General features: G+C 47.1%; 1 protein-coding gene, 1 non-coding gene and 2 pseudogenes across 2 annotated transcripts; 3 read left to right on the top strand and 1 right to left on the bottom strand.

Annotated features, from left to right (window-relative positions):
- Positions 1-6,850: 6,850 nt before the first annotated feature.
- Positions 6,851-9,736, top strand: LOC120701944 (annotated as a pseudogene).
- A 3,221-nt stretch (positions 9,737-12,957) lies between these two features.
- On the bottom strand, positions 12,958-13,064 carry LOC120705363. The gene has a single exon (XR_005687944.1). It is a non-coding gene; the product is annotated as a small nucleolar RNA R71 (small nucleolar RNA).
- A 6,801-nt stretch (positions 13,065-19,865) lies between these two features.
- On the top strand, positions 19,866-20,516 carry LOC120701943. Its single transcript, XM_039985736.1, has one exon. The coding sequence runs from the start codon at positions 19,866-19,868 to the stop codon at positions 20,514-20,516; it is 651 nt and encodes a 216-aa protein (XP_039841670.1).
- A 13,364-nt stretch (positions 20,517-33,880) lies between these two features.
- LOC120703295 lies at positions 33,881-38,300 on the top strand (annotated as a pseudogene).
- The last annotated feature ends 14,726 nt before the right edge of the window (positions 38,301-53,026 follow it).

The following is a 53,026-nucleotide window of genomic DNA, read 5'->3' as shown; positions in this document are numbered from 1 at the left end:
AATCTGGGTTGGATCCTGGGGTTTTTGTTTCACAATATTACAGAAAAGAAACCGATGTGCACACTTGGGGCCATGAGATATATGGCATAGGCAGCCTGGGATCATTTACTACACCAAATATCTCTCCAATGTACATTCCCAATCCAGATGCTAGGAGAGGGGTAGGTCGACGGCAGACACTTCGTATTCGTAACGGAATGGATGAGTCTGAGGCAGGAAAGAAGAAAAAAAGATGCAACCTGTGTGCAGAAGATGGTCACACTTACAAGAAGTGCCCTAAAATGCAAGAAGATAATGCTGGTGCTGAGGTTGGACCTTCTGGAAATCCCACCGATGGATTGCCTCCGGATTTTGGAGCCCGTCGTGTCTAGATTTCGTTATGTGTGCATATGTATTTGAGCCAGATGTATGGATATGTATTCCGACCTATAGGTGATAATTACATTTCATTATGTATGGATATGTATTTGCACCAGATTGTAGCATGTAATATTACGAAGGTATTTGTCTAGTAAGATTTCTTGGTTGTAGTTCTAAATGTGTAGGTTGGTTCAATTATATTGCTCACTTAATGTAGTGTATTGAAAATAGAAGGGTAGTTACGAATCATAAATTTTCGGTTTGCAATACAGTTTTGTAAACAATGCTACGATTACAAAGCAGAGGCCTAAGTCGTTCGTACTACTAGATACTTGAACAATGAAAAGCATGGCATGTGCAACACGATAACCTCGTGTTGTGAGTAAACCTAACATGCCTTAGGAAATGTAAAATGCTGGGATTACATGGTGGTGCTTTACTGAGTGAACCGGGGATATTTTCTCTTCCTAATAGCTTCAGACCCTGCTTCCTTAGCAGGGCGGGCCCTCTCTCGCTTTCTCTCCCTATCAGCTTCACGTTCCTCTGCCTTCTGACGTTCCACTTCTGCAATCCTCTTCTGAATCTCTTCCTGGTTTTTCTTGCGCTTCTCCTCCATCTGTTCTTCATGCAGCATTCGTTGCCACCTTTGTGCAGCCCACCTTGCTTGACGCTCCACGTGGCCCTTATCCTGCTGAGATTGCTCGGTGTCTAACCACTGTACGAAATCACATAGAGGCGGTGGAGTCTTTCCCCCAAATCATGTTAGAAGTCATTACTAGATCTGAAAGTGACAAACTCTGATAGTGTTTTGTAGTACCTTTGCTCGGTCCTTGCCGTAATGCTTGGGCGGGTCGTACTCGTAATTCTCGCACATGAAGAATCTCTTGCCAAAGTCGTCTCCCAAAACCCTTGATTTCATTAGTTTGCACAAGGATCCGCAAAAACACATAGCCACCCGGACTCCTTGGGGGACTGTTTCCGTCACCTTATTCCATGGAATGTAGGTGGATCCTGAGGATGCCATGGTGTTGAGCCCTGGCAATCACAAGTGAGCAATCAGATTGCTAATATACTATATCAACGCTAATCATTATCAGTAACGACACCTAAATGTACCACTAATCACTCCTAATAATAATTAAACTGATTGCTAAACTATTTTCTAACATTTTCTAAAAAAATTTCTAACATTTTCTAAAATTTTCTATAATTTTCTAACATTTTCTGAATTTTTTTAATAATCTCTTCCAATTTTTAAGACTTTCTAATACTTCTCTAACAATTTTCTATTATTTTCTAATACTAAATGTAACACTAAATGTACTATATGAACGCTAATCACTACAAGTAACTGCATCTAAATGTACCACTAATCACTCCTAACAATAATTGAATTGATTGCTAATCTACTGTTTCAAAAAAATAATTACAACATAATCTATTTATAAAATGTAGAAAATTTTAGTTACCTAAAGTCGCCGGCTTGAAAATCCGACAGGGATTTGCCGCTTTGCCTCTCCCACACCCCTCCTCTCCCTCCCTCCCTCTCTTTTTTTTTCAGGATTTTTAGTAAGGCAAATGAGGGGGTGAGGGACAGCCAACACCTTATATAGGGGTGGGGGGGCCGGCCGCCCCGCAGCCGGGCGGCCTGGGGCCGCCCGCCCTGCTGCCGGGCGACCGGTCCCCAGAGACCTATCTGCAATTTTTTTTCGTCTTTTTTTTCGAATAAGCCCCTGCCGCCCGGCTGCCGGGCTGCCAGGTCCCGGCCGCCCCGCTGCCGGGCGGCCGGGATATATTTCTGTAAATTTCCAAATCGAAAATATATTTTTATAAAAAACGAAAATAAAAAATATAAAAATAAAAAACCGCGGCGGATGCCCACCCTGACCACCTCAGGTTACACGTAACGGGCTGTGGGAGCACGAATTCTTGGGCACGCATGTACAGATTTTTTGAATAAGATGAGTGTGGGCCGTGGCTGGTGGGAGCATGAATTCTTGTGCGTGCATGTACAAATTTTTTGAATAAGACGAGTGATTAAATTTGAGATAAAAAAGTGAAACGAATTATAATTTGAAGCGGAGGGAGTACATCATTTGGACAATAAACATAGGTAGGCACTTCATAAAAAAAATAGGTAGGTCTTACTGTATGTATCTATGGTGATGAAAGTTAAAAAAAATCTTTTGTCCAAACCCATTCTAAATGTTTTGGACTGATCCTCGAATTGAATCTTGGTTACAAATTTCATAGACAAGAAAAAGCAAAATAAATTGCGAGTTTAATAGCAAATGAGTTCTTTATCCCGCATGGACCCATGAACGCCCCTGCATAGCATTTAGTTCGGGATGCATGTGATTGGAGGATTGCCATGTCAAATGAAACTTTTACCTGTGGTAGGAAATGGAACTTTTACCTCAAAATGCCAGTGTGGAATAGTCTGCAAGGTTTGAAAATAATGTACATCCATTTTCATCTAGGTAAAACACTTCTCGTAATTCTAGTGCCATCTCATGAAATTTACGTATGTGACACATTCGTCTGATAATATGAAATCCTCGCCAGGACTGGCCTTAGCAAGAACAAATGTAAGACCATCTCTTCTCTACTACTAAAAAGGGCCAAGGGTCACATTTTTTTTCCTTTGTCATCCCCTTCATACGTCGTACGTCGCCCCATCGTCCCTCTCCCCCCATTTCATCCTGCCGCTGCCGCTCAATTTGTTTCGAAAATCTGATAACGCCGGCCCCCTTCCATACAGCATCCAACCTAAAACCTAACCCATGCATTGTTTTTTTTTTGTTTATCCCACCGCCGCTCCGTCCCCGCCCCTTTGGCCTCACCCCGCTGCACCACCGTTGGCCTACCCCTTGTTCGCCGACCTCGCGAGCCGCCTCTCACTACCACATAAATGGTTTGGCCTCACCCCGCTGCACCACCATTGGCCTACCCCTTGTTCGCCGACCTCGCGAGCCGCCTCTCACTACCACATAAATGGTTTGTAGGGGCGGTTCAAATTGCATTTGTAGGGGCGGTCCGCTTTTCATTTCTAAAAACACGCTATTTGTAAAGGCGGGTAACGCACCCGGGTCACCCGTCACCTGCCCCTAGTAACTGATTTTGAAAACCAAAAAAAATGGTTGCGCCAGCCATCCGTGCGGTGCCAGCCCCGCCAACGCTCATCCAGGCCGCCGCCGCTCGTCCAGGGGAGAAGTCTACATCACCCTCCCAACTATGAGGGGTGGAATACATAACCCCCTCAACTTTAAAACCAGACATTCTACCCCCCTGAACTTTTCAAAGACTTCACCGCTACAGTAACACAGCTTTGCCATTTTTTCGGTTGAATCTTTGAAAAAGCACAGAAAAATCATAAAATGAAAAAGTTCAACCGAAATAAATAAAAAACAGCAACACTGTGGTACTGTAGCAAGTACAGTTACTGTAGCAACCCGTTCAAAACTACTCCAGGAGGTAATTTGAACAGTTTTGAAAAATTTAAGGGTAGAATGTCCGGTTTTAAAATTGAAGAGGTTATGTGTTCCACCCCTCATAGTTGAGGGGTGATGTATACTTCTCCCCTCGTCCAGACCGCCGCCGAGCTTGAGCCACCGTGGCCACAGCTCGTCCAGGCCATCGCCGAGCATGGCCGCCGCAGCTCGTCCAGGCCGCCGCCGGGCTCGAGCCACCGTGGCCGCAGCAGCTCGTCCAGGCCGCCGCCGAGCTCGAGCCTCCGTGGCCGCAGCGGCTTGCCTCGCGCTGCCTGCTCCACCTTCCTGACTCGAGCTGCACGCGCGCCCTTCATTGTTCGAGCTTGCTCCACCTCGGGACGCTCCTTGGAAGAACACCATTCAAACGTCAAACATTCAAACCAAAAATACTTCCTCAACACTCCACCGATTCAAACGAGATGTGAGCCATAGATGCACGGTCACAAAGACCAACAGATCCAGAAAAAAGATCGTGAAACAATGAAGAAACCACTGTGAATCGAGTGAAAATCCGAACGTCTATTCTAGGAACGCGATTTGGGGAAAACTCAAAATCTGATCCGATTCGCGAGAGATTCGAGAGAGGATTGAATCAAAGATGCACACAAGAATCCTATCAACAAAAGCCCTCAAACAATTTCACGAATCTGCATTGAAATCGCCAGCTTCAGCGTGCCCAGCAGGGTCGCGCGCTCCTGCACCCACTCGCCGCCGCTGAAGCTCTGTGCACGCCGGGCCCCTTGTCTCCAGCGTGTGGCCGCCGGGGCAAGGCCAGCCATGGGGATGGTTCAATAGAGAGAGAGAGAGCTGAGCGATGGGGACGGCTCGAGAGAGTTGAGCTGAGAGGAGAGACTCTGAGAGGATAAGGCCGGCTCTGACTAGTGACATGATAAGTGATAAGGTGGGTGCGCTGCGTTCGAAATATTTTAATGCCCGCCGCATGAGTTCAAATTTTGTAGGCACGGCCGCACGGGCAATGGTCTCATCCGGCCCTACAAATCATATTTGTAGGAGCGGGTGATCGCATCACCCACTTCTAAAAATAAGTTTATTTTTAGGAACGAGTGAGGGGGTGATCTGGCCCTACAAATAGATTTTTAGGGACGGTTCTATTGCTACAGTAACTCAGCTCTATTTGTAAGAACAGGTGAAATTTTGATCTGCCTCTAAAAAAATCGAGGTGTTGCTATAAATTATTTCTGTAGTAGTGTCTCCACGCAAGGTGGAGGGCTCGTACGGCCTCACCTCCACGCTCTGCGGCACGTGCGGAACGCGGAGCTCCAACCACGTCGGGCGCCTCCGGCTTTGCGCGCTCCACGGCCATTGGCCTCCCCCTCGCGAGCCGCCTTCCCGTGCTGGGTCCACAACCCGCTGCGCCACAGACAAAGAGCCGTGCCATCATCATCGAAGGGAGAGAGGAAGCGGGCCCCGCGGCTTCTCCCAGGAGGTGGGAGCGGTGGTGGAGGTGCCCGTCGGAGGGGTGGGCGACGCTGAGACATCCACTTTGGATCCGAGCAGAGAGGGCTCACCACGAAATCACCCCAGTCATCATCGAAGGCCGCGAAGGCGGCCGGCCGGGGATTGGCGAGGGGCGGCTGCGACGCGGGCCTAGTGGTGAAGGTGAAGTCACCAAAATCGAAGTTGTCATCGAGGAAGGGCAGGGGGCAGCGGGAACGCGATGGCGTCCATTGCACGGCGGAGCACACGTGTTGGTCGGCGGCTGGAAAGGGAAGACCATTGCGATGCACTGTTTTCAATTGATGAGAAAGTGATGCCCAAGTACCTGACATTGCTTACAGCTTATCTGACCAACTAATGTATAATGCATGTTTTCAATTGCCTATTTGCATCCCTGCTTAGCTGGACACTGCCAGTAAAATAGAAACTAAGAGTTTGACAGTAAAATATTTAGAGCCATATCTTTTTCTATGATTTTTCTTTTCTTGACTTTATCCAGTATATGTAGCCAGCACTGTTTACTGAAACCAACTAGAAAGGCCGCGCAACGTTGCTGCACATGACCTGATTTTTAACATTTATTTGTATTATATGAAACTTTGTATATTATTTTGTTGATATTTTTGTGTAAGATAGTTTATTAGGGAGGGCGGAGCATAATTAGTCCAATACTTAATGTTTTTTTGAAAACATGTTGCGATTAGTAGACGTTTTTTAGGAAGTAGTGGTTATGTTAAAATATGATGCGTTACTGTGGAGGTAGTTTGAGAAGTCATAGAAGAATGGTAATCGAATTGTATGTATAGTGTTGCTATTGTAGTAGTAATGACTCAAACTTATTCTAGTTGGTGTAAGTTTATTTAATACGTGGAATAAGAATGTATGTAGTTTGATGCATTTTTTGTTTTTTTTTCAGAATTGCAACGTAGGTGAGACGAATATGTCAATTCGTTATCTTCGCATTGTTTTTGTTGGTCATTGTTACAGTTTTTTTTTTCTATTTTTTCTATTTTTTCTCATTTTCTCATTTTTTCTTTCTCCCTTTTTATTTTCCTATTTTCCTCTAGTTTTTTTCTCTCTTCTTTATCTCCCCCTCCCTGTGCCCTCTCGATCTCCGCTGCGCTGTCCCCCTCCCCAGCTCCCTCAGCCACCCCCTCCCCCTCCTTGTGCCCTCCGCCGCCTCCTCCAGGGCGAGCAGGGCCGCGTGGGCCTTCTCCGGGCGGCAGCGGAGACCGGCGCGGGCGCGGGTGCGGTGGCGGGGGCCAGCGCGGCGGCGGGAGGGAACGAGAGGGGGCCGGCGTCGAGGAGCGGCGGCGGCCGGGCGGATGAGCCTCGATCTGTGCAAGCCCGGCCTCGATCTGCCCGGGTCAAGAGCAGCGGTTCCTCCACCGCGGGGCTGGGTTGGCCGGCGGCTGCGGCGGAGGCCCCCGCGAGGGCGGACCGAGGCGAGGGCGGTGGCTCGAGGGCGGACCGCGGAGGTCATGGTGGGGCGGCGCCCCGCCGGCTGCGCCGCTCGCCGGCCAGATCCGCACGCAGTGGACATGGCGGAGCTCGTGCGCGCGGCGGTGGAGGCCATGGCGGAGCTCGTGCGGCAACGGTGGCAGCGAGAGCGAGGCGGCGAGGATGAGGCGCCGGCTTTCCCTCTCCCCGAGTGCCGCCGGCCCCTCCCTCTCCTAGTCCCTCTCTGGCACCGGCGGCGGCTCCCCTCCACTCCCACGGGCGGCGGCTCCGCAGGCTCCGGATCCGGCGGCGCTGGGGCCGGATCCGGCGAGGATGCGGCAGCGAGTGCGGCGGTTGCGCGCGGTGGCGGATCTGCCGCTCAGCAGCAGGCGGACAGCAGCGCGGGCCCTCCACGGCGGCGACGGGGCGGCGGCAGGGGCGCGCGCGGGGGGAGGGTGCGGGGCTCGAGCGGTGGCGGAGGCCGTTCCGGTGGCCGTTGGATGCCCGATCGGATGGCCGTTGCTTTTCCGGGCGATGTGGCGCGCTGAGAAGCCAGTGAATGACACCGGAATCGTGTTTTAGAGATTAGAGTTTCATCATTCGGTCCTCTGCAGTTCTGATATACCATTTACACTCATATGTATTTCCTTGCCATGTTACGTTATGGAGAGGGGATTGTTTTGCCTTAATCAAAGCTTTGATAGCAAGATGGAGACTGAAATTCATAGTTGAGAAGTTACCAGATATTCGTGCAAATGAAGGGGTTGGCCCCTCCAGAAAAATAAACTACAAAATGAGTCTTATGATGGAGTAAACACAAAGTTGCATGCGTCCAAAGATAGTGATGGTAAGGAACTTGAACGTGGTTACGCAATGTTTTGTTAACTCATGCTCTGTTGTCAGCAAATTAATGTCTGCCACTCTGTTGTTCACATGTAACAGTAATTTCATCTCATACAGATGCCCCAAGTGAAGTGAGAAGAATGTGCGTTCCAAAGGGCTTAATGGTATTACTTCAGCCAAGTTTACTGAGCAAATAATGGATAATTCCTTGAGGATTGCTGATGCAAGTTCACGTGGACCAAGCAATCTTGGCAAAGACTTGGCTACGGCTCAACCAACAGCTGATGGACAATGTAAATCTTCAGTCGTGGAACAAAATGCTCTCACAAAATGTAACCTTGGTGAAAAATCGAAGGGTGGTGCAATAAGTCATGCTAAATCTTGCCCCTCCCAATTTCTGGAGACCAACATAGGAAAGCAACACCATCTTAGTGGTTACAAAATCCAAGAGTTCAGGGAAAAAGATATCTTTAATCACTCGAATTCCTCTGCCTTTTCATGGTACTTCATGCTGATTAACTTCTGATACCTATGTTATTTGAATGCAGCTAAAAAGTTTTCTGTTAATCAGTGATTTTCTTTCCATGTCTGCTTGTTTCTTTGTGAGGTTACATGTTTTGGTACTCCTAGATCTATAGCTTGATATTAGTAATTGCTCAAATATGGAGCATAACTCTGACTTGCTTTATTTTGCTTGCCCGTAGCTTCAACTTTGATACAGATATGGCAATAAAAGGATAGAGCCATCAGCTAAGCACCAGTTTTTCCATTCTCTCAGCATTACTTGTCAAGAACCTGTTCATGACAAGGACCCAGTTTCCCAACCCAGTGGGGTGTTGCCTCCCCCATGAACATAATACATATGAGAGTACAAGGCAAGCTCAGATTCGTTTAGACAGTAGCACAGAGGGAGCTGTTCTACTGTGTTCCAGTAGTGCTAGAGAAGATGCAGGTGCAAGCTGCAGTTCCTCCTATAGACAGGACAGTATGAACCATCCTTCTTATGGGTTCATACCTCTTCCAATTCCTGTTGGTGCTCTGATGCCTTACCATTATGGTGCAATTCTGCAGCCAGTATACGACCCACAGGCTCCTCGTATGCATTGTGATTCAGCTGGCATCAACAAGGCAGCTATTCAGCACGCCTCTGGTCAATCGAATTACCATGAAAACCGTATTATACGTTCTCAGTTGATGAACACAAACAGTCGGAGGAAAAACAATAGTTGCATCATTCAAGACAAATTCTTAGAGAATCAGGAGAACCAATTGACTTGGTGAGAGCTCATGTGGAGCACGTCAACCAGAGTGCTAGCTGCAGCCAGGATGTACGTAAAAGAAGTGGATGCACCAGTAGCGGCGAAACTGACATCAATACAAATACAATGGTTGCCCTAGAAAGTGGTAACGAAAGTAGTGTCCAGAACTGCTCTAATAATGGGTTGGATAGTGACCATTCTCGCCGTGAAGCTGCCTTCATGAAGTTTCACATGAAAAGGAAAGATAGATGCTTCGGGAAAATAGGTATTTAGTTTGATAGCATTTTTATTTTATAAATAAGGATTGAATGCATTCTTTATCTGACTATGCCTTCCATTTTTCATCTCTACAGGTTGATATCATAGCAGGAAAAAGCTTACAGAGCAAAGACTGAGAGTTAAGGGGCAGTTTGTGAGCCAAAAGCTGAAATCAGCTACAACAGCGGATGCAGAAACTGACTCATTACTGTTGATTCGTAACTGTGATTTTGATTCTTCCCTTCCAATCCCAGGTGAGGGCAATTGAAGCGGTATAGAGTGAAGGCTAGCAGAAGTTTTCCTTTCCATGGTTAGCCTATCTGTACAAGTCCGTTGTTTGTTAGCATTCAATTTCAAGCCATATTTTGTAAAGGACTCCTTCAAAATTGACAAGTGTCCAGAGAAAAATTAAACAGACGCAAATACCCTAAATTTTTTTATGTACTCTAGATGTTTGTGGAGTGAGGAAGTAGTGTCTCTGTATAGCTTATTCACTCATTTACTCATTTTGTTGCCAGTACAATAGTAGTAAGTCTTGTAGTTACTGCTTGTACAAAAACAGATAATGCTGTACAACTTATAACAGCATCACAATCAACGGGACTTGTTTTCCCTTGAATAGCATAATAAAACACGTCATGTGTTATAGAAGGTTAAGAAAGATTAAGTATTATGTAAAAGTTTGCGTGCAATATCAATGAATCTGAAAACATCATTTGTTGTCCGTGCTTTGTGTATTGATGTAAAACTTTTTTACCGCGCGTAGCAATGCACGGACATGAATCTAGTCTATCTATAAACACGTACAAAATGTATATTTCCTAATTAAAATGACATTTGAGTGACTTTGCACACACGTTTTAACTGATGGAATCGTAGAACAGCGTAAGACAGGATAAGTATTCCTGATGAAAGGGGAAATTAAGATGCCTTCAAATATAGAATCGGGTCTGCAGTAAAATAGCTGGATCGCTATAACTATCGGTCTTTGCAACTTCTCCAAAGAAGTAAGTAGTAAAATAGCTTCACATGGCATATATAAGTCACTTTGGCCATAAACTAGGTGAGGCAAAGCATAACACAAGACTATAATATAACCAGCCTAAAAAGAAACAAGACACCATTACCTTGTATATAGTAAGGACCTGATTATTCTTAAAGTCAATGCTGATCTTAAACTCCTTGCCTCTTCATGTACCTTGCCTTCCAAATTGGATATGAATCACACACAACTTGCCATGACTAATGTGTGAATCATTCCTTCGCCTTATTCTTCAATCACTAACCTCGGCCTCATCAACTTCAGGACAGCCAATGGCCGAGTTGTATAATCAAGACTTTGTTGCTAGACTCATAAACCAAAGTGAACTTGAAAACCCATCGTCAGATTTTTCTTGTCAACGGGCAAAATCTTGCTTTCCTTAGTTTAAGTTTGTATGCTCTGGTTTGGATGTATTCGTACGATACATCCATAGGCTTTTTAAATAAAGCACGTGTTGACGGCCATTATTTCACGTTTTGGCCGTCAACTTCTCGAAAATAAATAGAGCTTTACACTATGTTCCATTCATATTTTACTTATTTCTAACAAGTTCCACAAGTTTTGGATGAGTTTTGATTTCAGGAGAATATGTACTAAAAATGGACGAATTTGGGTGAAAACCCAGGCCGACTGGCCTCTCCTAGGCTGGCCGGCCTGTCACCCCTACACATGTTGTCACGTCTTCGATCCAGGGCAATGTGACACAAGTACAACGTCTCTGATTCGTGGATTGGATGTCGGTTTGATCAAATGGACCGAAAGGTATTGGCATGGATCAAAGGACCCACATGTCAGCTCAAACCGACGTGCAAATCAGTGATCCACCTCTCTAGACAAATCATAAGCGTGGAGTGCAACGCCGGTACAACGAAGTGCCGAGATATGCCAGAGAGAGGCTGGCCAGCTTCAGGGAGGCCGGCCGGCCTAGCACGTGCACGCGTCGAAGCCAAGCAACCCACACCGACACCAGGAGGAGATCAGGAGCGTCCAGGAGAAGGCGGTGGCCAGATGGCCACATCCCCAGGCCGGCCGGCCTAGGGGAGGCCGGCCGGCCCCACTTGGAAGTCACTCAGGCTCAGCCTTCGCGTGGAGGACAAGCACAACCGCCACACCTACTTACCACTGACGCCACGTGCTCCAAGTGCTCAGAACCGACCCTGGAGTGCTATAAATAGAACACTCATCCCTCACTTGTAACACACACCATTGGAGCTCTTCTTTCTTTACTTTACTTTCTAGAGTAGGTTAGTAGCTTGTGAGTTAGAGTCAAGTCGAGCTTGCTCGGGATTCCGGAACTATCGGAAGATTGGTATAGCTCTTGTATCCTTCTTTTGACTTTATAAATATAAGTTATCTTCTTTACTTATATGAGTCAGCTTTACTTTCCGCATTCCTTTTAACCTTCTCAAGTCTGAGTGTTCAGCTTGAGCACGAAAGTTTACCTTTAGCATTAGGCTAAGTTATCTTTCTAGTGTTCGGGATCTTACCTTATGGGTTTTCTCGCCCGGACTAGAGTAACTCAAGTTAGTTCTCTAGGTTGAGGGGGATTTCTCTCGAAGGCCTCGAGAGAAATCCTAACACCAAATACGGATGTGGTGTCCGAGTTTGGTGTTAGCTAGAAAGTGTGTTCCACCCCACGGTATTGTTGTGGTAGGCGGTACGTGGTGACAGCCCTGTCCATCCCTTGTAGTCCACCACATTCAGGTGCTTTCATAGCAGTAGTGCCGACTACCGTTGGACTCCCTTCTCATCCCAGTCTGAGTTCTTCTCTGAGGCCATCGAAGTAAGCTCTGGGTTCCTGAAGATTAGTTAGGTGTCTAGTCTGATCTAGAGAGGCAAGCTCGATAGTTCAAAAGTGTATCAGACATCTTATCTCGCTCGTTGTCCTTCCCGCTACTATGTCTCTAAGCAGTTGAGCCTCCGTGTGTCACTCAGTCATTGACTGGCCATTTATCCTATCTACCCATCTGGCTCACCCCCGTCTAGTTAGTCGGTTGATTAAGCTAGTACAGTTATCATTCGATTTATGATACTCTTTACCATAGTGCTTTCCTGAGGAAAATTACGATACCCTGGAATACTCCAAGGTGAAGTGCTACAACGGTGATTCTGTGCGCTTGCAGAATATATATTCTATTGGGCATAAGAAACGCCAACAAGCATTTCTGGCGCCGTTGCCGGGGAAGCAATTGGCTAAAGATATCGTAAATAGTTTGATATACCTTACTAGTTTATCACTGTTAATCTTAGCAGGCTTATCATTTCTCTCTCTATCTTTTTGATTGATGCAGAGCAGTGCATGACCGGTTTCGACCAACCAAGCAACTTCAAACCGAATCCAGAAAGAATTGGGAGAATTGTGAGACGCCACGTAATTCCACCTCAGAAAAGACTTACTTGGCCTCCAGGTTCCCCATCCACATTAGCTTCATCACCTATGGCCCAGAAGACTCTTCGTCAGTACTCAGCCCCGTCCAGCAGCCACATTCCTACTGGACTGCACTAAGAATAAGCCGGCAATGATGGCTTTGAGCTGAAAACTGGACTGGTAAACATGGTCCAGGCAAGTCCGTTCTGCGGTAAGGCATCTGAGGATACCAATGCCCATCTTTAGAATTTTCTGGAAGTGAGCAATACCATCAACCCCAAGGGAACTACATTGGATATCGTCCGCCTTCGGCTATTCCCGTTCTCACTGCTCGGGAAGGCCAAGACGTGGTTCTACTCCAACAAGGAAGCTTTCACAACATGGGAAACTTGTTCCAATGCATTCCTAGCCAAGTACTTTCCAGTGGGCAAGACTAATGCCCTCAGGAACAGGATCTCCAGAATTCAACAATTACTGGATGAGACTATCCCAGAAGTCTGGGAACGTTTTCAGGAATACAACCAAGCATGCCCACACCACGGCATGGAGGAATGGCTGATCATTCAGAACTTCTTCTATGGCCTAAATCAGCAAGCTCAAGACCACATTGACGCAGCAGCAGGTGGTTCATTCCTTTCTCTTGACATTGCGAGAGCAAAGACGCTGATAGACAAGATAGCTTCCAACCAGAGTTGGAAAGGTGAAAGGCAGCCAGCCCGTCCTAGGGGCGTGCACTAAATCGACAGTGTCGACATGTTGGAGCCAAGATGGATCTTCTCATGAAGAAGTTGGAATCTCCGCACCAGGAGGTTAACCGGGTTTCAGAGTCTCGAATGACATGTGAAACATGTGGCGAGACTGGGCACTCGGGCAGCTCATGCCCATTAACTCAAGAGGACGCGAACTTCGTTGGAACCAACAACAATCCCAACTCGGGGTTCCGTCCTCAGCAAGGTTGGAACTCAAAGCCCAACCTCCCCTTTAGTCAACAACAAGGTATGAATTTCAATAACAATTTTCAGCCCACTTTAAAAGACCTAGTGTACGGTCAGAAACAAAAAAATGACAATATTAGCAAGAAATTTCTTGCTAATGACAAGATTTTGGAGTCTATGGCTGTACAACTAGAGGGCTTTAATTCTGTTATTAAAAACCAGTTGAGCTTCAATAAAATGATAGAAACTCAGGTAGCTCAGCTAGCCTCTTCTTGCCCTAATGCTAACACGAGGAAATTGCCCGGGCAACCTGTCTGGCCCGGGACAATGGGACTGCTCATAGACATAGAATGTTCTGGAATAAGGGGTAGTACATGGACTACCCCTCGTCGCCTTGTATCTACTCGGACAGCAGTAGAACTAGCCGGAGTACAAGGAAACTATCCGACCCACTCGGAGTAGGACTCTAAACATACTCGGCTAGAGCTTTCCATGTAACCCTGTCCACCCATGATATATAAGGGCGGACAGGGACCCCTCCAAAACATCAGACAATACCAGAGGGAATACAAACCACCTCACAGGATGTAGGGTATTACGCTCCGGCGGCCCAAACCTGTCTAAATTCTTGTGTTCCTAGCACCATCGTGTTCTGATCTCAGCGAGTCCCTACTCATAACCACGCTCCTCGGGATACCCCTCCGAGAACCCGACGGTAAAACACCGACAGCTGGCGCCCACCGTGGGGCCTCTCGCCAAAGATCATCAGAAGAATTCGATGGCATCCTTCAACTTCGGTTTTTCGTCAATCAATGCCGGAACCACCTTCGTCTTCGGATCGTGGTTCTGCATCGCCAATGGATCAGGAGGTTTCTCTAGCCACCTGATCAACCTCACGAGCACGAAGGCTCCCCAGCAAGAACAACTCGGCGGAATTACTTCCGTCGAAATCTTCCCCCCTGGAATCGTCAAGGAAATCAAAAACTCGTCCTTGTCGGACCTGACACCTACTCGTTTTCCTTTCGGATTGAAGAATTCGGCCATATCGTATTCGACACCCTTCCGCCAGACGGACCGGACTGGGACTCAGACTCTTCCCCTGTTTGACTCCTACCCGGACTCAGATGATGACTTCAACTTCGAATCGGATTCACTCGGTTGCCAAAACCTGACCATCCTGGCCACACCACAAAACCGAGTCGTCTACTGGAAGAACTCTGAATCCGCTGACGCCGTCGACAATGCCTGGCTGGTAGCCTGCCTATGGGATTTGCCTTATCAACCAGGCAGACCTCTTTCTCCAGTCAGAGGAGAAAAAATTGGTGACACTGCTCTGGTCGACTACAGCATGACTCACTCGCCCCCAGATAGACAGGTGTACGTCTCACTACACGGAGGAGAAAGTGCACTTGGCTCTCGGGCTGATCAATACGCCAATGAGAGTTTAGACCAAATATCAGACGATGAGCTGTCAGTCAACGCCCCACAAGATGAATCCCAGCAAGACAGAGAAAGCCGGCGATAACGCAACCGCCACCGCGCCATTCGCAGAAAGAAGGCGACTACTCAGGCTCAACGCGCTCTAGCTCCGTACGGACCGCAAAACCTGCGACAGGACCCAGACGAAGCAGCCGCCAATGCTTTCGACAGTCCTTTGATCAACCTAGCTAAGGCGGCTATATTAATGCAAGCCTTGCCAGACACCCCTCATAACCATAAAATTCAATGCCTGACCAGAGACGCCTTGCGTCAGATTAGGAGACAGAATACAGCTCCGTCCGTTTCCCACAACAGTCAGACTCCTGCTAAACAGAAGGACCACCAGGAAGCAAATTTGGACAACAACCCGCATGGCCAGCCCCGGCCTAGGTTTCAAGATGAGAGCCATCACGCCGGTCCTTCGAGAAATCATGACCGCTTCCAGGAGGACGCACGTGATTTCATCAATGCTAAGCGTTATGGACGACATACGGATGAAACTGATCGGTTCCCGGCCTTCAGTCAAAACATAAACTATTCTGAGTACCCAACTGGTTTCAATCCAGTCAACATGCAGAATTTGAAGAAATATGACGGCAAACAGGATCCCCGTCATTGGCTACGCATCTACTCGACTGCCATCAAGGTAGCAGGAGGAACGAATTCTACCAAGGTCATATACTTCCCGATGGCCCTAGAGTCTACTCCTCTCACATGGCTAGAGAGCTTAAGACACGACTCGATCCACTCGTGGGAAGATTTGAAAAAGATTTTCATCGACAACTTCCATGGTTCCATTCATCGCCCAGCTACTCGCCATGACCTACGTCTATGCAAGCAAGAGCGTGGAGAGGCTCTAAGATCATACATAAAAAGGTTCTTCGACACACGAGCTACCATTGCCAACATAGCAGATGATGATGTGATCGACTGCTTCCACAACGGCCTCGCTACGCAACAGCTGTACCGAGACTTCGGAAGGAACAGACCCCATTCAGTGGTCGCACTGCGAGATATGATGCTTGGATGGGCCAAACAGGAAGAACAAGAGCGCGATCTCTTCCCCCGCCGTGAAGACAACAACCAGAAACACAATGGGGATTTGCGATCAGACAAAGGCCAGCACAACTTCGAAAAGAAGTGCAAACCAGAAGAAACTGTAGCGACGATAGATCGGGGTCAGCGAAGCAAGAAGGGAAATCAACAAGATGATTTCCAAAAACTACTCGCAAGACCTTGCCCTCTACATCCTAAAGGAAGGCACACGATCCTCAAGTGCGTAAACCTTCGCAAGTTTCTCCAAGAACATCAATTGGAAGAAGACAAGAAGAAGAAAGAAAAGAAGGACAATGAGGATTGTGATAAAGATGAGACCATGGGTTTCCAACCGCCTGCCAACAGGGTAAACATGATCTACGGAGGAGACTCTTCCTTCAACAGGAGAAGCCAGAAAATGGTTTGGTGGGAAATCCTAAAGATGGAACCAGCCGTTCAGAAACCACTGAAACACAGCGAGACACCAATAACGTTCTCAAGGGAAGATCAATGGACCAGCTTTTCCAAACCCAAAAAATTTCCGCTCGTCCTGGACCCAGTGGTGGCAGGTTCCATCCTCACTCGAGTACTCATAGATGGGGGCAGCGGCCTAAACCTCATCTTTATGAGTACAATTTCGAAGATGGGACTCGACATTTCCAACAAACTGAAACCAAGCAAAGCACCTTTCTGTGGCATCGTGCTGGGGAACGCTTCCTTCCCAGTTAGAACTGTAGTGCTTCCAGTCACTTTTGGTACGCCAGACAACTGCCGAATAGAACTCATGAAGTTTGAAGTGGCAGACTTCGAATCTTCTTACCACACCATATTCGGACAGCTGGCCTTGACCAAATTCATGGCAGTCCCCCACTACGTCTACCTACTGCTGAAGATACCCGGAAAAATAGGAGTTCTCACCTTCCGCGGAGACCTTCAGAAGTCTTTCGAATGTGAAAAAGAAGCTATAACCTACGCTTCCTCCAACTGATTACCAGATACTGCAGGAGAAGTAGTCACAACAGCTCAGCAGTACTCGGCATCAGGGACAGAAATCCCTACAAAAGAGGCAAATCGCTCTGCTCCAAAACCACCCGACAACATCGGGGTCAAGGCAATTCAGCTACAAGAAGGTGACCCGTCAAAGACAGCCCTGATCGGGATAGGGCTCACTGACAAATAGGAAAACACACTCGTCAACTTTCTTAGGGCCAACCGTGACGTATTTGAATGGAAACCAGCCGATATGCCCGGTGTCCCGAAGGAGTTGATCGAGCATTCCCTAAATGTCAACCCTACTGCTGTTCCCAAGAAACAGCGGCTACGAAGATTCTCAGCAGAGAAGAGAGAAAACATCAAGAAAGAACTCGCCAAACTACTCGCGGCTGGGTTTATCAAGGAAGTCCACCATCCCGAGTGGCCGGCGAATCCTGTCGTCCTTCTTAAAAAGAACAACAACGAGTGGAGGATGTGCGTCGACTACACCGATCTCAACAAGCACTGTCCAAAAGATCCTTTTGGACTCCCTCGAATCGTTCAAGTCATCGACTCGACGGCTGGCTGCGTCCTATTATCCTTCCTGGACTGCTACTCGGGCTACCACCAAATAGCTCTCAAGGAAGAAGATCAGATAAAGATTGTGTTCATCACCCCATTTGGTGCATACGCCTACAAGACCATGTCCTTCATACTGAAGAACGCTGGAGCAACTTATCAGCGCGCCATACAGTTGTGCTTCACCAACCAGCTCCATCGCAACGTCGAAGCTTACGTCGATGACGTGGTCGTGAAAACAAAGGAATTCGATTCCTTTATCCCCGACCTAGAATAAGCCTTCGACAGTTTGCGAAGCTTCAGATGGAAACTAAACCCGACTAAGTGTGTTTTCGGTGTACCATCAGGAAAGCTACTCGGCTTCATTGTCAGCCATAGAGGAATTGAAGCAAATCCCGAAAAGATTAACACAATCATGAACATGGAAGCTCCGGTCTCCATCAAAGTCGTTCAGAAGCTCACTGGATGCATGGCTGCCTTGAATAGATTTCTATCGAGACTCGGCGAAAGGGGACTCCCTTTCTTCAAACTAATGAAGAAACAAGACAAATTCAAATGGTCCCAAGAAGCAGCCGAAGCACTCGAAGACCTGAAACAACACCTATAGTCACCTCCTATCCTAACGGCTCCAATGCCAGGAGAGGAGATGCTACTTTACATCGCAGCTACCACACACGTTGTTAGCACAGCAATCGTGGTAGAAAACAAAGAAGGCCACGCCTACGGCGTCCAAAGACCAGTCTACTTCATAAGTGAAGTACTCTCTGAATCAAAAGTGCAATACCCACCGATTCAGAAACTACTCTATGCAATATTGATTACCTCAAGGAAGCTGCGACATTACTTCGACGAGTACAAGATATCAGTCATCACGGACTTTCCACTGGGTGACATCTTACACAACCGAGACGTGACCGGACGGATCTCAAAATTGACAGTCGAACTAGGAGGACTCGAGCTAAAATTCACGCCAAGAACAGCGATCAAGTCTCAAGCCCTAGTCGACTTCCTAGCTGAGTGGAGAAAAAATCAAATACCCGCTCCACCGTCCGTCTCAGACCATTGGACCATGTACTTTGACGGATCACTGAAGTTGGGTGGAGGAGGAGCAGGCATACTCTTCATCTCTCCAAAAGGCGAATAACTCAAATATGTCTTCCAAATTCTCTTCGAAGTATCCAACAACAAAGCAGAATACGAAGCTCTCCTACACGGCCTCCGACTGGCCATCTCACTCGGCATCAAGCAACTACTCGTCTACGGAGACTCCCTCCTTGTAGTCCAGTAAGTAAACAAAGGGCAAAATTGGCTGACGGACATCACTCAAAGCTGGCTTTTGCCTGGAGCCACTAAAAAATCATGCCTTTGCTGGGAGACACCGTCCAATGGTGGTAATTTGCTACAGGACATTAAGTCCATTATAATACTCGATTTTAACAGAAAGCTACATGAATTTATGCTCTTGTCCTCCCGTCACAATCTGGACACATCTTCCGCCAGATCCTCCCACAGCGCCGCCGCCATGGCCGGCGCTACCCGTGCGGCTTGCCAGCAAATTTTACCTTGATTGTTCCTTTCAAAAATTTTGCCTTGATTGGAGTGGCCACCGCATCCTCCTATGTGTGGGTGTGGCCAGGGGCAGAGCAGGTACCGGCGCACCGCTGCTACCTCGAGGCTGCAGGGGTGCAACACGGGAGGAAAGGCTCGGTAGATGTGAGGGAGGAAGTGGAGGGCGGCTCGGCCACTGCGTGGGCATGAGGCCGTGCGCGCAGTCGCCGGCGAGGCCGCAGGCCGGTGGGTCTGCTCTCCCTCGCGAGCCGCGCGAAGAGCGCCACCGAACCCGCAGGCCGCAGTTCGGCCGTTCTGCTCCTTCCTCGCGTGCCACCAGCCGCGCGGTGAGTGCTGGCGAAGCCGCAAGCCCGTCGACCCACTCTTCCCTCGTTAGCCGCCGGCGAAGCTGCAGTCGGACCATCCCGCTCCTCCCTCGCGTGCCGCGTGGTTAGCGCCAGTGAAGCTGCATGCCGGCCCGCCCCCTCCCGTCGTGCCCCGCGCGGGGAGTTGCGGCTTCTATGCCGGGCGTGGCCACACGCCGTGGGAGAAGCGTCGGCCATGGCGGCGGCACTGCGGGAGGATCTGGCGGGAGGAGCGTCCAGATTGCGATGGGGGGCATTCCGTTCGGTACTGTCGGAGTCAGGCAAGGGTAAGAATGTAAATTCATGTAGCTTCCTATTAAAATTGAGTATTATAATGGACTTAATGTCCTATAGCAAATTACCACCATTGGACAGTGTCTCTCAGCAAAAGCATCATTTTTTAGTGGCTCTGGGCAAAAGCCAGCTTTGAGCAATGTCCGTCAGCCAATTTTGCCTAAACAAAGAGTGGGACATCAACAAAGAAAGCATGGACACCTACATTGCAGAGATCAGGAAACTTGAAAAAAAGTTTTCAGGATTGGAAATCCACCACGTCGTCCGTGACAACAATGTGGCAGCAGACGTCCTTTCAAAGCTTGGTTCCGACCGAGCGGAAGTACCTCCAGGAATTTTCGTCCATGAGCTTCATCACCCTTCAATCAATATTTCCACCCCAATGGAAGTCGACCTAGTTCCTCAAGGAACCAGTCGAGAGGTAGTGATGATCGAAGCTGATTGGCGCACTACGTTTATCGACTACATCAAGAACAAAGTACTCCCACCGGGAATCAAAAAAGACGATGCAGAAGCAGTACGCATCATGCGTCGCAGCAAGAACTACGTCCTTGTCGACAACAAACTCTACAAGCGAGGTGTAGGATCTGGAATGCTCATGAAATGCGTCACAGCAGAAGAAGGAAAAGGAATCCTACAGGAAGCTCATGAAGGCACATGTAGAAACCACGCGGCTTCACGCACGCTGGTTGGCAAAGTCTTCAGATCAGGATTCTACTGGCCCACAGCATTATCAGACACAGAGCTACTCGTCAAACGATGCCTAGGATGCCAGTACTTCTCCAAATAGAGTCACTTGCCTGCTCACAACTTGATAACTATACCTCCATCATGGCCATTCGCTTGCTGGAGCCTTGACATGATAGGACCACTCCCAACAGCGCCAGGAGGCTTCACAGACGTTCTAGTGGCAGTCGACAAGTTCACCAAATGGATTGAAGTCAAGCCAATCAAGAAGATCTCATCAGATCGTGCAGTCGAGTTCATCAGTGAAATACTCCACAGATTTGGTTTCCCCAACACAATCATAACCGATCTTGGATCAAACTTCACTTCACAAGAATTCTAGGATTACTCTGAGTACTCTAGCATTGACGTCAAATATGTATCAGTCGCACACCCAAGAGCCAATGGCCAAGTGGAACGCATCAGCAGACTGATAATTGACGGCTTAAAGAAAAGAATCTTCGATTCTACAAGTAAGAAAGGAGGCAAATGGCTAGCTGAACTACCAATGGTAATGTGGGGGCTACGCACCCAACCTAGCAAAGCCACTGGTCAAACACCCTTCTTCTTGGTATACGGCTCCGAAGCAATTCTTCCGGCAGACATAATGTGGAAGTCACCTCGTCTAGAGATGTATGACTCATTAGAAGCCGATGAAAGCCGCCAACTGGAACTGGACTCACTCGATGAGATGAGATGCAATGCATTGATACGATCAACCCGATATCTCCAAAACATGCGAAGATATCACGATCGCAACATCCAGACAAGATCCTTCAACGTCGGAGACATGGTCCTCCGCAGAATTCAAGACGAAACAGGTCTGCACAAACTCAATTCAAGATGGGAAGGACCGTTCATCGTCACTAAAGTCACAGGACCAGGATCCTATCGACTGATCTACACGGACGGACTAGAAGTCCCCAACTCTTGGAACATCGAACATCTCCGGAAGTTCTATCCATAAGCTATCAGAAATAATCTCCAGGATTTCAAATCTAATAAAGAAACATTGTCCTTCAGGAGTTCAATTCAAATGACCAAGACAGCTTCAGGAGTCGTAACTCCATCGGCTACCTCGAATACCAACCTTTCTTTGTTCACTCACAGTCAAAGGCACGGCGAATCGAGCAGTTAGGGCTAAGGGACATGTGCCTTGTGGCCCTAGAGACAAGTTCTCTACCTTCTTCAGGAGTCGTAACTCCATCGACTACCTCGAATACCAACCTTTCTTTGTTTACTCAAAGTCAAAGTCGTGGCGAATCGAGTAGTTGGGGCAAAGGGACATGTGCCTTGCGGCCCTAGAGACAAGTTCTCTGCCTTCTTCAGGAGTCGTAACTCCATCGACTACCTCCAATACCTACCTTTCTTTGTTCACTCAAAGTCAAAGGCATGGCGAATCGAGTAGTCGGGGCTAAGGGACATGTGCCTTGCGGCCCTAGAGACAAGTTCTCTACCTTCTCCAGGAGTCGTAACTCCAAAGACTAACTCGAATACCAACCTTTTTTTGTTTACTCAAAGTCAAAGGCACGACGAATCGAGTAGTCGGGGCTAAGGGACATGTGCCTTGCGGCCCTACAGACAAGTTCTCTACAACCACCAGGAGTCATGTCTCCACAGAATTCTCTCGTCCATGAGACGACGACTATTGACTACTACGGTACTCGATCTTCGAATGGGACAAGCTGCCTATCTCCCAAGAAGATTTCCTCGTCCATGAGACGACGACTATTTCGACTACATCGGTACTCGAGCTTCGGATGGGACGTGCTCCCTATCTCCCAAGAGGATCTTCATGTCCATGAGACGAAGACTATCGACTACTATGGTACTCTATCTTCGGATGGGGCAAGCTCCCTATCCACCAAGAAGATTTCCTCGTCCATGAGACAACGACTATTTCGACTACTTCGGTCCTCGAGCTTCGGACGGGATATGCTCCCTATCTCCCAAGAGGATCTTCACGTCCATGAGACGAAAACTATCGACTACCACGATACTCGATCTTCGGATGGGACAAGCTCTCTATATCTCAAGAGGAAATTATCATCCTCATCGACAACTACGGTACTCGACCTCTGGAGGACAAAAACCCCTCATCTACAAGACATACTCGTCCATGAGACGTCAATCAATCGACTACTACGGTACTCGACCCGAAGAGAGAAAACATCTCAAGAAGAGTTACTCATCCACAAGATGGAAATCAAGGAGGAGACACGATCTCTACATCCACACAAAATGGTCAACCCAAAAAGTTCTTACAAAAAGAACTTGTCAACTCATTGACCAAAAAAGTCATATTCACATGGCAAAGAGAAGATACGGTACATCCTACTGGTCTATCAACTTTACAATCTGGTCGGCCATAGGTTCCGCCTCCTCTACAAACTTGACAAATTGGTCGTGGTCACAAGTCGAACACATGCCATCACCAAGGACACCTATCTTGGTCCGAGGCCAATAAGATTTGACAAGACCAAGAGCATGCGCTACATAATTCCTAGAAGCTCTAGCCAAGTACTCGGCAAACTTCTGTGGAACCTTCTGCAGCCGATCAACTAAACTGCCATCAAACTCATCGGCGGAACCTACAGACTCGACCACAGTCTGAGCCGCCACTTGAAGTTCCTGCAACTCCTTCTGGCTCTCCTCAGTACCGTCTGTGGCCACAACAAAAAGGACCCGTCAATTGCGGATCGTCCTCAAGCCATTCTCCATGGTAACTTTCAAAGCGGGGAGGGGACGCTGTAATCTCCTCTAGAAGGTTGTCACCCGACTCCTCTGCCTCTTCAGCATCTGGTGAGACACCTGCTATCTTACTTGCATGAAGGAGCTGAGCAACTGGAAGAACCTTCGAACCATTGTAAGGAGGAATGATGGGCTCACCGACTGGGATCTCCTCTGAAGGATGCGATCCCACCCCACCAGTCCTCCTCGACGATTCTGCCATATCAGGAGCAGCAACAGCTGGAACTCCTTCCTCAACCACTCGTCTCTGCTTGGGCATAGGAGCAGGGCTACAAACAAAAAACAAAAGCATCAAACAGCCAGCTCAAAACAGGACAAAAACAACCCGACAAGCTACCTGATATCGACGCTATCTCTCCTCTTCTGTACAGCTGTCCTCGGCTTTTTGGGACAACTAGTGCCAGCCTCAGCCTCAGGGCTCTCGCCTCAGCCCAAGGACTCGACCGCCTTACCCTTCACATCTTCTGCAAGTGTAGCACCCCTGTCAGAAATCATCACCCGATAAGCTATCGAACTCAGCTGAATCCGGATGAGAATCAACAAAGGGTCGATGAGCACTTGGAGTCTGATGAGTTGGGCGAGGTGCTTCAGGCAGCGGAGCATCACTCCGGAACACAAGCACATCATTCTACAAGCAAAAGCAACAGTGAGCAACAAGCACAAAAAGGAGAAATTGGCAATACAATTTCCAAAAACTACTCGAAGAACCAGAAAATTACCGGATTTGGCGGGTGCTTACGACGATACAACTTAGGGAGTTCCGAAACAGAGTCGACTCCCACAAAAATGTTGTTCCGAATCGCCATAGCCTCATTCGGATGAATCACTCCCGAAGAAAATCGAGAAGGGTCATCCAGGCCAGAGTACTCGAACCCAGCATGGCAACGCTTCTGCAAAGGTTGGACTTAACTTCCAAGCCAAGAAAAAGCAACCACCGCACCGGTCACCCCATTATTCTTCAGAACAGCAATCCGCTGCAACAGTTCTTCGTCTTAAACTTGGATATATCCATGATGAAACCATTCATGACACCGCTTGGGCGGACCAGGAACTCTGTCCGGCAGCGACGGTGCATGATTATCAATATAAAACCACTCGGACTTCCAATCACCAATCTGACGACGAAGAGTATATGGAATTATACTTCCCCGCCATCTCAGATCGAAGCTCAAGGTTGGCTCCACCAACAGTGGCAACATCCGTACAGACTCTTGAACAAATCAAAGTGCAGATAGATTCCAAGAAAAGCTTCGCACAAATAAACAAAAATAGAAATATGGAGAATGGAAGTCGGAGTCAAATGATGAAGCTGGATCCCCCAGAAAAAGAGGAGACCCCGCAAGAAGTCACAGACAGGAATCCCCAATCCTCGTTCAACAAAAGCCTTGAACATAACAGTCTCTGCAACTCTTTCGTACGGTCTTTCGTGTCCCTCAGCCGAAAACCACTGAACAACCGACCTAGGACGGAGAAGTCGACGACCGACAAGAGACGAGATCGCAGATTCTGACAACTTACTCTTCCTCCAACCATCCGCAATCGTCGCCTCCTTATCGGATCCCTGGCACTTGGACTTCTTCAGTGCCATCTGGAAGGTCACGAGCCTCTTCTCACGCATATGCTCGGGGGCTGAGAATTCAAAGGGAGATGGAAGACGAAGCCTAAAACAGGAGGCTAAGGAAGTGGCTCGAGGTAAGAGTAGATGAAAACACAGATTGGATCACCACAGTTAAATAATCAGGACAATGGCTTTCCCGGAATTACCAGGAAAACTAAAGGTCACAAAGAACGCCTCGGTTTGGGAACCTTAACCCTAAATCGAGGGATTTCAAGTCAAGGCTCGGGGGCTACGGAGACATGCATCATAAATGACAAACTTTTTTTTCTGGAAAAGACCCTGAAGACCAAGAAATAACCCTCAGCCTGATCCTTCGGTTCAACTTAGGGCTTGGGGGCTACTCCATATGGAGCGCGAGTACATTGCGCACCATATTAGAAGAAAGGATTCGGGGCTAGAGCACCTCATAGCCTCGATGCAGTCAAGGAAGTACTCGCAAGACTACTTGAAGCAATCAAAGGACTCCAAGCCTGAGCAATGGACTCCCGACGCACTCAAAAGCACTCGACGAACGTCTTCAGAATCACTCGACTCCTGCAGTACTCGACTACGAAGAGCTCGGGGTCTTGTCAGGCCCGAGACAATGGGACCGCTCATAGGCATAGAATGTTCTGGAATAAGGGGTGGTACATGGACTACCCCTCGTCGCCTTGTATCTACTCGGACAGCAGTATAACTAGCCGGAGTACAAGGAAACTACCTGACCCACTCGGAGTAGGACTCTAAACGTACTCAGCTAGAGCTTTCCATGTAACCCTGTCCACCCATGATATATAAGGGCGGACATGGATCCCTATAAAACATCGAACGATACTAGAGGGAATACAAAACACCACACATGACATAGGGTATTACGCTCCGGCGGCCCGAACCTATCTAAATTCTTGTGTTCCTTGCACCATCGAGTTCTGATCTCGGCGAGTCCCTACTCATAACAACTCTCCTCGAGATACCCCTTGGAGAACCCGATGGTAAAACACCGACACAACCGGAAGTTACCCCGATGGAAAATGTTAGTGCGGTGACTATGCATGGTGGTAAGTCCACGCGAGAGCCACCTTTCCCACAAGATGCAGGAACTCGGCGGAAGACCGTAACAGCCAGCCATACCGACACTGATGACGAGGTACAGGAGGAAGCCGTCGAATCCAACACCTCTGCAACCCAGGAAGACCCCGTGGAACCCCCTAGAACTTCATGGGATTACCACGATACAACTGCCTTACCATTTTCGGAGCGGATAAGGAAGCCGGTGGCCGACGAACAATTCGGCAAGTTTGTCGAGGTAATAAAGAAGCTATATATCAATATACCGCTTCTTGATGCAATGCAGGTACCCACATATGCCAAGTATATCAAGGATATCCTTGGAAATAAGAGGACGCTGCCCACCATCGAGGTCGTGCAGTTAACAGTGGAGTGTAGCGCAGCTATACTCGATCCTCTCCTGGTGGAGAAGAAGGACCCATGATGCCTTACCATCACATGCTCGATCGGGACCCAACATTTCACCAACGCTCTATGCGACTTGGGAGCAAGCGTCAGCATCACGCCAAAGGTAGTCTACGACATACTTAACCATCATGTGCTTGCCCCTACTGCCATGTGTTTGCAGCTAGCGGATCAATCGGTCCGCTACCCCACGGGGATTGCGGAGAACATTCCGGTCAAAATCTGGAATTTCTTCATCCCCGTCAACTTTGTCATCTCAATATGGAAGTCGACACCAAGACGCCTCTCATCTTGGGGAGACCGTTCTTGAGTACGGCAAGTGCACATATTGATGTGGGAGCCGGAGAAATCCAGTTCAACATCAACGGGTAGAAGGAGAAGTTCGCCTTCAAACTGAAGGTCGAGCAATGCTCACAAGTCAAAGCTTTCAAACGAAAAAAGAAATCTGAGAAAGAGCCGGAGAAGCTATCTATCCCATCCATTGAAGCCCTCATTGAATTCGTGGAAACTCTACGAATTCAGGAGGAGACGAAGCAAATTAAGCTTCACAACCACAGAAATGCGAGACGAAGAATCCAACGTAAGAAGTTTCTGGAATCGGAGAAAAAAGAGGTCAAAACAGCGCCCACAACCAAGAAAGTGTGGCGAAAGAATGTATCATCGTCAGGGACTCCGCTAGGCGACGACAACCGAACCAAAGGTACGGAGAGTCCCGCTCTGGACTCAAAAGTTGAGCCCTCAACATGAGGTACATGGTACGTATCCATCATTGCATTGCGTATAGGATAGTTTATTTTTCTTTGCATATTTTTTTATTTCATCTCTGCCAAGCATGTTTGATTTCAAGATAAAACATGTTTATTTTTTGAAACTCTGCATTCACAAGAACTTCATAAATTTTTTTGAAAATTTCCGGCTAAAAGATAGGTCAGCCGGCCCCACCTAGGCCGGCCGGCCCCAAATGACCTTGCTTTGGCCAGGAGCAGCAGAGGATGAGGTGCATTGAGTGCGCCTGAAGCAAAGGAACAAAGCGTGAAGCACTGAACGTGCAGGGGCAGGCCGAATGGCCCCAATGGGGCCGGCCGGCCCTCCTCCTCCGTTCACGTCACGTCACCACCGAAAGGAGCACTGAAACCTGCAAGTCTAGGGAGTAGAGCACCATCGTGGCTCGTTTGGCACCGTGGAAGAGCCGACCGTCCTGTCCCAGGACGGCCGGCCTGGCCTCTGCGCCCCCCTATTAATTCCAACGAGAGCGACGCTTCCCGGTGCACCAGGAACTCAGGTTTGAGTGTTCAACCCGAGCTCGTAATTCCTTCCTTCCTTCCTTAAGTCTCTTTGCTTAATCAAGCTCTTTTGAGTTAATTAAGTGAAGGACTTGAGTGCTAGCTCATCTCAAAAGCAAATAAAATTCAGTAGTTAGTGAAGTTCATAAACCAAAAATATTTCCCTTGAATAAAAATCATGGCACGCTGAACGACAAACATTTGTGGTGGTTTAACGCCCCGCGAGAATGACTAACCCTCTCCTTAATCTTTGTATCCTTCAGGTGTTGTGCACTAATCTATTGCAGGAATCATGATCGGAAAAGCCAAGGAGAAAATCAACCATCTTCTTCCCGGGATAATATGTCGGTCGACTCCGGTCGCCGTACACACATATCCTAGGAGGAAGAAGAAATTCCCACAATCCCAAGGAGCCGCCTCCGCATCAGGATCCTGACTATGGTTGAACAAATTGACGTCAAGAATGACTACGAGCGGGAGGCACTTGAGCTATAGAAGAGGCAATGCCTCGGCCATGCCAAGAGGTTCGAAACTTACTTCCTCATAAAAATAGGACTTAAACAGGATATGAATCAAGCATTCACCGCCGCCGGGTGGGAGGATTTTGCTGACGTCGTTGAACCAGGTTCGCGCCTCTTGACCATGGAATTCCTCATATCTCTTGCCGTTGAAGAAAATGGTTCCAAAACTAAAGTTTACTTTTGGTTCTTTAACGAACAATTTGAAATGACCCTAAAAGAGTTCAGCATAGCGTTGGGTTTTCACAAAAGATGCATCCTTGACCCCAACACGCTTGCTGAAAAATACCAGTACGACCGTAATTCTTGGTGGAGCTTAATTTCTAATGAACCTGTGAGTTGTAAGAACAGCATAGTCTCCATCCATAATCCTACTCTGAGGTTTCTTGCCAAGTGGCTTGACATGGTTGTGCACCCTCATGCAGACCTCTGCCTCTGCAGCTTCCCTGAGCTGCAGTATCTGTACGCTATGGCGAACAAGATTCGTTTCTCCCCATCAGGAGCATGTTTGCTCATTGGTAGAAGATGATTTCGGGCAAAAGCCACATCGACATGACCTCTTTGGTCACTCGCATTGCGAGGTATGTCAAAGCGATGGATGGTGACGAAGTCACCTTCTTGCCCGAGACGGAGGCGTATAGATACGAGGTCGGTCTCGAGCATTTTGTGAAGGGCACATGTTGTGAGAGGGCCTGGGAACTCTATCTTTATGTGTTACCCCTGGTACGATAGGGAGATCGAGCTGCCATGCCCGAGAATCTCTCTCTACTCAGAGAAAATCCTAACCTTGCAGATGGAGAAAAGAGAACCCGCACGGTGGTGTGTTGCAGGACCACAGAAGAGGAGCAGGACCCGGCGCGAACAACATCAAGCCGGAGCAGGACCATCACGACGAGCACCCCCGGTTCACACTACTGCACAGCCAGGGCCTTCCACACAGAACATGAGTTTCGAGGAGGCATATGGGTATTACACCCATTCCGACCCGAACCCACATCAGGCCGGCAGCAGTGGGTACGCCGGTGATCAAGGATCCTATTACCCTCCAGGTATGCATCCGTCTTATTGGGTCCGTCATCATCAACACGCTTCAACTATGAGAATTCGATTCTATGGAGCATCTCGGATCTCTCGAACCGCATCACCACCCTTGGCACACAGCAGTAGCAAATGCAGGAGACAATGGCGCACAACACCCAGCTCACTCAGCAGAGTTGGGGGTCGACATCCGCCCTATAGTACGATGTGTCCAACATCTTCATCCACATGGGGCTGGACCACCAGCAGTCCCAGCCGTTCCAGCAGCACCAGCCGTACCAGCAGCCCGAACAGAACTCTAAGGAGGAAGAGGAGGAGAACTCCGATGAGGAGGACTGAGCTTCATCGAAGCTTGGGGGGTCACACCGCCAGGTAAGTCGTCATTCCCCTCCGTTATTTTCAGCAGCCATGCCAATTCTAAATAAAATTTGAATATAATAATAATAATAATAATAATAATAATAATAATAATAATAATAATAATAATAATAATAATAATAATAATAATAATAATAATAATAATAATAATCTCATAACAAAAATCCCAAAAATATTTCCATGCTTTGAATAAAACTCATATGAGTGGAAATTTGTGTAAGCTCTTGCTTTGGAAATGATGAATTGTTGCTCTTTTCATGCTTTGTATGTGCCTCGTATACAGCTTTTTACTCTCTTAGTACTTGAACTAGTTGGCACATAATAGTTCCACTGAAAATCTAGATATGTGGAGGTATGAGTTTAATTTCCAATGTTAAGTTGTTGCGGGATTCGAGATAGCCCAAACCGGATTTAAACTGCTTGCTCTAGTAGGGAACCTCTCGGAATTCTTTTAAAAATTTAATCATGGTAAAGGTTTTCCCTTGGTTTAAATGACCTATCCAGAGCTTTACAAATTTAATGAACCGTTATGAGCTATCTTGTCTTACTTTGAGCTTTGTCGAACGGTGTGTCAGCCAGGGAATGGTACTTGCTATCTACCGATCTTTCTCCTTCGCATACCTATTGTTTGCTAGCCTCAAAATGTCTGGTCTGTCAGTCACATACTCCGGGTATTGACATCCACCTACACCAATACAATTCTCCGCAATCACAAACCCAAAATCTTCACAGTGTGCTCACTCATCTCAAAAGGTCTTACCATCCCCAAACTCCAAAGAAATTCAATATTACATACTCCATTCCCAAAAGAGTTGCAAAATATGGAGTTCAAATAAAAAGACCAAATTCCATCCAAGTGGGAGTCCATTTCCTTCCTCTCTCCCGGACATTTTACCTTCCATAAGATCGGAATTTGGCTAAGTACCAACCCTTTGCGGATCGTCTTTCGGCTCGGCAATATAGGTAACCAAGGTATGCAAAACTCTTCCTACCCATGAGATCCACATATCAGCCTTAGAGTAGGAAGAAGATGGTCAAATACTCCGACCATAAGTGATCATACACCTTGAGTAACTCGAGAGTACCATTGGGAAACCTGAACCTCTTTTGAAATTTTTTTTGCAAAATTCCGAGCTAGGAACCTGAACAAGCAACAGAAAATATTCTGGTGAAGGTTGTTCAATCCATCAACCGCTCAAGACCGAGGGATGAAAAACTAATACACCCCATCCTCCAAAACCTAAGGTATGAGCCAACTTGTTCACAGTACATTTGGGAAGAGTAATATGTTGTGCACAAGGTACCTGCAGGGTGTGAACATCGACACAACTCCGAGGACGAGCAAAAGTTTAAGATTGGGGGCATGTTAACGGCCATTATTTCACATTTTGGCCAACAATTTCTCGTAAATAAATATAGCTTTACACCATTCAAACGTCAAACATTCGAACCAAAAATACTTCCTCAATACTCCACCGATTCAAACGAGATTTGAGCCATAGATGCACGGTCACAAAGACTAACAGATCCAGAAAAAAGATCACGAAACAATCAAGAAACCACTGTGAATCGAGTGAAAATCCGAACGTCTATTCTAGGAACGTGATTTGGGGAAAACTCAAAATCTGATCCGATTCGCGAGAGATTCGAGAGAGGATTGAATCAAAGATGCACACAAGAATCCTAGCAACAAAAGCCCTCAAACAATTTCACAAATCCGCACTGAAATTGCCAGCTTTAGTGTGCCCAGCAGGGTCGCGCGCTCCTGCACTCACTCGCCGCTGCTGAAGCTCTTTGCACGCCGGGCCCCTTGTTTCAGGCATGTGGCCGCCGGGGCAAGGCCAGCGATGGGGATGATTCAATAGAGAGAGAGAGAGTTGAGCGATGGGGACGGCTAGAGAGAGAGTTGAGGGATGGGGATGGCTCGAGAGAGAGTTGAGCTGAGAGGAGAGACTCTAAGCGGATAAGGCCGGCTCTGACTACTGACATGATAAGGTGGGTGCGCTGCGTTCGAAATATTTTAAAGCCTGCCGCATGAGTTCAAATTTTGTAGGCACGGGCAGTGGTCTGATCCGTCCCTACAAATGATATTTGTAGGAGCGGGTGATCGCATCACCCGCCCCTAAAAATAAGTTTATTTTTAGGAACGGGTGAGGGGGAGACCCGGCTCTACAAATGGATTTCTAGGGGCAGCTCTATTGCTACAGTAACTCAGCTCTATTTGTAAGACGGGTGAAATTTTGGTCCGTCCCTAAAAAAATCGAGGTGTTGCTATAAATTATTTCTGTAGTAGGGTCTCCACGCAAGATGGAGGGGTCTTATGGCCTCGCCTCCACGGTCTGCGGCGCGTGCGGAACGTGGAGCTCCAAGCACGTCGGGCGCCTCCGGCTTTGCGCGCTCCACGGCCATTGGCCTCCCCCTCGCGAGCCGCCTTCCCGTGCTGGGTCCACAACCCGCTGCGCCACAGACAAAGAGCCGTGCCATCATCATCGAAGGGAGAGAGGAAGCGGGCCCCGCGGCTTCTCCCAGGAGGTGGGAGCGGTGGTGGAGGTGCCCGTCGGAGGGGTGGGCGGTGCTGAGGCATCCACATTGGATCCGAGCAGAGCGGGCTCACCACGAAATCACCCCAGTCATCATCGAGGGCCGTGAAGGCGGCCGGCCGGGGATCGGCGAGGGGCGGCTGCGCCGCGGGCCTAGTGGTGAAGGTGAAGTCGCCAAAATCGAAGTTTTCATCGAGGAAGGGTAGGGGCGCGGTGGGAACACGACAACATCCATGGCACGGCAGTGGACCATTGCGATGCACTGTTTTCAATTGATGAGAAAGTGATGCCCAAGTGAGTACCTGACATTGCTTACAGCTTATCTCACCAACTAATATATAATGCATGTTTTCAATTGCCTATTTGCATCCCTGCTTAGCTGGACACTGCCAGTAAAATAGAAACTAAGAGTTTGACAGTAAAATATTTAGAGCCATATCTTTTTCTGTGATTTTTCTTTTCTTGACTTTATCCAGTATGTGTAGCCAGCACTGTTTACTGAAACCAACTAGAAAGGCCGCCTAGCGTTGCTCCGCGTGACCTGATTTTTAACTTTTATTTGTATTATATAAAACTTTGTTTTTTGTTGATGTTTGTTTTGTGGTGAAAGAAGGGGTAAGATAGTTTATTAGGGAGGGCAGAGCATAATTAGTCCGATACTTAATGTTTTTTTGAAAACATGTTGCGATTAGTAGACGTGTTTTTTTAGGAAGTAGTGGTTATGTTAAAATATGATGCGTTATTGTGGAGGTAGTATGAGAAGTCATAGAAGAATTGTGATCAAATTGTATGTATCGTGTTGCTATTGTAGTAGTAATGACTGTAACTTATTCTAGTTGGTGTAAGTTTATTTAATACGTGGATTAAGAATGTACATAGTTTGATGCATTTTTTTCAGAATTGCAACGTAGGTGGGAGGAATATGTCAATTCGTTATCTTCGCATTGTTTTTGTTGGTCATTGTTACAGTTTTTTTCCTTTTTTTCTTTCTCCCTTTTCCTTTTCCTATTTCCCTCTAGTTTTTTTTTCTCTCTTCTTTATCTCCCCCTCCCTGTGCCCTCTCGATCTCCGCCACGCTGTCCCCCTCCCCAGCTCCCTCGGCCGCCCCCTCCCCCTCCATGTGCCCTCCGCCGCCTCCTCCAGGGCGAGTAGGGCCGCGCAGCCCCCTCCCTCCTCGGACAGACAGCAGCGTGGTGGCGTCGGCCTTCTCCGGGTAGCAGCGGAGGCCGGCGTGGGTGTGGGTGTGGTGGCAGGGGGCCAGCGCGACGGCGGGAGGGAAGGTGAGGGGGCCGGCGTCGAGGAGCGGCGGCGGCCGGGCGGATGAGCCTCGATCTGCGCGAGCCCAGCCTCGATCTGCCCAAGTCAAGAGGAGCGGTTCCTCCTCCGCTGGGCTGGGTTGGCCGGCGGCGGTGGCGGAGGCCCCCGCGAGGACGGACCGCGGCAAGGGCGGTGGCTCAAGGGCGGACTGCGGAGGTCATGGTGTGGCGGCGTCTAGCCGGCTGCGCCGCTCGCCGGCCAGATCCGCACGCAGTGGACATGGCGGAGCTCTTGCGCATGGCGGTGGAGGCCATGGCGAAGCTCGTGCGTCGGCAGTGGCAGTGAGAGTGAGGCGGCGAGGACGAGGTTCCGGCTTTCCCTCTCCCCGAGCGCCGCCGGCCCTTCCCTCTCCTGGTCCCTCCCTGGTGTTGGCGCCGGCTCCCATCCACTCCTGCGGGCGGCGGCTCCGCAAGCGCCGGATCCGGCGAGGACGCGGCGGCGAGCGCGGCGGTTGCGCGTGGTGGCGGATCAGCCGCCCTCCACAGCGGCGACGGGGTGGCGGCAGCGGCGCGGGGGGGGGGGGGGGGGGGGGCTCGAACGGCGCCGGAGCGCTGCGGCGGTGGAGGCCGTTCCCGTGGCCGTTGGATGCCCGATCGGATGGCCGTTGCTTTTTCGGGCGACGTGGCGTGCTGAGAAGCCAGGGAATGACACCGGAATCGTGTTTTAGAGATTAGAGTTTCATCATTCGGTCCTCTGCATACCATTTACACTCATATGTATTTCCTTGCCATGTTACGTTATGGAGAGGAGATTGTTTTGCCTTGATCAAAGCTTTGATAGCAAGATGGAGACTGAAATTCATAGTTGAGAAGTTACCAGATATTTGTGCAAATGAAGGGGTTGGCCCCTCCAGAAAAATAAACTACAAAATGAGTCTTATGATGGAGTAAACACAAAGTTGCATGCATCTAAAGATAGTGATGGTAAGGAACTTGAACGTGGTTACGCAATGTTTTGTTAACTCATGCTCTGTTGTCAGCAAATTAATGTCTGAAACTCTGTTGTTCACAAGTAACAGTAATTTCATCTCATACAGATGCCCCAAGTGAAGTGAGAAGAATGTGCGTTCCAAAGGGCTTAATGGTATTACTTCAGCCAAGTTAGCTGAGCAAATAATGGATAATTCCTTGAGGATTGCTGATGCAAGTTCACGTGGACCAAGCAATCTTGGCAAAGACTTGGCTACGGCTCAACCAACAGCTGATGGACAATGTAAATCTTCAGTCGTGGAACAAAATGCTCACAAAATGTAACCTTGGTGAAAAATCGAAGGGTGGTGCAATAAGTCATGTTAAATCTTGCCCCTCCCAATTTCTGGAGACCAACATAGGAAAGCAACACCATCTTAGTGGTTACAAAATGCAAGAGTTCAGGGAAAAAGATATCTTTAATCACTCGAATTCCTCTGCCTTTTCAAGGTACTTCATGCTGATTAACTTCTGATATCTATGTTATTTGAATGCAGCTAAAAAGTTTTCTGTTAATCAGTGATTTTCTTTCCATGTCTGCTTGTTTCTTTGTGAGGTCACATGTTTTGGTACTCCTAGATCTATAGCTTGATATTAGTAATTGCTCAAATATGGAGCATAACTCTGACTTGCTTTATTTTGCTTGCCCGTAGCTTCAACTTTGATACAGATATGGCAATAAAAGGATAGAGCCATCAGCTAGGCACCAGTTTTTCCATTCTCTCAGCATTACTCGTCAAGAACCTGTTCATGACAAGGACCCAGTTTCCCAACCCAGTGGGGTGTTGCCTCCCCCATGAACATAATACATGTGAGAGTACAAGGCAAGCTCAGATTCGTTTAGACAGTAGCACAGAGGGAGCTGTTCTACTGTGTTCCAGTAGTGCTAGTGAAGATGCAGGTGCAAGCTGCAGTTCCTCCTATAGACAAGACAGTATGAACCATCCTTCTTAATTATGGGTTCATACCTCTTCCAATTCCTGTTGGTGCTGTGATGCCTTACCATTATGGTGCAATTCTGCAGCCAGTATACGACCCACAGGAGTTCCGGTGAGCCCTAGTAGATTACATATCAAAGATTGGCTCCATTTGGTGGAAAAAAATGAAAAAAAAACTGGCAGCATGGAAGGGAGGTTCCTTATCTATTGCTGGTAGAACCACCCTGATTAATGCTAATTTGTCAAGCTCTTTCATATACCACATGTCGATGTATTTGTTGCCCAAAACAATAACCAAGAAACTACATGGTCAGAGAAGATTCTTCTTTTGGCAGGGAGGTAGTCAAAAGAGAAAATATCATCTGGTAAGATGGACCGCCATCTGCAAAAGCAAGAGAAAGGGGGGGGGGGGGGGGCTGGGCATTAAGGATATTCGAAAAATGAATATTAGCTTCCTTTGCAAATGGTGGTGGAAATTGGAAAATGAAAAAGGCCTGTGGCAGCAAATAATACAACAAAAATATCTCTCTCATGATCTGACATCTATTGTGAAAGGGAAGAATGATGATTCCCCAATCTGGAAAGACCTTCTTAAGGTCAGACCAGTGTACCTGAAGGGTAGGAAAATAAAAACTGGTAGGGGAGACAGAACTCTGTTTTGGCTTGACCCATGGCTTACACAGCAGCCGTTATGTACTCTTTATCCCGTTCTGTTTGATCTTTGTGATATGAAAAAATGTACAGTGCTTGATTTTTTAACCATAAATGGACAGTTGCACTTCTCTAGATGGCTGCCCCCCTTCTCTTTGAGCAATGGCTGGGGGTGGTCAATCAGGCTTTCTCTTACCCATTTGAAAATGAACAAGACAAAATTTTATGGAAATGGCATGCAAAAGGCTTTACTTCAAAATCAGTATATGATAAACTGACCACTGAGGATGATGGATACCACTTTAGACACATATGGAAGGCAAAAATATCATACAAAATTAAAATTTTCTGTTGGCTTCTTGAGCAGAGAGCTGTCCTCACCAAGGATAACATGATTAAGAGGCGATGGGATGGTGATCCCACATGCCATTTCTGCCCTTGCCCAGAAACAGTTGATCACCTCTTTTTTCAATGTCCTACAGCCAAAGTAGTGTGGGGGATTATTGGCACATGTCTGGGTGCTGATAACACCCCGAGAGATATGAATCAGTACAAGAATTGGTTGAATTTCTGGCTCCCCAATGGTGCTTCGGTGCACGTGTTGGGCTTTGCTGCAATTTGTTGGGCAATATGGAAACCTCGTAACAGAGCGTGCTTCGACAACAAAATTTTACGAAACCCGGCTGAAATTGTGATTCATGCTTGTGCTTTGATGGCTTTTTGGGCAGGACTCTACACTCCGGAGCTACAGGACCAGGTGGCTGTCGGCATGCAGTTCATTCTTTCATGTGCGCATCGTGTTCTGGCTCGACAGACACACCCGGCACCACTGCAACTTCCTGAGACTCGCGTCCCGTCCAGCTACGTCAACTTCTACCGAATGAAGAGGATGCAAGCGACCAAGAGGAAGATGTGTGACAAGAAAAGATGGTGTGGTGGCCGTCTTGTGAGCTGAAGGTTTTTCTTTTGAGTATTGACTGTTTAGAGTGGTTGTCGCACTTGAGGCCCATGTTCTGAGTAAGGATTATGTCGAACTTCCGCGTGGGCGTCTTCTTAGGAATCCTAGGATTGACGCTCACCCCCTGTAATCTAGCTTGAATCAGGTTAGATTAGGGGTGAAAATCGCTGGTTGTTCCCCCTCCCCCTTCTTTTATCTCCGCTACAGTACTTTAACTCTTGTATTTCCGTTGTGAAATGGAAATGGTGTTCAACCTCGATTCGAAAAAAAAGTATACGACCCACAGGCTCCTCCTATGCATTGTGATTCAGCTGGCATCAACAAGGCAGCTATTCAGCACGCCTCTGGTCAATCGAATTACCATGAAAACTGTATTATACGTTCTCAGTTGATGAACACAAACAGTCGGAGGAAAAACAATAGTTGCATCATTCAAGACAAATTCTTAGAGAATCAGGAGAACCAATTGACTTGGTGAGAGCTCATGTGGAGCACGTCAACCAGAGTGCTAGCTGCAGCCAGGATGTACGTAAAAGAAGTGGATGCACCAGTAGCGGCGAAACTGACATCAATACAAATACAATGGTTGCCCTAGAAAGTGGTAACGAAAGTAGTGTCCAGAACTGCTCTAATAATGGGTTGGATAGTGACCATTCTCGCCGTGAAGCTGCCTTCATGAAGTTTCACATGAAAAGGAAAGATAGATGCTTCGGGAAAATAGGTATTTAGTTTGATAGCATTTTTATTTTATAAATAAGGATTGAATGCATTCTTTATCTGACTATGCCTTCCATTTTTCATCTCTACAGGTTGATATCATAGCAGGAAAAAGCTTACAGAGCAAAGACTGAGTTAAGGGGCAGTTTGTGAGCCAAAAGCTGAAATCAGCTACAACAGCGGATGCAGAAACTGACTCATTACTGTTGATTCGTAACTGTGATTTTGATTCTTCCCTTCCAATCCCAGGTGAGGGCAATTGAAGCGGTACAGAGTGAAGGCTAGCAGAAGTTTTCCTTTCCATGGTTAGCCTATCTGTACAAGTCCGTTGTTTGTTAGCATTCAATTTCAAGCCATATTTTGTAAAGGACTCCTTCAAAATTGACAAGTGTCCAGAGAAAAATTAAACAGACGCAAATACCCTAAATTTTTTTTATGTACTCTTGATGTTTGTGGAGTGAGGAAGTAGTGTCTCTGTATAGCTTATTCACTCATTTACTCATTTTGTTGCCAGTACAATAGTAGTAAGTCTTGTAGTTACTGCTTGTACAAAAACAGATAATGCTGTACAACTTATAACAGCCTCACAGTCAACGGGACTTGTTTTCCCTTGAATAGCATACCAAAACACGTCATGTGTTATAGAAGGTTAAGAAAGACCAAGTATTATGTAAAAGTTTGCGTGCAGATATCAATGAATCTAAAAACATCATTTGTTGTCCGTGCTTTGTGTATTGATGTAAAACTTTTTTACCGCCCGTAGCAACGCACGGACATAAATCTAGTCTATCTATAAACACGTACAAAATGTATATTTCCTAATTAAAAAGACATTTGAGTGACTTTGCACACACGTTTTAACTGATGGAATCGTAGAACAGCTCAAGACAGGATAAGTATTCCTGATGAAAGGGGAAATTAAGATGCCATCAAATATAGAATCAGGTCTGCAGGATCCTTACTTTATAATCAATTATTGTACTATATGCCTTACGTGCCTCGTATTATAAGATGCCTTAGATCCCAGGAATCAGAAAGAAATATATGCAGCCTTATTCGGTTGGGTGGAACAACTACCCGATGCCTCAGTAGATAAGCAAGAGGTCGAGCACATATCCATTTCGTGCTAGTGCCCGAACATCCACGTGTTCAGCATCCCTGCACTAATAGACAACGGCGCCTATAAATCCGGACCCTGCCCTGCCGTGGGCTCACAGCAACTAGTCTGCACTGCCGCCCCCAAAAGAACAGACAACGCAAAAATATGGTAGTTGGGTCATCACTCTAACCCATTTGTTAGCCTCTAAATCAAGGGAGAAATATAAACTAGTTAGGAGTATTAGGCGTGGAAGTATACTTTTAGTTCGAAACATCGCCTCAGAAAAATGGCGTTTTTACCATCTGGTCTGGGCCTGGCAGGAGTCCTGGCAGGCCTTTCCCTCTTGGGAGAGCCCCGGCCGCCAGTCAGACCGCCCCCGCTGCGAGTCAAGGTCTACATAATGCCTGCCCCCGGCTACTATGGGGGCGGTGCCCCCGGCTACTATGGAGGCGGTAGAGGCACGAAGAAAGAGAAGAAGAAGAAGAAGAAACCGCACGGCAAAGGCAGCGCAGGGTACCAGGGGGTGTTCGGGAAGCACGACGTGCTGGCGGCGAGCGGCGAGCGGCACCTCTGCTCACAAAAGCTAAACCTCCAGAGCGAGGAGGAGAGCGAGAGTGATGAGAGCGAGGAGGAGAGCGAGAGTGAGAGCGACAGTGAGGAGGAGGACGAGAGTGACGACGAGGAGACGGTCCATGAGCCTGCAGGCAGGGCGTACTACTAGCCGGGAGGAGAAGCCCGGCAGACGGCGCCGCGCCGCTACCTGCACAGGTGCACGAGAGAACCGCGAGAGGGACGGCGGCCACCGATGCTACCTGCTCTGAGCGGCGTGCACCGTCCGTGTGTGTGTGTGTGTGTGTGTATGTATATGTGTGTGTGTGTGTGTGAGAGAGAGAGAGAAAGAAGCTATATCACTTCGAAATAATCCATAAGAAATCTGCCCATATTGGCGGACGCTGCGGGGCAGCGGCAGCTGAAGCTAATCAAGTACCTTAATATATATGAAATGTCCTTTCTCTCTAATAGATCCGAGCACCCACCTTGTTGCATTATTGTGTTATTATCAAACCCTGAAAACTGTGTTCTATGTGGGTGACTTCATTCTTCGAAATAAAAGACCATCCAGTGTACAGGGGTGGTTATATTGATACTGAGAACTATGTTCTATGTGGGTGACTTCATTCTCGAAGAATATCACTATAATTAGTGTGTGATTTGAAGTACGCTGTGTAGTTTGCCACATCACCATGCCATTGTGCGCACCACTATATATGCTGCGGCATGGGTCTCCAATGGGCCAAACTTGTCTCTCCCACGTTGTTTGTGCACTGCCGCTCATCCAAGTACATCATCATTTCCATCACGACCACCATCGGTGGACACGCTCTACCTCACTCCATGATCTTCCCCGCTTCGTTTTCTATTTGCATTGTACAACGAGAACATCAGCGTATTGTGGAGGCGTGCCGAATTCACAACCACGCTATCTCCAAGTAACACCCTGTGTCTCCAATATCGGCTTAGCCTAGCCTTCCCAGAGGGCGAGCGCATGTACAAATAGCACTACACTTATGCTTTCGTTCTTGCTTCATATGAAAAGTTTAATCCGGACATGCTATGGCTGGCATTTATCCACCTACACTTCCAAAGGTGGTACTAAACCACCGACCATAACCACAAAATGGGCTAGGCTACTTGGGCCAACAAACCACCACTACCAGGTTTTTAACCGGTTGGGGTATTACACTTCACCACCATCAGAGAGCTACCTTCTGTCACTGCTCCAGACACCCAAGCTTCATGGCAACCTTTCGATGAGCGTCACATCAACATAGTACTCTCTCTCTCTCTCATCATGGTCGACATCGTGTGCTTGCATACGAAGTCATCCTGAACACGTGGCTGTTGCAGTTCTTTCAATAACCCAGCTCGTTAGTAGTATGCTAGTACAGGTTTTTGTGTAGTGGTCCACTTAGAATCACTTTGGAGGTTTATGTGAGTAAAGACCAGCTTGAACACGTGGTTCTTCTATGAATCATGTAAATGCAAACAAGCGTAATGGTTGCTTTGGTTTGCCTTATTGTTCCTACTAGTGCCTACATCTCAACAATAGAATACACGTGTACCAAGGTATCCCTTGTGGCCTGAAGAGGACATAAAACATTTGTAGGTGTGTTTTTTTCTTTAAGCACCAAACGTTATTAATTGATTGGTAATGGTCGACGTGGAAAACATAATAGTACCTCAAGTTGCATAATAAATGGCTGGTATAGAATATAAATGCATGTGACTATTAGCTGCAGTTGTTTGGAAAAAAGAATATGCTAGTCAATAATTAAGTACCATCACGTTGTAGCATGAATCCCTCAGTACAAATGAGCTGATTCCTAACTCGGAGCGGGGGAGCGCTTGCCTGTTATTGTTGGTGCAGCATTGTTTTGGAGAAGAAACGAAAGTAAGCCAGAGGAAGAAGAAAACCTAACAATATAATGCCTCGATCCTATGTCGTGCATCGCCTGAGATGAATTGTCTCTTCAGGCACCTGCAGGTTAGTCTCTCATTTAAAAAATTCAACCTGTTGGCGCTGTTTTCGGCCAACACACAGAGTAGCAGTAGAGCGTGCGGATCGCAAACGGATCGAACAGTGATAAGGTAGGGCAAGTTGGTCAGGCCGACCTTGAAGTCGGTCAGGCCGAGTTTCATGGGTTTCATTGGAAATGATCGTTTGAGAAGGATAACTACCATACTTACGAGATGGAGGACGGCTAGGTTTACGAGCAAACCAACAAAGGGATAACCAACGCGCTTACGTGACGAAGAATGACTAGTTTACAAGCAAACTAGCAAAGACCATCGAAGCTCTCACCCAGGAGGGACCTGTCAGGACGTGGACGTCAGCGGCGTGCCCTAGAGTTAACCAGCAAGCCTAGGACACCATCTATGGTCGTGGAGATCAGTAGATGAATAGAGGAAAGGGTTTGGAAAAGTGAGGTAAAAGGGAAAAAAGGATAAAAGATTGATTCCATTGGCTATGTTAGGGCTCAATCGGATGTGGCCCTTTATATTTATAGGGTTGGGGGATCTCGCCTTAAAGGGGGTCGAAACTCTTACAAATCCTGTGCTAAAATAGAACTTCTATTCGGAATACACAAACCAAACTCGGCCTAGCTGACTTTCACGGGCACAGATCTTTCGAAAGCCATAACTCTCTCATCCAGACTCTAAATTAGGCTTTTTATATATGCATTTCGATTGTCTCGATGAGATCTATGCAATGGTGGTGACCATTGAACAATTTGAGGAAGTTTACAAACTCTGCCTGGGCCGAGTTGAAGTCAGCTTGGCCGACTTGCCCTGCCAGACCGGCTACAATAGCATTAAGTCGGCCTGGCAGACTTTGAACTCGGTCGAGCCGACTCTGCCCATTCAAAACCGCTATGTGCCAATTTTGGTCATCAACATATGCCCCCTATTTCTTGGTAAAGTTTACGTGCCAAGAAACACTTAGAGAACCAAAATCAAGCTAAAGACAAAGCCCAACATTAATGCATCGGCCATGTTCTAATTTTAAAGATGAAGTAACTTCTATTGGCCGAATTCTTGAGATTACCTCAAAGTCATGAGTTTACCTTGCTGCTCTTGCTCTAATATCCTCTTGTGAGAGATAAGCCTTAGTTTACACCACCTCGGCTGTATGTACTTGAAACGATGATTAATATTACTCTCACAACTTCAAATGACTATAGTTGCATGAATAACTGGATCGCTATCAACAATCGGTCTTTACAACTTCTCCAAAGAAGTAAGTAGTTATATAGCTTCACATGGCATATATAAGTCACTTTGGCCATAAACTAGGCGAGGCAAAGCATAACACAAGACTATAATATAACCACCCTTAAAAGAAACAAGACACCATTACCATGTATATGGTAAGGACCTGATTATTTTTAAAGTCAATGCAGATCTTAAACTCCTTGCCTCTTCATGTACCTTGCCTTCCAAATTGGATATGAATCACACACAACTTGCCATGACTAATGTGTGAATCATTCCTTCGCCTTATTCTTCAATCACTAACCTCGGCCTCATCAACTTCAGGACATCTAATGGCCGAGTTGTATAATCAAGACTTTGTTGCTAGACTCATCAACCAAAGTGAACTTGAAAACCCATCGTCAGATTTTTCTTGTCAACGGGCAAAATCTTGCTTTCCTTAGTTTAAGATTGTATGCTCTGGTTTGGAAGTATCCGTATGATACATCCATAGGCTTTTTAAATTAAGCATGTGTTGACAGCCATTATTTCACATTTTGGCCGTCAACTTCTCGGAAATAAATAGAGCTTACACTATGTTCCACTCATATTTTACTTATTTCTAACAAGTTTCATAAGTTTTAGATGAGTTTTGATTTCAGGAGAATATGTACTAAAAATGGACGAATTTGGGTGAAAACCTAGGCCGACTGGCCTCTCCTAGGCCGGCCGGCCTGGCACCCCTACACATGTTGCCACGTCTTCAATCCAGGGGCAATGTGACACGAGTACAACGCCTCTGAGTCATGGATTGGATGTCAGTTTGATCAAATGGACCGAAAGGCATTGGCATGGATCAAAGGACCCACAAGTCAGCTCAAACCGACATGCAAATCAGTGATCCACCTCTCTGGACAAATCATAAGCGTGGAGTGCAACGTTGGCACAACGGAGGGTCGAGATGTGTCAGAGAGAGGCCCACCGGCCTCAGGGAGGCCGGCCGGCCTAGCACATGCACGCGTCGAAGCCAAGCAACCCACACCGACACCATGAGGAGATCAGGAGCGTCCAGAAGAAGGCGGTGGCCAGATGGCCACATCCCCAGGCTGGCCGGCCTAGGGGAGGCTGGCTGGCCCCACTTGGAAGCCACTCAGGCTTAGCCTTCGCGTGGAAGACAAGCACAACTGCCATACCTGCTTACCACTGACGCCACATGCTTCAAGTGCTCAGAATCGACCCTGGAGTGCTATAAATAGAACACTCATCCCTCACTTGTAACACATACACCATTGGAGCTCTTCTCTCTTTACTTTACTTTCTAGAGTAGGTTAGTAGCTTGGGAGTTAGAGTCAAGTCGAGCTTGCTCGGAATTTCAGAGCCGTCGGAAGACTGGTATAGCTCTTGTATCCTTCTTTTGACTTTATAAATATAAGTTATCTTCTTTACTTATCTGAGTCAGATTTACTTTACGCATTCCTTTTAACCTTCTCAAGTCTGAGTGTTCAGCTTGAGCGCGGAAGTTTTACCTTTAGCTTTAGGCTAAGTTATCTTTCTAGTGTTCAGGATCTTACCTTATGGGTTTTCTCGCCCGGACAAGAGTAACTCAAGATAGTTCTTTAGGTTGAGGAGGATTTATCTCGAGGGCCTCGAGAGAAATCCTTATGCCAAATACGGACGTGGTGTCCAAGTTTGGTGTTAGCTAGAAAGTGTGTCCCACCCCATGGAACTGTTGTGGTAGGTGGCAGGTGGTGACAGCCCTGTCCGTCCCTTGTAGTCTACCACGTTCAAGTGCTTTCATAGCAGTAGTGCCGACTGCGATTGGACTCCCTTCTCATCCCAGTCTGAGTCCCTCTCTGAGGCCACCGAAGTAAGCTCTGGTTTCCCGAAGATTAGTTAGGTGTCTAGTCTGATCTACAGAGGCTAGCTCGATAGTTCAAAAGTGTATTAGACATCTTATCTCACTCGTTGTCCTCTCAGCTGCTACCTCTCTAAGGAGTTGAGCCTCCGTGTGTCACTTGGTCATTGATTGGCCATTTATCCTATCTACCCATCTGGCTTACCCTCGTCTAGTTAGTCGGTTGATTAATTAAGCTAGTACATTTATCATTCAATTTACGATACTCTTTTCCATAGTGCTTCCTTGAGGAAAATTACGATACCCTGGAATACTCCAAGGTGAAGCGCTACAGCGGTGATTCTGTGCGCTTACAGAATATATATTCTATTGGGCATAAGAAACGCCAACAAGCATTTCTGGCGCCATTGCCGGAGAAGCAATTGGCTAAAGATATTGTAAATAGTTTGATATACCTCACTAGTTTGTCACCGCTAATCTTTGTGGGCTTATCATTGCTCTCTCTATCTTTTTGATTGATGCAGAGCAGTGCATGACCGATTTCGACCTACCAAGCAACTTCAAACCGAATCCAGAAAGAATTGGGAGAATTGTGAGACACCGCATCGTCCCACCTCAGAAAAGACTTACTTGGCCTCCAGGTTCCCCATCCACATTAGCTTCATCACCCATGGCCCAGAAGACTCTTCGTCAGTACTTAGCCTCGTCCAACAGCCACAATCCTACTGGATTGCACCAAGAATAAGCCGGCAATGATGGCTTTGAGCTGAAAACTGGATGGGTAAACATGGTCCAGGCAAGTCCGTTCTGCGGTAAGGCATTTGAGGATGCCAATGCCCATCTTTAGAATTTTCTGGAAGTGAGCAATACCATCAACCCCAAGGGAACTACATTGGATATCGTCCACCTTCGGCTATTCTTGTTCTCACTGCTCGAGAAGGCCAAGATGTGGTTCTACTCCAACAAGGAAGCTTTCACAACATGGGAAGCTTGTTCCAATGCATTCCTAGCCAAGTACTTTCCAGTGGGCAAGACCAATGCCCTTAGGAACAGGATCTCCAGAATTCAACAATTACCGGATGAGACTATCCCAGAAGTCTGGGAACATCTTCAGGAATACATCCAAGCATGCCCACACCACGACATGGAGGAATGGCTGATCATTCAGAACTTCTTCTATGGCCTGAATCAGCAAGCTCAAGACCACGTTGACTCAGTAGTGGGTGGTTCATTCCTTTCTCTCAATGTTGCGAGAGCAAAGACGCTGATGGACAAGGTAGCTTCCAACCAGAGTTGGAAAGGTGAAAGGCAGCCAACCCTTCCTAGTGGCGTGCACCAAATCGACAGTGTCGACATGTTGGCTGCCAAGATGGATCTTCTCATGAAGAAGCTGGAATCTCCGCACCAGGAGGTTAACTAGGTTTCAGAGTCTCGAATGACATGTGAAACATATGGCGAGACTGGGCACTCGGGCAGCTCATGCGCATTAACTCAAGAGGACGCGAACTTCGTTGGAACCAACAACAATCCCAACTCGAGATTCCGTTAACTCAAGAGGACGCACCAGGAACTCAAAGCCCAACCTCCCCTTCGGTCAACAACAAGGTATGAATTTCAATAACAACTTTCAGCCCACTTTAAAAGACCTAGTGTACGGCCAAAAACAAAAAAATGACAACAATAGCAAGAAATTTCTTGTTAATGACAAGATTTTGGAGTCTATGGCTGCACAACTAGAGGGCTTTAATTCTGTTATTAAAAACCAGTTGAGCTTTAATAAAATGATAGAAACTCAGGTACCTCAGCTAGCCTCTTCTTGCCCTAATGCTAACACGGGGAAATTGCCCGGGCAACCGGAAGTTACCCCGAAGGAAAACGTTAGTGCAGTGACTACGCGTGGTGGTAAGTCCACGCGAGAGCCACCTTTCCCACAAGATGCAGGAACTCGGCGGAGCCAGCCATACCGACATTGATGACGAGGTACAGGAGGAAGCCATCGAATCCAGCACCTCTGCAATCTAGGAAGACCCCGTGGAACCCCCTAGAACTTCATGGGATTACCACGATACAACTGCCTTACCGTTTCCGGAGCGGATAAGAAAGCCGGTGGCCGACGAACAATTCGGCAAGTTCATCGAGGTAATAAAGAAGCTATATGTCAATATACCGCTTCTTGATGCAATGCAGGTACCCACGTATGCCAAGTATATCAAGGATATCCTTGGAAACAAGAGGACGCTGCCCACCACAGAGATCGTGCAGTTAACAGAGGAGTGTAGCGCAGCTATACTCGATCCTCTCCTGGTGAAGAAGAAGGACCCAGGATGCCCTACCATCACATGCTCGATCCGGACCCAACATTTCACCAACGCTCTATGCGACTTGGGAGCAAGCATCAGCGTCATGCCAAAGGTAGTTTACGACAAACTTAACCATCATGCGCTTGCCCCTACTACCATGTGTCTGCAGCTAGCAGATCAATCAGTCCGCTACCCTGCGGGGATTGCGGAGAACATTCCGGTCAAAATCCGGAATTTCTTAATCCCCGTCGACTTTGTCGCTCTCGACATGGAAGTCGACACCAAGATGCCTCTCATCTTGGGGTGACCGTTCTTGAGTACGGCAAATGCACATATTGATGTGGGAGCCGGAGAAATCTAGCTCAACATCAACGGGCAAAAGGAGAAGTTCGCCTTCAAACCATAGGTCGAGTAGTTCTCACAAGTCAAAGCTTTTAACCAGAAAAAGAAATCTGAGAAAGAGCCGGAGAAGCCATCTATCCCATCCATTGAAGCCCTCATTGAATTCGTGGAAAGTCTACAGATTCAGGAGGAGACGAAACAAATTAAGCTTGACAACCACAGAAATGCGAGATGAAGAATCCAACGTAAGAAGTTTCTGGAATCAGAGAAGAAAGAGGTCGAAACAGCGCCCACAACCAAGAAAGTGTGGCGAAAGAAAGTATCATCGTCAGGGACTCTATCCGGCGACGACAACCGAACCAAAGGTACAGAGAGTCCCGCTCTATACTCAAAACTTGAGCCCTCGCCATGAGGTACATGGTATGTATTCATCATTGCATTGCATATAGGATAGTTTATTTTTCCTTGCATATTTTTTTATTTCATCGCTACCTATCATGTTTGATTTCAAAATAAAACACATTTATTTTTTGAAACTCTGCATTCACAAGAACTTCACGAAAATTTTCGGCCAAAATATAGGCTGGCCGGCCGGCCCCAAATGTCCTCACTTTAGCCAGGAGCAGCAGGGGATGAGGTGCATTGAGTGCGCCTAAAGCAAATGAACAAAGCGTGAAGCACAGAACGTGCAGGGGCAGGCCGAACAGCCCCATTGAGGCCGGCCGGCTCTCCTCCTCCGTTCACGTCGCGTCACCACCGAAAGGAGCACTGAGACCTGCAAGTCTAGGGAGTAGAGCACCGTTGTGGCTCGTTTGGCACCGTGGAAGAGCCGACCGTCCTGTCCCAGGCCGGCCGGCCTGGCCTCTATGCCCCCTATTAATTCCAACGATAGCGACGCTTCCCATTGCACCAGGAACTCAGGTTTGAGTGTTCAACCCGAGCTCGTAATTCCTTCCTTCTTTCCTTAAGTCTCTTTGCTTAATCAAGCTCTTTTGAGTTAATTAAGTGAAGGACTTGAGTGCAAGCTCAGCTAAAAAACAAATAAAATTCAGTAGTCAGTGAAGTTCATAAACCAAAAATACCAAAAATATTTCCCTTGAATAAAAATCATGGCATGCTAAACGGCGAATGTTTGTGGTGGTTTAACGCCCCGCAAGAACGACTAACCCTCTCCTTAATCTCTATATCCTTCAAGTGTTGTGTGCTAATCTTTTGCAAGAATCATGATCGGAAAAGCCAAGGAGAAAATCAAGAGGGTGCTCTCGAGGAGCTCAAGAAGTTCGTAGAGTTCATCTTCCTCCTGGGATAATATGTCGATCGACTATGGTTGTCGTACACACATATCCCAGGAGGAAGAAGAAATTCCCGTAATCCCAAGGAGCCGCCTCCGCATCAGGATCCTGACGATGGTTGAACAAATCGATGTCAAGAACGACTACGAGCGGGAGGCACTTGAGCTATTGAAGAGGCAATGCTTCGGCCACGCCAAGAGGTTCGAAACTTACTTCCTCATGTAAACATGACTTAAATAGGATATGAATCAAGCATTCACCGCCGCCGGGTGGGAGGATTTTGCCAACGTCGTTGAACCAGGTTTGCACCTCTTGACCGTGGAATTCCTCATATCTCTTGTCGTTGAAGAAAATGGTTCTGAAACTAAAGTTTACTTTCGGTTCTTTAACGAACAATTTGAAATGACCCTAAAAGAGTTCGGCATAGCATTGGGTTTTCACAAAAGATGCATCCTTGACCCCAACACGCTTGCTGAAAAATACCAGTACGACCGTAATTCTTAGTGGAGCTTAATTTCTAATGAACCTGTGAGTAGCAAGAATAGCATAGTCTCCATCCATAATCCTACTCTGAGGTTTCTTGCCAAGTGGCTTGCCATGGTTGTGCACCCTCATGCAGACCTCTACCTCTGCAGCTTGCCTGAGCTGCAGTATCTGTACGCTATGGCGAACAAGATTCGTTTCTCCCCTGTCCGGAGCATGTTTGCTCATTGGTAGAAGATGACTTCGGGCAAAAGCCACATCGACATGACCTCTTTGGTCACTCACACTGCGAGGTATGTCAAAGCGATAGATGGCGATGAAGTCACCTTCTTGCCCGAGACGGAGGCGTACAGATACGAGGTCGGTCTCGAGCATTTTGTGCAAGGGCACATGATGCGAAAGGGGCCCGGGAACTCTATCTTTATGTGTTACCCCGGGTACGATAGGGAGATCGACCTGCCATGCCCGAGAATCTCTCTCTACTCAGAGAAAAGCCTAACCTTGCAGATGGAGAAAAGAGAACCCACAAGGTGGTGTGTTGCAGGACCACAGATGAGGAGCAGGACCCGGCGCGAACAACAGCAAGCTGGAGCAGGACCATCATGATGAACCCCCTCGGTTCACACTACTGCACAGCCAGGGCCTTCCACACAGAACATGAGTTTTGAGGAGGCATATGGGTATTACACCCATACCGACCCGAACTCATATCAGGCCGACAGCAGTGGGTACGCCGGTGATCAAGGACCCTATTACCCTCCAGGTATGCATCCGTCTTATGGTCCACAGGTGGGTCCGTCATCATCAGCACACTTCAACTATGAGGATCCGATTCTATGAAGCATCTCGGATCTCTCGAACCGCATCACCACCCTTGGCACACAGCAGCAGCAAATGCAGGAGACAATGACGCACAACACCCAGCTCACTCAGCAGAGTTGGGGGTTGACATCCGCCCTACAGTACGATGTGTCCAACATCTTCATCCACATGGGGCTAGACCACCAGCAGTCCCAGCCGCTCCAGCAGCACCAGCCGTACTAGCAGCCTGAACAGGAGAACTCTGAGGAGGAATAGGAGGAGGAGAACTCCGATGAGGAGGATTGAGCTTCATCGAATCTTGGGGGGGTCACACCGCCAGGTAAGTCATCATTCCCCTCCGTTATTTTCAGCAACCATGCCAGTTCTAAATAAAATTTGAATATATATATAATAATGATAATCTCATAACAAAAATCCCAAAAATATTTCCATGCTTTGAATAAAACTCATATGAGTGGAAATCCGTGTAAGCTCTTGCTTTGGAAATGATGAATAGTTGCTCTATTCATGCTTTGTATGTGCCTCGTATACAGCATTTTACTCTCTTAGTACTTGAACTAGTTGGCACATAATAATTCCACTGAAAATCTGGATATGTGGAGGCATGAGTTTAATTTCTAAAGTCTAAGTTGTTGCGGAATTCGAGATAGCCCAAACCGGATTTAAACTGCTTGCTCTAGTAGGGAACCTCTCGGAATTCTTTTGAAAATTTAATCATAGTAAAGGTTTCCCCTTGGTTTAAATGACCTATCCAGAGCTTTACAAGTTTCATTAACCGTTATGAGCTATCTTGTGTTACTTTGAGCTTTGTCGAACGGTGTGTCTGCCCAGGGAATGGTACTTGCCATCTACCGATCTTTCTCCTTCGCGTACCCATTGTTTGCTAGCCTCAAAATGTCTGGTCTATCAGTCACATACTCCGGGTATTGACATCCACCTACACCAACACAATTCCCCCGCAATCACAAACCCAAAATCTCCACAGTGTGCTCACTCATCTCAAAAGGTCTTACCATCCCCAAACTCCAAAGAAATTCAATATTACATCAGCAAAGGAGTATGGAGTTGTCTTCTTAAAAAGAAATGATGAAGGAAAAGAAGTTCCATACTCCATTCCCAAAAGAGTTGCAAAATATGGAGTTCAAATAAAAAGACCAAATTCCATCCAAGTGTGAGTCCATTTCCTTCCTCTCTCCCTGACATTTTACCTTCCATAAGATCGGAATTTGGCTAAGTACCAACCCTTTGCAGATCGTCTTTTGGCTCGGCAATACAGGTAATCAAGGTATGCAAAACTCTTCCTACACATGAGATCCACATATCAGCCTTAGAGTAGGAAGAAGATGGTCAAATACTCTGACCATAAGTGAGGATCATACACCTTGAGTGACTCGAGAGTACCATTGGGAAACCTGAACCTCTTTTGAAAAAAAAAACTTACAAAATTCCGAGCTAGGAACCTGAACAAGCAGCAGAAAACATTCCGGTGAAGGTTGTTCAGTCCATCAACCGCTCAAGACCGAGGGATGAAAAACTAATACGCCCCATCCTCCAAAACCTAAGGTATGAGCCAACTTATTCACAGTACATTCGGGAAGAGTAATATGTTGTGCACAAGGTACCTGCAGGGTGTGAACATCGACGCAACTCCTGATCCACCGAGCCTCGGTTTAAGCTTTGCTCGAGGACGAGCAAAAGTTTAAGCTTGGGGGGGGGTGTTGACGGCCATTATTTCACATTTTGGCCATCAACTTCTCGGAAATAAATAGAGCTTTACACTATGTTCCATTCATATTTTACTTATTTCTAAGAAGTTTAACAAGTTTTGGATGAGTTTTGATTTCATGAGAATATGTACTAAAAATGGACGAATTTGGGTGGAAACCCAGGCCGACCGGACTCTCCTAGGCCGGCCGGCCTGGCACCCCTGCACATGTTGCCACGTCTTCTATCCAGGGGCAATGTGACATAAGTACAATGCCTCTGAGTCATGGATTGGATGTCGGTTTGATCAAATGGACCGAGAGGCATTGGCATGCATCAAAGGACCCACAGGTCAGCTCAAACCGACGTGCAAATTAGTGATCCACCTCCCTGGACAAATCATAAGCGTGGAGTGCAACGTCGGCACAACAGAGGGCCAAGATGTGCGAGAGAGAGGCCAGCTAGCCTCCCTCAGGCCGGTCGGCCTAGCACATGCACGCGTTGAAGCCAAGCAACCCACACTGACACTAGGAGGAGATCAGGAGCGTCCAGAAAAAGGTGGTGGCCAGATGGCCACATCGCCAGGCCGGCCGGCCTAGGGGAGGCCGGCCGGCCCCACTTGGAAGCCACTCAGGCTCAGCCTTCGCATGGAAGACAAACACAACCGCCATACCTGCTTCCCACTGACACCACGTGCTTCAAGTGCTCAGAACCGACCCTGGAGTTCTATAAATAGAACACTCATCCCTCACTTGTAACACACACACACACCATTGGAGCTCTTCTCTCTTTACTTTACTTTCTAGAGTAGGTTAGTAGCTTGGGAGTTAGAGTCGAGTCAAGCTTGCTCGAGATTTTGGAGTCGTCGGAGTCAAGCTTGCTTGAGTTATGGCTCAAGCATTATGCTAAGTTATCTTTCTAGTGTTCGGGATCTTACCTTACAGGTTTTCTCGCCCGGACTAGAGTAACTCAAAAGTGTATCAGGTGTCTTATCTCGCTCGTTGTCCTCCCAGCTGCTACCTCTCTAAGGAGTTGAGCCTCCGTGTGTCACCCGGTCATTGACTGGCCATTTATTCTATCTACCCATCTGGCTTACCCCCGTCTAGTGAGTCGGTTGATTAAGCTAGTACGGTTATCATTCGATTTACGATACTCTTTACCATAGTGCATCCCTGAGAAAAATTACGATACCCTGGAATACTCCAACGTGAAGTGCTATAGCGGTGATTTTATGCGCTTGCGGAATATATATTCTATTAGGCATAAGAAACGCCAACAGCATGGTGCTTAGGTTAAATAGCCTTCTTTAATTAAATAAAACATGGTGTCGAATTTGATTAATGAACCATTGGAGTTAATACTATCATGGACTTTGGATGCATATTTTTCATAGACTACCCCCTGTAGGAAAATTTTCAAGATTTATGGGTAAGTCCTCAAGTTCAGTTCATATGTGTGATAAACCAAGGCCCAAGACACGCTTCAACAAAAATTGCACATCATGCAAGGGAGGCACAGATAACCTCTCAAGGTTCACCGTGAGTATTTTGCGAAATGCCCCTTTAGTATGTTCATGCAATTTTTATCTCAGCCTTGTTCAAGTCTTCCTAAAAAGATAAAATTGGTGAATTTATATATAACAAACCTTTCAAAATAAAAGATGTATCTTAAAAAACTTTTTTTGAAATAAAGAATCTCTCTTAAAAAATAATAATAAAATAAAATGATGGCAAACATTTTGGGATCCATGATTCTTGATTTGTTGAATTTGATTTTTCTTAAGCATGGATGTGAACA

The sequence above is a fragment of the Panicum virgatum genome, chromosome 4K (assembly GCF_016808335.1).
Source record: "Panicum virgatum strain AP13 chromosome 4K, P.virgatum_v5, whole genome shotgun sequence".
NCBI lineage: Eukaryota > Viridiplantae > Streptophyta > Magnoliopsida > Poales > Poaceae > Panicum > Panicum virgatum.
This window is presented reverse-complemented; position numbering and strand designations above follow the sequence as displayed.

What these genes read in the sequence shown, in the direction of transcription:
- LOC120701943 (XM_039985736.1), top strand. Translation starts at nt 19,866, where the DNA reads ATGTCCGTCAGCCAATTTTGCCTAAACAAAGAGTGGGACATCAACAAA.